Source organism: Melitaea cinxia, chromosome 6 (assembly GCF_905220565.1).
Source record: "Melitaea cinxia chromosome 6, ilMelCinx1.1, whole genome shotgun sequence".
Lineage (NCBI taxonomy): Eukaryota > Metazoa > Arthropoda > Insecta > Lepidoptera > Nymphalidae > Melitaea > Melitaea cinxia.
The window spans coordinates 8,748,367-8,820,455 of record NC_059399.1 but is presented as its reverse complement, the minus strand read 5'-3'; the positions used below and the strand labels follow the sequence as shown (position 1 = coordinate 8,820,455).

The 72,089-nt window shown below is 32.8% G+C and overlaps 2 protein-coding genes across 2 annotated transcripts in view; one reads left to right on the top strand and one right to left on the bottom strand.

The window, feature by feature from the left end:
* Positions 1 to 15,586, top strand: part of LOC123654667 (glutamine synthetase 2 cytoplasmic-like) — a 24,028-nt gene extending 8,442 nt beyond the window's left edge. Inside the window, exons 4-7 of the mRNA XM_045590558.1 lie at positions 3,404 to 3,476; positions 9,395 to 9,579; positions 10,917 to 11,056; positions 15,438 to 15,586. Of these exons, the coding sequence (XP_045446514.1) occupies positions 3,404 to 3,476; positions 9,395 to 9,579; positions 10,917 to 11,056; positions 15,438 to 15,586 (547 nt within the window). The remainder of the gene's footprint in view (positions 1 to 3,403; positions 3,477 to 9,394; positions 9,580 to 10,916; positions 11,057 to 15,437) is intronic.
* Positions 15,587 to 22,638: 7,052 nt separating this feature from the next.
* On the bottom strand, positions 22,639 to 71,610 carry LOC123654560 (substance-K receptor-like). Its single transcript, XM_045590459.1, has 11 exons — positions 71,315 to 71,610; positions 59,661 to 59,806; positions 56,424 to 56,626; positions 55,428 to 55,576; positions 28,496 to 28,617; positions 27,920 to 28,014; positions 27,274 to 27,399; positions 26,909 to 27,009; positions 24,903 to 24,993; positions 23,200 to 23,277; positions 22,639 to 23,086 (listed from the first exon to the last, which is right to left on the bottom strand). Exons 1-11 carry the CDS (start codon positions 71,608 to 71,610, stop codon positions 22,727 to 22,729), a joined length of 1,767 nt encoding a protein of 588 aa, XP_045446415.1. The 3' UTR covers positions 22,639 to 22,726.
* Positions 71,611 to 72,089: the final 479 nt, after the last annotated feature.

Below are 72,089 nucleotides of genomic sequence, written 5' to 3'. Positions count from 1 at the left end.
AGCAGAGAGGCCTTCATTTCCATAAAAAAAGGCCAACAGTACAGGAAATACCCAACAGTATGATACATACTTCAGTAGAAGGATAGCAAAAACGTTTTAGTTTTACTTTTCTTCCATGAAATTCATAATTACGTGTAGATAGGAACGTAATAATTTTATCAAATAATGAACAGTGATTAAATTTTAATGACTAATAAATAAAGAGCCTTTTTTTTGTTCGGCTATAGGTACTGCGAAAACTACTGAACCGATCGGAATAATGTTTATACCATAAGATGCATGTTTTGGAGAAGGTTTATGATATAGGTTTATGTATATTTATTATAGGTATATGATATGTTGTTGATTACTTACCGTTTAAAAAAATATAGACGGACAGAGGTCGCTAGTTTTTAATAAATAAAATAGATGTTCTAGAACTAAAAATACTTTATTTCAAATAATGAAATAAAAAAATTACGAGTATATATTCACAAAAAATGGTGGTACGAAAATCATTATTAAATTGTTAGTTATAAAAATGTTTATTCATATTTCAAGTTTATTAATTTATTTAAATACTAGCTGTGCCTGCGACTTCGTCCGCGTGTAATTTAACAAATTATAATAATTGTTCAGTTTTCAGTTATTAAAAAAAATCTAAAATAAAAGTAAGTTAGTTAGTTACCCTAAGTTACTCCTTATTACATCAGCTATCTGCCAATGAAAGTCCCGTCAAAATCGGTCCAGCCTTTTCAGAGATTAGCTGGAACAAACAGACAAACAGACAGACAAAAATTGTAAAAAATGTTATTTTGGTATATGTACCGTGTATACATACATATGAATTTAGTAAAAAGCGCTTATTTTAATATTAAAAATAGACACTCCATAAGTACACAACAGTATAAAAAATAGCAAAAAATAAATAAATTCATTTCATTCATTCATTTTAAACTGAAATGTTCTAATTACGATTTAACCTTGAATCGTTTAAAAGCGTTTAGGTATTTTCATACCGTGATTGCGCGAAGGTTCAATTTAAAGTTAAATCACTTATTTTGAATAATTAACATTTTTTACACCAGTAAAACTCATCAACAGATAGAGAAGGCAGTTATATTCTTTAATGAAATTAACTAGGATTCGAGATGAAAAATTATACCAGAAACCATAAAACCTAAGAGTATTACTTTAAAAATATCAAGTTGATCGACTTTAGTGGTTCGTTTTTTTCTTTTATGTTTCGTATTTTACGCGCTAAAGATAATTTTATTATATATATGTGTGTGTATGTGTGGGTATGTGTGGGTATGTGTGTGTATGTGTTTTATAGGATTTGGTTTCTAGATATTCTTTAATTGAAAAAATTATACTTTGTTGCCAAAACAAGGTTATATTAACAAATATTAGCATACATTAGTTAATTACACAACGATATAAAAAGTAGATAAATATATTCAAAGCTATTACTAATAACTGCGCGAACACGCAGCGCTTCGCTATTTTAATTTATTAGGGAGATTTATGAAGTTTCTCGAGTAAATTAACCATGAACTGTGTGTAGGTCAGATATAAATAAACTTGAGCTTTTCGCAAGCATTGTTCTAATGTTTTTTTTTATAAAAATAATACTAATATTTCTATTGATTTTATGTTACGCCCTAATATCTTAGTATTTGTATATTTGTTTTATTTACTATTTGGGTTTGATACAACAAATGGAGAGATTTATTAATATGTTAGAAAGGATGTAATTTAAAGATAGTTCTGTAAATATTTCAATGGATTTGGTTTAAGAGTTCAGTATTTACAGACATATTAGTCCTTAATTTAGACTTAAATGACTTTAAGCTCGTAGTGTATAGAAGCGTTTTAACACCGTTCACCTTAAGCTGAATGTAAAGAGATGAGGAAAAGAGATGATATTCGAGGACCAAACTCACAGCCACTAGCATCAGCTAGTTTCTGTGACTTACACTAATGCGTTATCAAAATTATAAGTAATGGAAGCATCTCAAGTTTTTCTTTGCTTTACTACAATGTTAATCAAACGCGTCATTATTTAGTTTGCCAGCATTTTTCACACCACATGAGAAGAATGTGGAAATAACATCGGTTTCGGATATTATCTACTTAGTTGAAACCCATTGTACCCATGTCATTGTTTTAGTGGTAAAGATGCCCTTTGACCTTTTGTAGTTCAGTATCTATACCTGCCCATTTCATTTTCACTTACTATAAAGTTCATATTCTGGTTCAATCTTTATACGTATTTTGTCAAAATTCTTTAAGTTTAAACATTAAATTTAAAATTAAAGTTTATTACATAGTTTATAAGTGATAAAGTAAATATAAATGGTAACTAACCCACAAATATAGATTTCAATTATTCGCCGATAAATCTTCCTTTAGAAATTGACACTTTCGTTTGTCTAATGTTCGGCATTGTTTCGAATGTACACACACTGCAAGACTAAAGTCATTAGTTTCCGAGTTTAGTGCTCCGGTATTTGTATTTGCTGTATCTATATCAATACCAATATTGCAAGTCGTATGTAATATTGCAGAAACGCTTTGTTAAATAAGGGATTCTTATAACGTTTGTTATGTTGAATATAGGTAATAAGTAATAGTCCAATGGGACTTTATATTCAGTTTTTAATTTTTGATAGTCTTTAGGAGGCTGAAATCTAAGAAATCATAAATCTTATATATAAGTCAAGAAAGGTAATCAATTTTGGTCGAATACTATTATCTACTACCATAATTATGGTACGAGAGACAGTCTACGTAACACGATCAAAGTAGCGATTACGTTTGGCATTTATTATTTACTAGCGACCAATTCCGGGTACGCATGGATAGTATAATTATAATGATCTTAGCGAAAACGAGAACCGCGGTGCAAGGGGTTGTCGCAGTCCCATCATCGATTTGAAGCCCGAGACGACATATTATTTCGTGCACATTATTTTGTACTAATTCTAGGATAGAAAATTATACGGTATAAAATTATAATAATACAAGTAGCATGAAATATTTTTGGTATATTTCGTATTTATGTTGACAAGGACTAATATTGTATCCATTTAAATAGCAATCTAATCACGGCACGTGGCTTTTTCGTTTAGAAGTTAGAATAGGTACATAGTAAGCTATGCTCTTTTACCCTTCTTCCACGCTGACGATAGAGCGCTCTCGGCGCCCGTCACCTTTCTTACCACAGAACACAATTCTACTTAAGAATAATGTTATTATTTTAGCTGTGTGTGTTAATCTTCTGTAAGGTTTAAGTACTTCCCCAGACGAGCTGTTTCAGATTTTGAGCATGATATATCTTGCCATACCCTATCTCAATAGTATATTGTATATGTTTTTACTAAAAAAACAAAAGTCTATAATTTTTTTTTTATGTTCGTAGGTGTTGTCTTTATGCGGGCGTGCGGATTAACGGTATTAACCCTGGAACAACACCTTCTCAGTGGAATTTTCAGGTAAATTCGTCACCGACTAAGGTACTATTTCCATATATCATTAATATATGTATTATTTATTATAGAGGTTGTTTGAGACCGGTATCAGGGTTGTGGCTTCTATTCGCACTTCGATTTTTGGTGTATATAATTATTACATAATTATATTAGTATATCCGCCAACCCTAGAACAACCCTTTAACTGGGGTAGGGCACAGCAGGAATTTCCTGCTCAAAATATGGAGCAGCCCGACTGGGGTAGGTACTCCTAGACCTTACAGAAGACCACAGCTAAATAATACTGTTTTCAAGCAGTATTGTGTTCCTGTTGGTGAGTAAGGTGACTAGAGCTCCTGGGGGGGATTGGGTATAGGGTCGGCAACGCGCTTGCAATGCTTCTGGTGTTGCAGGCGTCTATAAGCTACGGTAATCTCTTACCATCAATGACTAATAATACATAATAAGTACGTGACGTAGATGCGCCTTAAAACCAAGCGAGTTACATGAGTCAACGAGATTAGAGAGAGTGTGAAATTATTCAATTTACAGATTACATTAAAAATACAAACAATTTTATTGATCAGTAAGAATGTAAACTAAAATTTAAAATTTAAATTAAAAATGTTAAAAAAGTGATGGTAATAAGTATAATAATAATTTCAGATACGATTACTTTTTGATTGATATATTATTATAATATGAGAATTAAATTTGGTCAATGAAAGATTAAATCGGCCATTCTCCGATTAGCAAATTTTTCGTGTCCGGGCTTGTTTAAACCGTAATATCATCATATTCAATCATGCACTTTTTTATATATTTTAGATAGCATCCGTACCTAGCTGTAAAAAAAATATTGGCTTCTGATTTAAGTAATTAAGACTAAATTAATTTAACTTATGTTCAAAAAACCTCTGTTCTCTAATTACCGTGACGTGTCCGTACACCAACTTAATCTTAAAACTTGCTTGTAATTTTTATAGCGTATAGATTTACTTTGATCCATTCAACGTTTTAAACGATATTAAGCAGCGTGTATCGCATAACAAAATATCAACTCAATAGAACCAGTCTACAAATAATTATTATGAAGTAATCGTATGTCCAATGGAAACTTCTAATTACCGTAACATCTGCTGTTCTCGAGTGCACATCCCTAAATAAAAGTATTTGGCACATCACTACCGTACGCATCGCGTCTCCTCAGTGTGTGCCGAGGTCCATCAGCAGTTGTATGACTCTCATGTTAGTGTACCACCAATGAAGCACGTGAGTATATAATTACCGTAGCCTTGGTTAAAAACTTTTCTAATTACCGTTGTTCTTATTTTAATACTAGATTTTAAAGATAGACCCAAGTTGATCATGTAAATGGAGACAGTACTTTGGCCTCCGTACGTTGTAATAAGCTAGAATTTGTATACTGCGTCGGTTTTAAACATTTTTGTGAAAATTTATCGTTTTCTAATTACCGTATACCAATTACCATATGTTTATAATTACTTAATACTTGTTTACCGCGGTTTTCGTAGATTATTATTATCATTGTCCGTAAATATGTCTATATTATATGCTGACCATTCATCAAATTATTTAATTTATAGGATAGGAAAACCCAAAAAGACCAAAGAGGAAGTTAAAGAAAATAGAAGGCTTGCCGCGCGACAACGCCAAGAACGAATTAAAAATGCCCCTTTTTGTATTAGCAATCAAAAAAAAAATAAAGGAGAAAGAAGGGTACAATAAAAAAAATAAAAAAATACTGCCTATCTGCGAAATGTCACCAAAAGCCGGAAGAAAACTCAAAAAAGAAGTAGAGAAAATTTCAGAACTTACTATAAAAGACAAAAGGAAAAGGGAAAATTGAAAACAATCGAGGAAGAAGGGACCTTGGATATAGAGGTGCTTCATAACAATATAACAGATCCTCTTGAAACTCTGTCACACCACATCTCAATGATTTATCATATTCGCTGCGCTAAAAAGTACACTAAAAGAGTACAAAATTGTCCCGAAAATCCCAAATCAAAAAAATAAGATAATCAGCAAGACGAAATTTTTCTGCAGTCGACTTCTTTTGAAAAAGAATTAGTTCCCTTCAAAAAGACACCAAATTTTAAACCTTCTTTAACCACATCAACGCCGCGTCCATCTAGTGCTCTGTCATCATCTTCTACTGAAAGTATGTTATTTTATTATTAATCAATAATGAGCATTTCACCGAAAATAAAGATACAAGTGTGAATATTACGGAACGAGCGTCTTCCTTGTGTTCAACACCAACTTCACCAACTTCACCATCTTCAAAGATAACTGGCGAGAAACCGATACGTAAAAAAATCTCACTCTTATTGTTATTTAGAAGGCATGTATAGAAAACAAATAAAGAAATGTCATATTTGAGACAAAACAATAGAGCTAAGAAGAGCAAAAGAAAAGTACAGGAAGCAAGCATTAAGAGTGAAATATAAAACACGCTACATCCAAAACCAAAACAAAGTCATGATAAAGAAATAGAACCAAAGTATTTACATAATAATAATATAGGGACTACTGTAGAGACAACCAAACAAGACGTCCAAATTTTTGTAGAGCAAGATGAGATCAGTCGCATTTGTCCTGGCAAGAGAGAATATATTTCAAGAAAAACGTGGCGTGAACTCATGTCTTCTCTTGTCTTGTCTTGCCCATAGTCACCACGCTGGGCAGGCGGGTTGGAGACCGCAGGGCTGGCTTTGTTGCACCTAAGACGCTGCTGCCCGTCTTCGGCCTGTGTATTTCAAAACCAGTAGTTGGATGATTATCCTGCCATCGGTCGGCACTTTCAAGTTCCAGGGTGGTAGTGGAACTGTGTAATCCCTTAGTCGCCTCTTACGATACTCGCGGGAAGAGAGGGAGTGGCTATATTCTTACTGCCGTAACCACACAGCATATTTTCTAATTACCGTTACATTAAATATAAAAATTTTCTAATTACCGTACTCATAAATTTTTTAAGTCTCATTATCTAGAAAACCACAATTAACTGTTACATACCAAATTAATTATTGAATTCGTATTTTTGATTTGTTTCATATTTTAATGTGTTTAAGTCAAATCAGTGAAAAATAAAAAACGTTACGGTAATTAGGCAAAGAACGCCGAATTGGAGAATGACCGAAATATATCACAGTCCAGAAACAGATTGTTGTACTTATTACAACTTCTATTCATAAATAAATTTCGTGCGAAATTAGTTCTAGTTGCAGGAACGCAGAATGTCTCTCTACGTCTAGAACTAATTTGTGGATAATGGAAAAATAATCTCGAGAGCAGATATGGCGAATCAACATGACTTTTATAATTTTAAATAGTAATACTTGGTCTTTGACGCTAAGCATTCAATTTTGTTACTCAAAAAAGATCATCTAATTTACCTTTTGATCGATCATTATCATCGCATTTGTTGCCATATTGGTGCTTATTCAAGTGCTTATACTTATACAAGAGTCGATTACTGTGGCCCAATAAATATAACTTTATGTAGATGCAGAGGACAAAAGGCTTATATTTACCTGTTTCTCTTTTTTGTAATAAGGGCAGATCATATAAAACTTGATCTTGATTTAACTTCTAGTTCTTTTTTTAACGCGTTCAAACGCTTTATTTCACGCATATGGCCAGTTGCAAATATATACACTGACAATGGCACTAATTTTGTTGGAGCCAAAGCTTAACTTTGAATTGTTCAAATTCCTATCATCGCAATCTTATGAATAATGCTATTCCGTGGAACTAGCAAATCATCGCATTCAATGGCATATGATACCACCACGCGTTCCACACTTTGGTGGGATTTGGGAATCAAATATTTAAAGCTTTTAAAGTTTTTAAAGCGATAACTGCAGAAAAATTGTTATCTCAAAAATGTCGAAAGTCTTTAGCTGATGCAGGACTTTCCATTTTAAAATTAATTAGTTGATCAAAATAAGTCGACGCCTAAATACTCGGATCCTCGTAAAGGTAAGGTAAATCGTCCCATTTTAATAAATAACATTTAATATGTCTAAATATAGACATGATGGTTTACCTCCAGTTTTTCTTAAACGTTGTTGTCTTTCACACTTGCGTTACCTTTGTCTATATTATTTAATTTTTCCTTCAAATCTGGTAATATGCCTCAAATTTGGAAAAAATCTTATATAGTTCCCATTTATTAAAGTGGTGACAAGCATGACATTAAGAATTATAGATCAATTTCCAAGATAAATACCATTACCAAACTATTCAAAAATATAATTTATGATATTATTTCCATTTTTAAGACTCTTAATTATTAGCCACCAACACGGATTTGTCACAAAAAAATCTACTGAAAGCAATATTTGTAAATTCATTCACCACGTTGAGCTAAGGATTCTGGTAATCATTTAGACGCTATCTAAACAGACTTCTCCAAAGCGTTTGATAAGATACGGCGCTCGGTCTTGATACGAAAACTCAAAGAAATTGGCATGCATGGAGACTTACTACGATGGATAATATCTTACCTCCGTGACCGTAGCCAAGCTGTCACTATAAAAGGATTCTGTTCTACATTTCTTCCGGTTACCTCAGGCTTGCCCCAAGGCTCCCATTTGGCTCTCCACTTTTGTTTAATTTATTTATCAATCATGTTTTAGCTATGTTTACTAATCTGATACATTGTTATATGCAGATAATATAAAAAAATTCAAAGAAGTTAAATTTACCTCGGGCTGTCTAGATTTACAAAGGGATCTTGATAATTTTGTCAACTATTGTAAAAATAGCTTCTTGGAGCTAGAATATTAAAAAATGCCACGTTATTATTTTTTCCAGAAGTCCAAAACTGATTAAATTTGATTACCAACTTGACGCCACATTAATTTCTCGTGTTACAGATATAAGAGACCTGGGAATCATACTTAACAGCAAGTTAACTTTTAAAGAACATATTAATCACGTTACATCCAAAGCTTACCGTATGCTAGGGTTTATACTACGAGTGAGCAAAGACTTTAAACAGTTCTACAATTACACTTCTTTTTAATGCCTATGTAAGATTTGTTTTTGAGTACGGTTCTATTCTGTGGAATCCGCAACATCTAACAAAGCAAAATAAACTGGACAAAATTTTCAACCTATTAGTCAAACACACACACACATAGACAAAGGTTCTGTTGCAACCCTAACACACAGAAGAGTCGAGAGAGACCAATTATTTCTATATTCGTCACATTTTTTTCTTTTTTTTACAATGTAAAAGTGTTTGATTATATGTATGCAAGAAGTAATAAATAAATAAGAAAATATAAAAAAAAAAATTTTGAAACTTGTTCTATACTCCTCTTGTTAAACGAAATTACAAAAAAACTCACCTTTATACATCGATCATTCAACTTTTATAATCAACAATTACAAACATTGACCCTTTTAGCTGCTCAACAAGTATCTATAAGAGGAGTGTACGACTGAAGCTGATGGAAATATTATAATTTTTTTTCTAGGTCCTTTTCATTTACATGCTAGTCTTTTTTTTGTAAATTTTGAATTGGCTAATCGAAATAAATAATATTATGGTGTATTTGTTTTGTATCTTTTATATTTTTAAAATACCTTAAAATTTTTGTTATTTCTCTCCAAATTATTTTGCTAAATGTATTATTGTTATAATTATTAGTGAAAACTTGTTTGAAAAATGTGTTAGTGGTATGTTGAGTATGAATTTACTATTAATTTTGTTTGTTTCCCAATAAAAAAATAAATTAAAAAAAAACTTTTTTGTTAAATTCAACGCGGACGAAGTCACGGGCACAGCTAGTGTTTAAATACTATCTAGTTTAGCTACACAAGTTTTGTGTTATACAAATATTAGATTAAAATAATGTTGACAATGGTTTGAAATTTCTGCCTTCTGATACTTTGAAATCAATTCATAGGTTGGACCATGTCCAGGATTAAGAGCAGCTGATGATTTGTGGATGGCTCGCTACATTTTGAGTAGGCTTGCTGAGGAATACGGCACTGTTGCTTCATTTGAACCACAGCCGGTAGCCGACTGGCCAGGAAACGGTACATTCATCTATTTTTCATCCAAGGATATGAGAGAAGAAGACGGAATTTTGTGAGTAAAATTATTATTTTTCTATATTTTGCATATAAAGTCATTATGTAACGATCGCTATCAGGTGTGCATGATAACAACCAGGACCGATAGCTTGACGTGCTCTCCGAAACACGGTGGGGAGACCCACAGGGATTAACAACCAGATCGGAAATAAATATTTGTATAAATACAAATATTCACTCCGAGCGGGAATCGAACCCGCGACCGTCGGTGTTTAGGCGCCGCAAATACGGCACACGCACCATTACTCCAGAGCAGTCGTCGTTCGTATTTGATATATACGTTTGTTCATTCTATCACAAATGTGATAAAATATCAAAATTTATTTTTAAGCCCATTTTATCGACAATATTTTAGTTACAAACAAGAATTAATTTATTACTAATTGCAATCTCTGCTCTAGGGATTGTGATTTAGATCAAAATAATAGCCAACTAATCTTTTGAAAACGGTTATATTGATTCTCGATTTATCATTTGTTCTCCTTTTATTTGTTTTATGTATGGATTAAGCCTGCTAGCTTGTACTGTTATGGCTTCAGATCTATAAAATTATATATAAACTTGATTACAGGAGAAACCTGTTATGGATATAAGTATTTAGGAGAATATGTCTAGTTTACAATTGAGACGTAATTTTAGAAATTATTATATTGATGAGACGTAATTTTAGAAATTATTATATTGACGATAATTGTATCGTTTGCTTTTAAGCAACAACTTTCTTTTTTAGTATTTGACTTTTTATTTTCTATAAGCTTTTATTTTTAATTCATTTACATATTTTGTAATCAGTGGACGATCATAACACTTCCAACGGTAATTTAATTGTGAAATTACGGCAATTTGTTAATGATAATGAAGAAACACGCGGTTATGATAAAGGAACACTTATACTCATTTACACATACCTGTTTATATCGCAACCTTCATGTTTATTTCATTACACGACAGATTATCCCTTTCATTATTTTGCGTATGATTAATTATTGTAATTATTACTAATATAATACGAAGAAATTTTTTACGAAATAAAAGATTTATCGATATAAAGTCTGACTACTCAGAGTTATGTTAATAACGTAGTATAAGTGGAGCATACATCACATAAAAAATCAAAGGAACAATCATTTCACTTTACAAAATATTGAACATTCATTTACATACGTTATACCAATTTGCAGGATATTTGAATATATTGAAAATTGTTCTACAGAAATTCAACAAAATGTAAATATCAAACAAATTTCATTCTTTAGCTGGCTGAACAATAAAAAATATTTCCAAGTATCGAGTTATTGAAATGTAATATACAATATTGTTACTTTCATGTAGAGTGATAGAAAGGGCGATAGATAAGTTGGCTCGGCGTCACGGAGCTCATATCAATGAATATGATGCGAATAATGGCACCGACAACGCACGACGGCTCACAGGGAAGAATGGAATGCCACACATACGTGACTTTACTGCAGGTAATGTATACAAATAAATAAAATATAAATGTATATTTGTATTGCTAAAACAAGATGTTAAATAATTTACAAAAGCAACACTTATATTAATGTTATTAAGTAAAAAGATTTGTTTTTTTTTTATTTCTTTGAAATGGATAAACTCAAAAACTCCTGTACTTATTTAAAAAGTTTTTTCTGCACAACTTTTTTAAACAGTTGCTTTCGTTTTGAGTGCAACATAGAAAAAAGATTTGATAAAATACCGTATTGTCTGGGTGACTAAACAGTCGGCCGTCTATTTTTGTCACTTTTATTTTAAAAAGCATTAAAAGATTTAAGAAGCTTTTTTTCATATAATTATATTCATTTATTATTGAATATAGTATAGTTTGGTAGATTTATGCTCTTGATTATGTGTCGATATAAAATATTTTACTTACATCACGAGACCTTTGGGAAGCCCTAATGAAATAATAATAAAAAGAAAAAACATTTCTAGTAAAAAACTAATTTTGATAATATTTACAAAATATATTATACTAGCGGCCCGCTCCGGCTTCGCACGGCTATAAAATATATAGCCTATATCATTTACTGAAAAAATAATTAAAATCGATCCAGTAGTTTTGATTTATTCATTACTGCCCGCGCATAAAATAAACGCATCCGATCGCTGCTAAATTCAAAGTGCTACAGGGAAAACCGCGGCCTTCTACGCGCTATTTATAGGCACGCTCGCGCCGCTCGCAAACGCTACGTCCCGCGATTTTTAAATCTGTAATATCTTCGAAAATATTAATTTAAATTATATGCTGTAAAGGGCCATATAGAACTATATTAAATCAGAAATGTATTTAAGGTATTTAATTAGATAAGGATTAATGCTGTATTGGTTAAAATCGCTTCGAAAATTAGCCATTATTTGTCGTAAAAAGTAAATGACAAAAAATGTTATTTTGGGATATCCATAAAAGATAGACATATACCATAGCAGAGTTTCTGTAAACCTTTTCAATGTGTACAATACTTAGTACATTATTTTGATAAATCTCTTAGGGTTTACCCTGCGTTTGCAATGTAAGCGGAAAAAATGTAATTATTTACGATATCACATTAGAAACCTCAAAAATAACAGTATTTCTTCACTATTTAATGGATGTTATTATACATATAAACCTTCCTCTTCAATCACTCTATCTATTAAAAAAAACTGCATCAAAATCCGTTGCGTAGTTTTAAGGATTTAAGCATGCACAGGGACATAGGGACATAGAGACAGAGAAAGCGACTTTGTTTTATACTATGTAGTGATATATTGATAATATTACAGATATTGCAATCGCTCTGATGTAGTGGTGCGTGTGCCACGTCAACGCCTAAACATTGACGATTTGAGAATTTGACTTCCGCTCGGAATGGATATTTGTATTAACAGATATTTCTTTCTGGTTTGGTTGTCTCTCCTTGTGGATTTCTCCACCGTGCTTTGGATAATATTTTGATTTCTGGGTCCCGGTTGTTATCATAAATGAACGATAACGATCGATTCTCATTTAGGAATATATCCGCCAATCCGCAGTAGAGCAGCGTGTTGGATTAAGCTCCAATCCTTCTCTTACATGAAGAAAGAGGCCTATACCCAGCAGTGGGATATTAGGTACAGGCTGAAACGAACAAATTATTTTCTGCAGTGTATATTCATTGCCAATTTCATATGAAGTTTATCATCTATTATTTCAGGTCGCGATATTGCTATTACTACTAGCAGCTAGTACTATTGTGTCATATTGGCAAATTAACAGCTGTTAATCAAAATGGTCATTTTCAATATTTTATGTATACCTACTGCTAACTCTATAATGATAATTGGGAGCATTATGTTTTCAATCAAATAGAAAAAGAAAAGTCGTACGTATAAAGTCGCGCCCCAAAGTTTACACAGAAAAATTTTGTGTGTCAGCTATATATATATTTTTTGTATGAGTATATATGTATATGTTCTGTGTGAGTATATGTTTGCGCGTGTGCATGTCCGTATATGTGTGTGTGTGCGTGTGTGTGTGCGCGCGCGCATATGTATGTATATATATATATATATATATATATATATCAATGATTTAATATTTTCGTTTGTGCGTCTACCTACTTTAATTTCTGTCTGTAACCGTTCCTTTTTGGGTGTGCTGGAAGAAATCTCTTACAGGGATAAGCACACCCATTATACGTGAGTCTCCATGACAAAATATTGTGTATAATCCTGTACGTATAAAAATTGTTAAATAAATAAAAATAACAATTAAATAATTTTAGACTTCACGAATACACCACAGGAACGCTTGTAGTATGTAGGTTAGCATTTTAAGGTAGCATCTTAATAGTTATTATAATTAATTCATTTTCCTGTTTTTATATAAATTTTCATAGCTACCAAGACATGATAACTTTTCGATGATAGTTGTCAGAGTAGAGGAGAGAACGTGAATAAAGAATGCATGGGTACTGTTTTTAACACTACAAAATCCATATTAAATTATTATTATTATTTTCAAAAGTTTTATGAAACTACTGAAAATATGCTTTTATTTAACCTCCTCGGTTTAATATCTAAATAAAACATACGACTGAATTGTATACCGTTCTCTTCATCGCATTACAATAAAACTTTTAAGCATATATCTAAAAGCGTGACAAACTATTTCAAAACAAATAATACCACGTAAATTGTATTAAATTCTCAACGTTTACCGTTTTTCACATGGCTTAAACAATGACTGTTTTTATGTTTCTTTTTGTTTAGAATTTAGTTCTAGACTATATGTGATTCCTTAAATATTATCTGTGTTTAATTGACGAAATATGTGGGTGTGTAATATCGAATTTTATTGATCAGCCCACGCTTCAACCTGTAATATAAGCTATATTAATCTAACAGAGGACCAACTTAATAATCTTGAGCGTCTTCAAAATTTCGCTATACGGTTTATATTCTGCCTTCGCAAATATGACCATGTTTCTGAATTTCGTTCCAAGCTCAAGTGGCTTCCAATACGTTCTCGCCGAAACCTGAATACTTTATCTCTTCTGTACTGTGCGTTATTTGACTCTAAGGCTCCGTCTTATTTAAAAGATAAGTTTGAATTTCTCGTGGATCATTCTTCCCTAAGATCTTCGATTGAACTAATGTTAAAATTGCTTTTTCATAAATAAAAAAAACAGTCAGTCTTTCACCATTCGGGCAATTAGGCTATGGAATAATTTACCATTATATATAAAAGAAGCCAAATCACTCCCAACATTCAAAAAATTAGTTAAAAAACATTACCTTAATACTGAGGGCGATTCAAAGTAAATTTACGTAAAGTACAATAAAGAGTAAATAAATAAATAAAATAAAAAATTATATCCCACTACTGGGCATAGGCTTCCTTCCCCATGTAGGAGAAGGAAGCTTACTCCACCACGCTGCTCCAATGCGGGTTGGTGGATATATTCCTTAATAAGCGTAACGATCGCTATCAGGTGTACATGATAACAACCGGAATCGATGGCTTATCATGCTCTTCGAGGTACGGTGAGGAGACCCACAAGGACTGCACAAACACCTAAACCACGACAAACACCTGTATGGCCAATACAAATGATTGTCATGTGCGGGGATCGAACCCGCAACCGCCAGCGTCAGAACAGCCCAACTCACTGTCTATCTACATGATACACATCGTGTTATGTGATGTGATACACATTTGTATCATGTTTATGTGAACTATTTTAATAATAAGTGTAGAGTTTTTGAATACTCGTCGCTCGTTTCTGTTATTAAAATAAAACTAATACAACTATTGTTATGTTATTTATAAATATTTTTTTAATGAAATATTTGGAGACCTTCTCTTGACTACTGATTCCCGTCAACATTATTCAGAATGATGTTATACGTACGAAATATCTGTAACAGAAGCTAAATGGAAATGCCTGTTTTTTCTCATATTGAATATTACTTTTATTAGTGTGTTAATAGAACACCTGTGCTACTCACTTCAATTAGAATTGTGTTACAACTAATTCAATTAATTAGTGACTTTAATGGTTCCTAAATTTTTAATAAAATAATATTATTAAAAAATTACTGTTGCCTATTTTTCATAAAATAAATTCCTTTAAAAATTTTTGCCAAAGGGCGCATTGAATGATACCAACCAATACGATACAGGTGTCAAGAATTTGGTAACATTAGTACAATAAATAACGTAGTTGATATATTTTTTAGTCTTGTGATTAAATAACAAATTTGCACGCTTAAGCAACATTAATTTGGAATGAGTCGAAGAAAATCAAACGTTTTTTATAACTTTCTTTATTTAGTTCAAAATATTTTACTTATTTACAAATGAATTGACAGGTGTTGCAAATCGATGCTGTGCCGTTCGTATTCCACGCCAAGTATCAGAAGATAAACGGGGCTACCTAGAAGATCGTCGGCCTGCTTCTAACGCTGATCCATACCGTTTGATTTCCATTATGTTAAGAACATGCATATTCGATGAATAGAAATATATATATATATATATATATATATATATATATATATATATATATATATATATATATTTTAAATAAAAGCTAAATTATCGTGGTTACTGGTTATGTTTACAAATTTCAGGAATTATTATTTTTTAAATAAATATGCTCTGTACGTTACCCTTTAATATAAGGAGTATGTGTTTAGATTTAAAAATCTGTGTTTATAAGTTTAATTTTTTTGTATGTAGGTGGTATAAATTTGCAATAAAAGCTACAATTTACTTTAAAATACTTTCTGAAATTATTGTGTAAAACTACTATTATGTGTAATATATAACGAAATAAATTTTGGAGTGATATTTCTACTGCGAGATATTTGGTCGAATGTTTCAGAAACTCGGGTATTATTTCAAAAATATTTTTCTACTTCCACAAAAGATGAGATTCGTAAAAATAATTGTAATAGCTGCTAGTCGTTAATAACAACTTTATCAAGAGTGTTTTACTTTTTTTAATTAACTGTATTTTTCTTATACCATAATACACTTTCTTTATATTACAAAAATAACTTTTACGGGAAGTTCCCATTATGAAGATTTTTTCTATATTTAAAAGCTGATGCTTTTCACAAAGCCTCATTTAAATTTGAATGAGGTGTGACACGTAGTTTCAGAGTTATCTTTTATGATGCTTATTAATTTGACTTCGTTTACATTAATGATATTCTCATTTTATTAGATACTTGTCGATGTAAATTGAAATCGGTTGCTTGAGAACAAAAAAAGACAATTATTTATTCTATATTAATACGGCTAAGTGAAAGAGTTTGTGTTAGAGTATAATAATATATTAGAATGGTTTGAAAAATCTTTTTATCTTAAAGACCTTTTATCACGATAGATGTCACTGCGTAGGTTATCTATTAAAATGTATTTCTTTTTACAATAAGAACATAAGGATATATCTATACATGTAATAGATATATTTTCCGAAATAATAATAGTTACTCCTAACTCCTTCTTTTTTATAAACAACTTTTTAAACACAGTAATAATTTCAATGATATATAGATGTAAATAAATATTTATATATTGTACTGCTGAAAGAAAAATGTTTGAGTCAGTTTAAACAGTGCTTCCGTTTATGAGAAATGAGAAATTATTTTTTGTCCCTTAAGTATGTTTACTGTAAAGTATAGGTTCATATGAAAGCGGAAGTGAAAAAAACATTTGTAATTTCTTCTTACTTCAAAAGGAAAATCTCTTATAATTTCGTTCGTGTTCAAAATCGTTTTGTATGTTTTAATAATAAATATAATCTCTTTCATGTCTTCTTCTGTAGCAGTATTTATGTACTCATGTATTTTTAGTCAACTAAAATGTCAAATCATTAATTTAATTTTGCTTCTTGTTGTAATTTTTTTTTTCTTAGAAATTTAATTTTTTATAATTACAAATTATCGTGGTACTACAATAACGCATTGTGTTTAATTGCGTATCATTATTTTTATTGCATGATGGCTTTCCAACAATACTCTTTAATAGTGCAATAGAGCCGTAGCGCAATTTTCAGTGCATTTTTACTATTGTATATTGATGAGGATTTTATACTTCAGTCACTTCAAATAAATGACTAGACGCAGGGTTTCACCCTTGTTTGAATGGTGTAGTATCTATATTTATAATATAAAGCGTAGGCACTGCCGTGCTCTCGAACTTTTATTAATTAACGTGATAGTTTTTTCGTAATTTCACTATCACATAGTTAATGTTCTCTGTTAACTTTCCAAAATTTATGACGACATATGGGATTTTTTTTAAATTTATAACTATGACAAAATTGACTTGACAAAGTTTATTTGTACCTAAATATTTCATTCATAAATAAATTGTCGAATGAAAAATTGTAATAAATTATAATATAATATGTATATGATGATATACTTGTAACATATTAATTTTTTTAGACAGTAAAACACTTTAAATTACAACAGATTTTTACCAAAGTCTTGAAATAGATGTTTCATATTTTAGTTCTGCCATATCATGACTATGTCAACGCTTAAGATAATTCAAACATTGTTACTAAAATATTCTCTTAATCCTTCAAAGCTATGAAACAAACAATTTCAGTACATATTTACTAGAATGTAAATAAGTAATTGTAGTTATAAATCAAAATGAACTTAGTGTAGGCGTTGGTATTTTACAAGAGGAAAAGTCACAAATATATAATTATTAAAGGCACAATTATCTTATAAAACAAGCATTTATATTAGCAAATAGACACTATATCTGTGTGTACTAATAATTTAATAAACAATAATTATTTCATTTTTTTATTGCAAGATTTTTTACATGTCACAGTAAAAATTTACCTAAAATATATAAGAGAGTATTAGAACGTGTCATATTCATAATATTTACGGTATGGTTTACTTCAAAACCGGTCGCATTTTCTATGCAGTACATTGAATACAATGATTTACATCAATATATATTTTTAATTTAGCGGCCTAATCTTTCTTTCCATTCAAAACAATCTTAAGAACCTTTTGCTGTTTCAATAATGTAGGCACAACTGAGTGCACATTTTATCAACAACGGCAAGCCGAGGTTAGTTTTGGCTATAAGCCAATATGTTTTTGGACTGATCGATCATCCAGAGCTTAACCGAAAAACGACGAGTAACAAAGAAGAGAAACTGTTGAAAGTCAATAAGTATCGAAGTTCTGAATATACATAAATCAAATATTTATGTTTATCCATCATTTAAGCCTATTACAGTCCACTGCTAGACATAGGCCTCCATAAGTTCGCGCCAAAAATGGAGTGAACTCATGTGTTTCGCCCATAGTGACCACGCTGGGCAAGCGGGTTGGTGACCACAGGGCTGGCTTTGTCGCGCCGAAGACGCTGCTGCCCGTCTTCGACCTGTGTATTTCAAAGCCAATAGTCGGATGGTTATCCCGCCATCGGTCGGCTTTTCAAGCTCCAAGGTGGTAGCGGAACTGTGTTATCCTTTAGTCGCTTCTTACGACATCCACAGGAAGGTGGTGGCTATATTCTTAATGCCGTAACCACACAGCGTAATAAGTCCAAATTCCACGCATACGATGTCACTTGTAAAAGTAAATATTAGTAGGTATACACTAACATCCTATTTTTTTAAATAATAAATTGGTACAATATATCGTGAAACATATTTATGTTGTTATATTTTTGGATAATTTGGGATTACTTAATCTTTGCTGGGTTTATTTTCTCAAAATAGTGGAAATAACAACATTTTAACATGTTTTCTTGAAATTATTCATGCTTATTAATTAGATATATCTAAATTAGATGTATGTAGGTAACCATACCTGCTACACTGCCAAATAATATCAAAATATGTTAAGACATATAGGCAGATGAGGCTTGGTACATAAAATTTGACTGATTAAAACCAGTTCCTGTATTTAAACAAGGATTTGTTTTGATCGCTAACCGCTCAATTTTGAACAAGAACTATCGAAAATGTAGTGCTCAAAATTGAGGAGTTCGTGAACAAAACGAATTCGTTTTTGAATATAAGAACCGCACTTAAAACACTGTGCTGCTCCTGAAATAAAACCCATTTGTATTCTATTCGAAAATATTGCGTAATTTTACGTTTCAACATCACAAGTTTAACTAAAGCAGTTTAAATGGGCATAGCTGGAAAGATTCTGCTCAAAATCTGGAGCAGCCCGATTGGGAAGTACCTAGACCTTACAGAAGATCATAGCTTAGTAATATTGCTTTCAAGCAGTGCTGTATTCCTGTGGTGAGTAAGGTGACCAGAAATCCCGGGAGGGGATTCGGGGTAAAGTCGGCAACGCACTTGCAATGCTTTTCGTGTTGTAGACGTCTATGAGCTAAGGCAATCGCTTACCATCGTGATGAGCCGTGTGCTCGTTTGCCGAATTAGTTGTATTAAAAAAAGTACCAAAGTCAACGGTCAAAAATTATTGTTAACGCTCATAACACTTGGGATGACAGTATTTGAAATTTTATAATTACCTTCTTAATTTACATTACTCTTGTATCAGGTAAATCTGTGATCCAATTGTGTAATTACACAAAAAAAAACAACTAAATTGCTAAGCACGCGAAATGATCATCACGATAACGATTACTTGAAAAGAAAGTAAAAGCAAAACATAGTAATAAAACGTGCACTAATTTAGGATTTACGTACTCACCATGACTTTGAGTTAGTTTTATCAATACCCCAATCCACTTAATCTCTATATTATTTACTTAACAACTAAAAGTAAATCTTGATATTCAATACAAAAAACCGTTATTTGACTTGCGTACCGACTTCTTACTACTCAACAAGGTTGTAAAGAGGTCGGGCAAAACCTTTACACTCCTATGGACACGAATTGAAGTTCTGGGTTTTCGTGGCTTTTGTGTGTGTAAATGAATGAAAAATCATTATTCATACGTGTTATTCTATGATTCTTTATTTTATATGCATAAAAACGCAAATTCTGTGTTCAATCGTTTTTAAATGTTTGTATAAAAATATTGCAAGAAACGAAAATTGTAATGTATAGGTTCAAATTTGTTTGAGCAGAATCACTACGAGAGTACTAAGTGCTTTATAATTAGAAAATATGAAGTGAAAAAGACATCACTAACGAGGATTTATTATTTAATTAATTTATTTTTATTAAATTAATTTACTGAAACAAGAGATAATAAAATGAATACCTTAACCTACAATGACAAAAGCATCCTATATATATATACGCTAAGGATAACTTTTGCCCCCCTTTTTAGAAAAAAAAACCTCACAATTACACCACATAAGTTATACACGAGTATCATTTTATAAATAATTGCTTGCTACCGGCATGCACGACTAATAAAATTGTTGCTTTTGCTTTTATAAATTAACTAATTATTAAAATCATATACCTGACGGATTTAATTTTGAAACAACGTCAACATTATTGATGGTCGGTAAATTTTCAATTTCAAATCAACTCACGATACTTTTCGTATAATGGCGCTTTAGCTCAACGCTCTTTGATACTTGCGCCTCTATGTGTCAATTTTAGTTAAATTTTTCTTCGATCTTTTATCTGAGCTTCAAATGTTATACAACAATAAGAAGAACTTTATAATCAATGCAATGTGCTAAATTAGAAACAAATTGAATACTTGCAATAAATTTTGATTTATTAAATTAAGTTGAATGAATTATTTACATAGTAATTACAAAAATGATAAAATAAAATGCTATCTCCAGTATTCACTCATGAACAGTTAAATATACGTTGCCCTTTTCAGAGTTCGAGATTTCAAAAATGTAACTGTATCAATTACAGAAAGTGACAAACAAATTGTTACAGATAAGTTTATCTACACTTCGAATATTGTTATATTGCAATAAAGAATAATAAAAAAAATGTAATTTTGTAAAGTGATAATTATTATACATATTTAGTGCGAATTATTCGCACGGGTAAAGCTGACAAATAATGTTTTACAGTGTGTTATGAATGTAATTTGAATAATCAATTTTCACAATGTGATAGACGAAAAATGTGTGTTAATAAAAACAAATATTATTTACGCAGAGTGATTAAACAAGATGATGAGGATTGATGCACATCACTCTATTAATAAATTGTGTTACGTTATTTATTTATTTATTTATTGGTTTACTAGCAGTTATTACACAAAAATTTCATTACAAAAATGAAATGAGAGAAACTGAAGATTCTCATACAACATTGGTAGCAAATTCTCGGCTTTTAATCTATTTGACTCGCATGGCTTCGTAAATTTGAATACATTATTATGTTTTCTCATGTATATTCAATTATCTGATGCCATTGATGTTAATTGAACATTTTAGAAGGGTTGATGGATATAAGTAGTTATTGTTCGATTTCTCAATTCAAAAACGACAACACGTTGATTATACATTATTATACATATATTAATTTATTTGTATAGAAGACGATATCGTAAGCTCAGTTGTTACTTTAAATATTTATTTTAGTTATTTTTTTCCTCCTGCTTCAGCTAATTATGAATATATAACAAATATAAATATAATAAAAAGACAGTTGATTGATGTGGATCCAAATTCGGGACTTTGATGTATGTTTTTTATATATTATTTGGTATTTGAAGTCGAAGATACAGATATTTGCTATGACATAGTTAATATAATCTACATAAATGATAATGAATCGCTGAAATTGTTGCACCAAATTATCCACTTCGATGAACATAATTCTATTTTTGTGTTCGTTATTGTCAAAATAAGAAGTTAAGAAATGTAATAAAAAAAAAGAAAACAATTTATTAACAAAAAGAAATATGGTGTACGAAGTTAGCCTGTTTTCTTTTGATGGCCGTTTCTGTGGTCTGATTTTCTTCGCTAACTATATTTAGATTTGGAAATATCGCCTTATTATATATTACGTATGCGTCTCGTTTATTGGTCTGATTTTGAATAGTAAAAATAATTACAATTAATTTCTTAATAGATAAACTTTACTTGAAAGTTCTCTACCATTACCTTCAAGATTTTTTTGTTTTGTTTTATACTACTAGGGTGGCAAACAACCGGACGACGTACCCTTTGATTAGCAGTTATCGTAGTCGCCTTTAGACTCCTGCACCACCAGAAGCATCGTAAGTGTACCAACCAAATCGTAACCAACCCTACCTCTAACTGCCCCCAGGAGCTCTGGCCACCTTATTCGCCACTGGAACACAACACTATTACAGAGCTGTGTTATTAAGCTGTGATCTACTGCAAGATTAAGGTAGTTGTCCAGACGGGGAAAGGTTCAAAATTTATCTAAACAAGAATTATATCTTTTAAGATTTTTATACTTTATTTTTAATCTTATTTAACTCTTGATTTTATGAACTTTATCTTTTGGTTTGTATTAAATCTATTTTTTGTAAATTATTATACTGTTCATTATAAACTTTTCAATTGACAAAGCCATTTATTTTCGAAAATAAGCAGCTTGTATTAGTTTTGTTTTGCAGTCTTATACGGATGAAATAATATAACAAAGATCACCTCCCTTAATTTAATAATCTGTCTTAATTAAATTACATATTTAATCACATTTTAGTAAATACTTAAAATTAGATATATTAACATTTACACTTTGTTATCACTAAATACATCCGTAAACTCTACTTTACTACTATTTGGAAATATATATAATTCGCTGACTCTTTCGTCCCCGATCGGTATATCATTATCCTCAAATCTAGACCGAGAAAATTCTTCAGCGCGTGTGTCGTGTCGACCTCCATTTTTAATCGGATTGTGGGGTTTTTGGGATTGACATTGATTTTCTTTGCCAAATTCTCTCTTTTGATTTTTCATGCATTGACATGAGTTTTTGGAAGTCTTCAAAGTATCGACGGGCGTAATATTTATCGATTTTCTTGTCGAGCACATTCTGTCATTTGCCGACCGAATCGATAAAATGCGAGTTCTGTATGATTGACCGTCCTGTAACAAAAAGTGACTTAAAACTATTCTATTAATAAAAATAGACACAAAGCATGTAAATCTCTATGTATAAAGCTTATACATATGTATGTATGTGTGTATCAAAAAAGTACCTCATAACTATCATTTGTAAATCTGTTCCGTTTTTTTCTAAAATTAAATCTTTGTTTAAATTCTTTTTTGAATTTTTCCTGTAACAAAATAAAGTGATTGAAATTACAAATGAAAGTCGTTAAATTGTAATTATAAATAGGAAATATAATTTTAAGGCTCTTCTCTTACAGAACCTTAAGGGTTCCTAAAGCCAATTTTGTCTTTATGACTAGACATAAAACGAAAGTTGTGCTTCTAAGAAGTAAAAATTGGTCGTACTAAATAATTAGATTATTTTAATATAATTTTAAACTTATTTTTTAAACTCATCTAATTCGGTATTATAACTGGTATAATTTAATTTTTTTGCCATTGTCATTCAGTTTCATCTGTTACTAAATGGGTGATTATCTAGTTAGAATTTCATCTTACTCCAATGCATAATATTTGGTCAACAATTTACATCCCAGTTGAACACGAAACCAATTATAAATACAATTACACTCACGTTTTGCCTTACTGCCCATGTGTTTAATTCACACGGTAATTTACGGCGTTTACCAATGAATGTATATTATTAATATAAGTCTGTACATGGATCTCAAAACATTTTGATTTCCGATCAAAAAATAGTGAAAGAAGTCTATCTGAAAGTTTCTCAGCGCATCCTTTAAATGTCTTGGATGTCTCTAAATGAATATGATTTCTAACACTTCTTGTGATGAACTCACTCAACTAAACTCATAATTTCCTTTTTGTGAGTATTTTAGTTGATAATAATTCAAAGTTAATTATTTTTTTATGCCTCTTTAAAAAATAATAGTATATCCAGTTCTTTTTAATAACAAACCTAATACTCCTTCCATATTAATATTAAAAATGGAATAACTTTATTTATCACTTAAAGCTGGCCTCTGGGGCTCTTGATCATACATTAGGTACTAGTTTATCGGCTTGCATTATTTTTGAAAGGAATACACGAGCTGTAGATATTTAATCTCTCTTGTGATAAAATAAAAAAGTAATAAAAGCCTTGGGAAACATCAGATAGCGTCTTTTTTGTAATAAGTTACGAACATAAATAAGACAACTCTTAAGTGAAAACACACATTAAATCATTCCAAAGACTAATTTTATGTCCGTCGACATGAATTACAAGTTACAATGTCGTGTTTCGTTTTATAGCACGTTAGCTTTCAATGAATTTACCCGTCATTAATTTTCTTTTCTGCTTGACATCAAGTATCGGGCAAATATTGAATGAATCTAAGAATAATATTTTATCTTGGAAATATTCATTGAAGTGAATACTTATAAAAATTAACGACAACTTGTATCAATCAAATAAATAATCAATGTTAAGATAGTTAATCAATGTAAAGGTTCATTAATTTTCTTTTCTGCTTGACATCAAGTATCGGGCAAATATTGAATGAATCTAAGAATAGTATTTTATCTTGAAAATATTCATTGAAGTGAATAATTATAAAAATTAACGATAACTTGTATCAACCAAATAAATAATCAATGTTCAAATAATTAATCAATAAAAGTAAACTCATTATTATTTTAATCATACGTTCATTTAAATTTTGAAATTTTTCGGTTATCTAAAAGCTAAAATTGGAAATTCAGTTTAAATCTGAAATACAAGTCCTAACTACTTTAAACATTTTTGCATCAAATAATCATTAATTTCATTAATAAAATGGATATTACTCACGTTATAAATGGCGTAAATGAAAGGATTATAACAGGAATTACTCATTGCCAGCCAATCGAAGCAGAAGAAAAGTACGTTTATGTACTTATACCTGTAAAAATTACTATGTTAATATTATCTATATTAACCGTTCAATTTACAACCTATTCCTGCAGATCCGGAACCCCCCAATTAAAGCGGCTGAAGGCTCCCGCAGGGGTTTGGTCGGTATTGCACCCCCAAGTACTCAAGCCGACATACAGTCTAGGACTGTCTACCCGGGCGTTCTGTATATCACCCGTAAATAGGTTCCCCTGCCATACCAAAAAAAGGCAGGACGCATTGCTCGAGTACTTTCATCTTCAATCATTGTTATCATTTAGCTTGCAATGTTGAAATGTATCAATTATTATTTTTTGTGTTGAGTAGCTACTATAATTTATGATTAGTTATTTAAAAATGTAGATTTTCTTAACGTTCGTTGTTAATAGTTTATAATCACGTTATGATGAAGTAAATGTTTTGTTTTCATTTCATTTCATAAAATACTGATAGGCTATCTCTTCAATCAGAGGGAGGCAAATCTCAACAAAAAAGCAACAAATTTTGAATTCATAGATTCACAGAAAATAAGAAAAACCATATAAGTATCTTTAATGTCTTGGAATGAGTTATTATCTGAAATATTATTATCAGCCACCGTTGAAATTTACCCTAGCCATTGTATAAATATAAACCGCGATAAAATCCGAAAAAGTTATTTCATTATAACCATTTACTATAATTTTAATTGTGAATTAAAATGAACTGGAAACAGAATTCATTTGAAACAGGTTTTTTTATTATTATTTAATCATACGAATTTAACGATAAATCGTTTCTGACACAAAATAAACTATTACACCTGCATTGATTTAATAACACTGGTGAATGCCTAGTGGTCGAAATTCGACTACAAACAAAGCATTTAATTTAACCAAAAACCCAAAAAATAATGAACGTTAAGAACCTTTAAAAAAATCAATTTGACTATAGACGTTGACAATCAACAAAATAGTATAATATGAGTGTGTGTGTCAAATACATGGTAGTAATGTTTTTTTTTATTGATTTAATGTATTTATTATGCATAATATAAAAAAATATATTAGCATTCTGCACTTATTCTCTGTACAAACTAGGTATAAGTGCGCGAAAATTCATACTCCTCAGTTCGCGTAATTCACGTAAAAAGGGCTACAAAGTTTTTATTTCACGTATTAATATATAGGTGAAATTTATGATAATAGGACACGATCGAACGTCTAATTTTATGTTAAAATTGGTATCAATTACATTTATCGGGTACACGCTAATCATAAATTATTTTTTGTCTAACCTTTTACTACAAAGAAAAATAATTTAACTTCAACCTAAGGTCGTATTCAAAAGTTGTTAATATTATTCTTATTATGTAATCAGAAAATAATTAATATTCTTTAAATTAAGAAAAAAAAATGTAATAGTTATACAATCACAAAAGATGAAATAACATTATAAATATAAAAATTATTTAATGTCCAGAGTACTTTGTATGTAAAACGATTTATTAGAAACATGTGTATATGTAAATATTTAAATATTTATATTTTCAAAACATACACACATAAATACACCAATAACCGTAGCGGTAACGAAATTACAAGCTGGAACGGAAATCAGGGTCAACGCCAACAGTTGATTTGGGCCATCGTATTTAAACGTATCAATTATATACCCTGTGACTTTCTACAAAGCAAAAATTAAGGCAAACCAAACAAGGTATTCACATACCTACTACAGATTTTAATAATTGAAACCATACTTTATACGTTGTTCTATTGAGAATTATAAAAATAGTTTTGAATAGTAAATTCGTATATGTTAAATACTTTTTTTAACTAGTTATTTTGAAAGACATTAATAAAAATAAAGCAATAACTTTTGTTATCTATTAAATTTACTTGTTAAGTATAAAATATAATCTAAAGTATAAATTTGCTACTTACTCATTTATCGACGGAAAAAATGACTGAAGCAACATATATGTTTGTAGAGGAAGCCAGCACAGAGCGAACAGTACTACCACCAGTACCAGCATTTTTATAACCTGTAGAAATAAGATAATATTAATCCGTGTTTATCGTTAATGTTAATTTTCCATGTTTGATTTTGTCCCGATCGTGATATTTTATATTCTTATAACTTCAATAAACACACTTGCTAATATAAATAATTCTCGATAGTCGTAAATCTAAATACGTTATTAATAATTGGAATATTTATTCTTATTAATTATGAAATGCATCAAAGTATATATCGAAATAATTTGCTTGTAATATGTGTAATATTTCATATAATATGCTTGATATACCTTTTTCTTGTTTTTCATTTGATTTGCATCACGAATTTCTTGAGCGTTTCCGGGCGCACGTGCACCCCATAACTTCATAGCCATATGTGCATACGCAAATGTTATCACACATAGTGGAATGATATACTGCGCAAAGAAAACATTGCAAATTATAAGATGATGTAACAAATTAAACTTGATTTTACCAGCGAAACTAAACATGTGGCCTGAAAACATATGACCAGTCAGGATTTGGTATAAATAACTTACGAATTTAAAACAAAAATTTTATTTTATTTACCCAATCTTAAACAAAAAAATTAACTTTAATATTGAATCACGAGTAAAGATAAATGAGTACAACCTATAGTAATATTATTTAATTTTTAAAGTTTTTAAACTGTTTTTTATTACTTTTGATTTTAACGTGCATCTGTACGATACACAAATTTATTATTAGGCTTACTTATAAATTGTCAAACAATTATTAATTTTAATAATAGTATTCTCTATTTCTATTTATTTATTATTCTATAGTCTGACGACTGTGCACCTGTCTCGTAGAATGGAGAAGACACGAAGGAGATCAATCTTATAACTTTATTTTTGCCGTTTTAATGTTAAATATAAGTATGCTGTAGACTGTAGTTTATATGAGAATACTTACTTGGAAAATGTACAGTATAAGCCTGTATATGGATAAGGAATGTGATCCGAATTCAGTTGGTGCACAAAATGGTTTTACGTAGAAAAGCTTTGAAACTGTAACAAAAATACGGTAGCAAATTTTCCAATTATAAAAAACACAACTTACTATTAAATTTATAAACCATATAGCAGTTATTAAATAACCAATATCCTAATATACCCTATCCTAAATTGGTATTAACTGTTAAAAGTTGTCAGTTTACCTATGTTCATTTGTTAAAACTTAAAAACTTGAAAATAATGATTTCTAAGTATATTATATGTAACAGTAATAATTCGATATATTTTTTATGTGTCTCAATAATTATTTGAATTAATTTACATGAACCGTGGCTGGGACGACACGAGGACAATTTAATAGTGGGTAATGTAATTGTTATATAAATGGTGGTTTAAAAATAGTAATAGTTGTGTAGTTTTGATAGAAATAGAGTTTGTATCTTTTAATGGTGTGCAATAAAGATTATTATTATTATTCCTAGAACAAAATTTAAGTTACAAAGCTACAGTTTAAATTGTAATTAAATCACATTACCTGGCTCTTGATCTTCTATCATGATGACTTCCCACGACATAGCCATAGGTGCAGCAAGTGCTAGGGCCAATATCCATATAAATACTATTATAATCTTAGCAATGCGTTTGGATGTGTGAGCGCTAAAAAAAATCAAAAATTAATTAACCACTTTGTGTTTTTTAAAATTAAGATATTTTATTTATCATGAAGTTAAAATATTCTAAATAATTTACTTCATTATATATCCATTTTGATATTCTAAATACTTTAGAGAACACTATTACATAAGGAAGATATTAGATGACATTCTATAGGTACAATATATATACTCGTATTATTAACAATATACATATATTATCGTATAAGTATCGTATCGTATAAGTAAGTATCGTATCGTACAAATTGATATTATATTAAAATAACAGAAATAAAAATAATAATATAAATACAACGTACAAATGAGACTTATAATTTTTTGTAATACGTATGTACACATGTAGGCATACATTTTTTATAACCATGGACTATTTATTGTAAATATTTTCCAAAGAGAAAGAGTAGAATAGCACGTGGAAAAGGAAATCTAAAAAACTAGCAAAGTATTTGGTAAATAAAATACCAGCAAAAGATTATACCCATATTGAGTTATTAATATCAGTGATTCAACAACAGCTGCGAGCTAGTAGCGGAAATTGAAATACAACTCGTTTGTCGCTTAAAACAACTACAATATTAACAGATAATAGTTTTTAGTGCTCAAAAAACAGAAATATGAAAAAACGATGTAATTAATAGTGTTAATATGTAAATATATAATAAATAAATAATTATTTATGATAAACACGGACACGGTCGTCTGTTCCTACGGTAAGGAACTTACTTAGTGCTTGTGTTATATGTAACAGGGTGATATAGCTACATATTTTTTTTTCGATAAATACATATTAATAATGCCATTAATATATAAATTAATCAGGAATAGAACTCACAACCCCGAAACAGAAGGCACTGGAATCTGCGCCAACGGGTTATTCAATATTTAATTACTTTCTGTTTTAATTAATTAAAATTGTTATATAGATACGTTTTTACTAATAAATAAATATATAAATTGGTGTATATATATATTTATTTATAAAACATTTAGCAAATTTAAAAAAAAGAAATCATATTTATTTTTTTAACTTAAACCATTAAATGTTGCTACAAAAAGAGTACTGACTATTTTTGTAGCAACATTTTACAGTGTTGATGTATTTAAGCGGTGAAATTATAAAAATATAACGAATGAAGCTATCGCCAATCGTATTTATATAGTTGAAATCAGATTGTCAAAAAGTTTTCCCGGCAAACTTCCAGTGAAACTCTCATCAAAATCGGCTTAGCCGTTTCGTAAACCTTCCTCTTGAAGCCCTCTCTCCATTGGTGAAACCGTATGAAAATCCATTCAGTAGATTTTGAGGGAATCGATCACATACACTTTTGGGGATTTTGTTTTATAATACACTAACTGTTGCCCGCGACTACGTCTGCGTAAAGCGCGCGTCGCGTCGAACAAAATGGTTCGTTGAATTCGTCAGAATTGTGGTATGAAATAATGTAGTAATAATATAGTATTGTAGTGTAAAAATGTTTAAAATATACTGCATACAATTTAGTTTTAATACGGTTCTACGTAAATATATGCCACGGAATAGTGTAACGCACGCTCCTCCGTGACTCCGTGACGACAGGGGTAAATAAAAAACTATTCTAGTAACGTAAAGGTTAGATATTGTAAAAAATATGTTTATTTATTTTTTGTACTACTTATAATCAGTCGCTCGCTAACAGTGAAACAGTCTACGCGTACGCAAAAAAATTTCAAACTACCTACATAATTTCGATTAATTGCACAAAATGGTTAAATGTTATAAATGCAACAAAATTATTAACAAAAAAGTGCCTGGCATTCAATGTGGGGCGTGTAGTAAATGGATACACGGTTCATGTGCCGATCTCTCAAATGAACAGCTAAACGTTCTGATCACGACGGAATCAGTTGATTGGAAGTGTAAGGTTTGTAGCGGTACCAAGCCTAGGCGGTTATCTGGAATCATTCCTGATGACGACAATGATTACGTGGGGGAAAACTCGGCATTTAACCAAACACAGGAAGCCTTACGAATCATTAGGATGGAAGTTAAAGAAGTGATCAAAGATGAGCTTCAACGAACCTTGGAGTTCTATTCTGATAAGATCGATGAATACGAATGTAAGATGATTGCATACGAAAAGAATATGAAAACATTAGAGAATCATTGTACGGAACTACGCAATAATTTAAAAAATATTAACCTAAAATATGAAGTTATGGAAAATAAATTAAATCAAATCCAACAAAATCAATTAGCAAATCAACTGGATCTGTGTGGAATAGAAGAAAAAGATGATGAAAATATAAAAAATATAATACAATTAATCGCAACAAATATACATCGGAATCCAGATGATGTCATACAAGCATATAGAAAGAAGTCACGTAATACTGGCAATAGTGGCACAATGAAGAGGGATACACCAGTGATTAATGTTATTCTGAAGGACGGAACCCGAAATCTGTGGATAGAAGCCTCAAGAAAAATAAATATAACTCCTGCAGACATCGGAATGGCAGGCAGTAGAAAAATTTACTTACGGGAATCATTAACCCCCTCAACCGCATTCTTATTATGGAAGACTAAAGAAGAGCTAAGGGATTCCTTCAAATATATTTGGTGCAAAAATGGTTCTATCCTAGTGCGTAAAAATGATACAGGTAAAATAATAATGGTTAAAAATCAACAGGACATAGAAAAAATGAAAAACCAGCTTATATCAGGTACTCACTAATATCCTTTTTATTATTTTCCCTTCTTAATTGAACTTTTCAACACCTTTATTGGCTGTTTATAATTTTTCATATGTTCTAAGTTACGCTTTATTACTATGTATAACAAAAATTAAGTATACATAAAAATCCGTTTTTTATTATGGATGATGTAAATAATACCTTAATTGAATGTAACTATGATACATGGAATGATTTCGTTTACAATGTGCCTATGCACCAAAACCCTTTATTAATACTTCATGTCAATATTAGGTCTATGATTAAAAATTTTGATCAAGTAGAATATGTTATAAATAATTCTAAGTCGATAATACATTTGGTTATTTTCACCGAAGCGAATATTAAATCTCAGTTGACCCAATTATTTCAATTACCTAACTATTACTTATACTCCGAGTTACGATCTAATAAAAGGGGTGGTGGAGTGATTTTGTATGTACATCAATCCCTTACTTTTACAAGGTTCAATAATAATCCTTCGAAAGAAATGGAATACATAACGGGTGAATTAACTATAAATAAAATGAGTTGTATGGGCATATGCGCCGTGTATAGACCACCTCACACATGTAAATCTCGATTTATAGGAGAATTAACAAATATAATTAAGAACTACACACATAAAAATAATTACCTTGTAATTGGTGATATGAACATTGACTTGAAGCAGAGTAACCCTGTGACGACCTTATATCTTAATTCTTTGAGTAATTTGGGCTTTGAGTGTGCTATAAATCAATATACGCGTATAGAAAAACACGGCAATATATTATGCAGATCGTGTATTGACCATCTATTCATCCGTAGTTATTGCAGTAACATAAATGTGTATAGCGCGGTAGTAAATATCGCACCAGCTGATCACTGCATTACCGCCTGTGCGTGGCCGATGACGTCATCCGTCGACGCGCCCGAGCACGGCCGCAGCCGATCGAGCGCTCGCGCATTTATAAATGTATTAGACAACAATAAATTGAAAAATGAACTTCGTAATATTGATTGGCGTGAATGTTTAAATACTCAGAATCCAAATGAAATCATTTCTTCAATAGAAAATAAATTTAAAAGTGCATATAACATGTGTACAACTTCAAAAAATATTAGTTTAAATAATAGGCGGAACTCGTGCAAGTGGGTTAACCAGCGATTAAAATATATGTGTTATAAGCGGGACCAATTGTATAATGTGTGGCGAAAAGATGAAAATAATTCTGCTAAAAGGTTATATTATAATATATATCGTAATAAAACCAATAAATACATTAAAAAGTTAAAAAATAAATATATTATGTCAGAGGTGTGTAGTAATTTTAAAAATCCAAGAATAATGTGGGGAATAATTAATAGGATATCCGGAAAAATCACTAGATGCATTGATGATACCTTATTAAAGTTCTTTAAATTAACCCCTTTAATATTAGCGAACAACTTTGCGAAAGAGTTCGACCTTTCAGTAAATAAAATAAAAATTAACTGTGACACTAAACTTTTAGATCCAAATTTGTACGAAATAAAACCCACTATGACCTTAAGAGTAAAACGCGCTAATCACGAAGCTGTTGCCCAAATCTTAAAACGTATCAACTTAAATAAAAGTCCAGGTTATGACGGAATCCGTGCACGCGAAATTAAATATTTATCTGATGTGCTAGTACCTGTTATATGTCACCTAATAAACCGCTGTCTGGATACAGGATTATATCCTCGCAGTCTCAAGGTCGGATTTATAAGACCCATATTCAAAAAGGGCAAGCATAATGATTACAGTAACTACCGACCCATCACTATACTGTCTTGTATCGATAAAATTATTGAAAGATTTCTAGGGGATCAAATAACATCTTTTCTGAGAAACAATCATATCATTAACCACAAACAGTATGGCTTTCAGAAAAACAGAAGCACTACTGACTTGTTAAGGGAATTTACAGATGAAATAAACTTCTATCTTAATGAAAAATATCATGTAATTACTTTATTTATAGACTTTTCAAAAGCCTTTGATATGCTAGATTTCAATACTTTATACAGTAAATTATCACAAAATGGGATTCAAGGCCCTTTACTAAATTTAATAAAAGATTATCATGCGAATCGCTTTACCACCGTTAAAGTTGCCAATTGCTATAGTAATATGTATCCAACCACAAATGGCACAGCACAGGGATCTGTAATTGGGCCAATTGAATATCTCCTCTATGTTAATGAAATGTGTAATTTGATAAAACAAGGCTCCATTTATCAATTTGCCGACGACACTTGTTTGATTGCGGCACATAGATCAGTATCTGAAGCTGAAAATATTATGCAAAACAACTATAATCTTATTTGTAAATGGGCCCACGATGTTGGGCTGGTGATTAACGCTCAAAAAACTAAATTTATACATATACATTCTTCCCATAATGTACCTATCACCTCCCCTGCTATCATGGCCCACACTCATGAATGTTTCCATAGTAGTCGTATTAGTTTGAATTGTCAATGTCCACTGTTAGAAAAAGTAAATCAACATACTTATCTCGGCATCGTTATTGATAACAGATTTAGCTGGAAGTCTCACATAGACCTCGTCTGCTCTAAATTAAGATCTCTACTTAGTAGATTGTTTATATTGAAACATAAGCTCCCATATAAAATTTGTAGAACACTGTATCTAGCCCTGGCTCAATCTGTTATCAGTTATGGACTAAGTAGCTACGGTAGGACCTATAAAACACATTTAAATAATATTTATGCTTTACAGTTACGTTTATTAAAAACCATTATTCCAAAATTTAAAAATAAATGTATCTTGAATGAAGGTGATATTTTTAAATATTGTAATGTCATGGATGTATTTACTTTGGTGAAATTCAATATCCTAAATGAAGTTAATGATCCTTCTTTATTAATCGAAAAATGTAGACCCAATACCCTAAGAAATATCCAAAACTCAAAAAAATTTGTTGTGCCGAATGCTAGGAATTTTTACGGAGCTAGAATGTTAAACACTATTATACCTGCATTTGTTAATGAACTTCCCGAAGACCTACAAGAGTTATACCTGGACAAACGCAAATATAGAAGATCACTAAAAGAACATTTACTAAAATCTTTAAGCGTTTAATAGTTACAAAATTTTGGTAATTACCTTAGTTTAAATTTAATGGCCTAACATGGTACGGTACGATAAAGATATTTATATGATAATATGATATGCGACGCGGCGGCTTGTCCGGATAAGCTCTTGTGAGTTTTCGTGGCAGGCTTATGTATAAGTTTTAACTATGTGTTTTTTGTGTTTTGAACAAATAAAAAAAAAAAAAAAAAAATAAGTGATCAATATAAATTTATATTCACACATAAGGTTGCAAACGCGGTTATTTTCCTTTAAAACGACCCTGCTGTATATGTTTCATACAAACTATCAACCCAAATTAAACCCCCTTAGCGGTGGAATATCGCACAATCCGTTCTTAGCAGACGTCTACTAACTATAATTTACCTCCCTGCCAAATTTCACTTTTGTCTATCCTGGATGGTCGGACCATCCAGCGGTTTTTGAGCTTTCGTGATGAATGAGTCAGTGACCTTTCTCTTTTATATCAATAATAGTAATCTTACTATGCATTATTTGGACACGTCCTCACCATCTATAGAGCATACATTTTAAATTTCAGGTCTCTTACTTCAAAAACATAGGACTTTCATACAAACTTCCGACCCCCGTTTTATCCCCTTAGGGGTCAAATCCGTTCTTAACGGATGTCAACGCTCTATAAGGAATCTACCTAGTTTGTAGATGTTATAGTTTCGGAGATTTCGTGACGAGTGACCTTTCGCTTTTATTATTGATACTATGGTAAAATGAATAAAACTAAATGGAGTGTATAATTTTTGTAATTAACAAATTGTCAAATTAACTTATTGAATTATTTTAACTGGTTTACTGAATTGCTAACTCGTAAAGTTTGTTAATGTTGTACAGTACAAGTAGTAATTATTAAAATGTTTGTGGACTGTTTTAACTAGATTTCTTGATATTGAGGAGACGATCCTTTTTTATTATTTGTAGTCATAGTTTCAAGTAAATCAATTCACTTAGAAAGAAAAAAGTCAAAAAGGCAGAAGAATGAGCTAGATATTTTACTCTTAACTTCATTGGAATTTCTCATTTTCATTGGATATTTAATTTTCGTTGGAAAACAGAAATTGTAATAGAAATAATATTCACTAAATATAATCCTTAATGTGAATGTTTTCTGCCAAATACATAAAAATCTATTTATTTCATCAGTGTAATCTATATTAAACACGAAAAAAGCTATATCTCACTCCTTCACAAAAGTGTATGGTATCAGTGCATAGAATGATAACGGATTCGACAAATATTTGGCTTTGCCATGAGAGTGCTTACAATCATGAGGCTATAAATGTAGGTCGCGAGAACTCGCATCGTAATGTAAATTTATTCACTGATCCAGAATATTTTGATTCTCTTAATATACACACAAAATCTCGTATGATACACAAAAATAGTATTACTAATTATATGTATTTCGTAACAGATTAAGTACTTACAGTTATGATTAAAATAATTATTAATAAATAATTATTAATTTTCTTTAAAATAAATCATCAATACAGCAGTAAATAAATGAGATAATAAATACGTGATATTAAAAAGTAATATTTTAATTAAATGTATAACCAACCGGCATAATAAAATAATTGTAATGCTTAGAATACAAATGTAAGTGGTTGTCTGTTTACGGTTGTAGTAGTCAGTTTAATACTTTATACTTTAAGTAACAAATGACTAATATACATACATATTACAGATATTGAGACTGTATTTGTTTTGCAAGAAGAGCTATTTGCGGCATTAATGATCTTGGAGCTCGAGTCTCCCTGCGGGATATTTATAATAAGGTAGACATATTAACAATTTCGTTTCAATATATTCATAACAATATTATATATATTCACAAGAATATCGATTGTTTTGATATAAATAGGAATAATTGCAGTACAAACACGAGAAGGAATGACAAAGTTGTAACTTCATGTTTCCGATTGCACAAAGAAAAAGTTTCCTTTCTGGATAGTATTCGCATGTATAATAAAATTAAATAATATATTTAAAGTTTGTATTGAAAAGAAACTGATATCTAAAGCTTATTGGTCGGTGCCAGATTACATAAGTCATAAAGATGTGTGGATTACTTGACGCTGTACTTAATGCAAGATAATACAAATTTTGTGTTAAAACAGTTTATTTTTTAAAGTGCGAAATTTCTTGCCAGTTCTTTTTTGCAGAATATACTTTCCAAATCGGTGGTATCACTATTAACGATAAGTAATATTTTTATTTTATAGATGGATGATTCGAAGGTGCCTTTGAAGCTATTTTGAATTTGATTTTTTTTGGTATTGTTACGTGTTAGGGTTCGAAGGATTTGGAGAGAAAGACCTACTGACTCTTTTCAAGACTTTATTCACAAGCACTAGGTCCAACACAAAGCACTAGGTTCAAACACTAAGCACTAACAATGTCCTATGTCGTAGCCAATGTCGTAGGTTTCGCTAGTACCACTCTTGATCACTAGTTTTCACTCTTGAAGTCGCCTCGAAGATCGCTCAAACTGAACTGTACTCGCTCGCCTACCTGCGGCTATTTATATCGGCCGACACAAGGCCCAGACCATTCTGGAAAGTTCGCGCATGTACCCGGCTTTCGAGACTATACTTCTGTATAGTTCCACAGTAGTACCTCTAACGCCATCTAGTATTGAGTAGAGAGTTTCATGTTATCGCTGTCTTTGTGTGTTTTCAACAGTTGCCGCTAGATGGCGCTAGTTTCTTTGTGTGTTGTTAACACTACTCCCCTCTTAGAGATGCTCGTCCCGAGCATCGTTGTTACTGCCATGGTAACGCGCCAGACGGTCTATGTGTACCACTTTGAATGTCCCTCTTGGTTGCTTTTGAATCCTGTAAGTCACATCATTCAGTCGGGTAACCACTTTGTATGGACCGTCCCACTTGGTCTGCAACTTTGGCGATTTCCCTTTCCGGCGGGTTGGGTTATGCAGCCACACCAGTGACCCTTCCTTGAAGCCGCTCGTGTTCGATTTCCGGTCGTATCTGGTTTTCATTTTCTCGCTTGAATGTAACCCATTTTCCCGAACCAAGGCGTGTATATAGCGCATTTTTTCCCTTAAATCGCTGACATAGTCTTGTACGGTATTTGGTCCCTCCGGTGCCCCTCCAGTCAATAGGTCTACTGGTATTCGTAATTCTCTACCGTAATTGACATACGCCGGGGTAGCTTTTATGCTCTCATGCTCGGCGGTTCGGTACGACAGAAGGAAGAGTGGTATATACTTGTCCCAATCTTTTTGTTTGTCGTCTACCAATTTCGCCAAATGCCTCTCCAGGGTCTGGTTAAATCTCTCAACCATTCCATCAGACTGTGGATGGTACGCGGTGGTCCTCGTCTTATGCATGCCCAAAATTCTGCACACTTCCTGGAATACTTGCGATTCGAAGTTCCTGCCCTGATCGGAATGGATTTCTAGAGGCACGCCAAAGCGACATATCACTTCTTCGACTAACTTAGAAGCAACTGTTGTAGCTTCTTGGTTTGGTATGGCGAACACTTCGGGCCATTTGGTGAAGTAGTCCATGACGACCATAAAATACTTGTTTCCCGATTCCGTTACAGGAAATGGCCCCGCTACGTCAACTGCAATTCGTTCCCACGGTGCACCGACGTTATACAACCGCAGATTCCCACGGCTCCTGGTCTGTGGTCCTTTTACAGCAGCGCAAGTAGTACATTTGCGGCACCAATCCTGTACATCATCTCGACAATGCAACCAGTAGAATCGTTCTCGCACTTTTGTTAACGTCCTCTTGACACCTAGATGACCTCCTGATACGCCATCATGTATTTCACGGAGAACATCTGGTACTCTCGTTCTTGGGACAATTATCTGAAGGTGGAACTCTCTGCCGTTAGTCTTCTCCCATTTCCGGTAGAGTATTCCGTTTTGAAGTATCAGACTGTCCCATTGAGCCCAGTACGCCTTAATGACGGCGCCAGTGGGTGCAACCTCACTCCAGATTGGTTTTACGTCACCCCGTTTCTTCCATGTGATGATGTGCCGAAGGTCGTCATCTCTTTCTTGAGCTTCCCTCATAGCATCACTCTCCCAGATACCCAAAGGACTTGTTCTTGTTAGCTTTAATGTTACTTCATTAGATTCTTGCTTAACACAATGTTTGCAGTCTTCCGAACACGGCCTTCGTGAGAGTGCATCGGCATTCCCATGCATCTTTCCGCTGCGGTGTTCCACCTTGAAGTCGTACTCCTGAAGCTGCTCAATCCATCGAGCTACTTGACCTTCTGGGTTCTTGAATTGCAATAGCCACTTCAAGGCTGCGTGATCAGTTCGCAGTAAAAACTGTCTGCCGATGAGATACTTGTTGAAATGTTGTAGCGTCTTTACAACAGCCAAGAGTTCTCTTCTTGTCACACAGTAGTTTCTCTCTGGCTTGGATAAAGATTTGCTGAAATATGCAATAACTACTTCTCTCTCACCCTGTTTTTGAGATGACACCCCTCCAATGGCCATGTTGCTTGCATCCGTGTTGACTATAAATCGACCTTCGGTTTGTGGATATCCCAGGATTGGTGTTTCACACAGATGTTTTTTCAGTTTCTGAAAAGAATCTTCACAAGTCCCATCCCAACTAAATTGTCGTTTATCTTCTGTCAGCCGATGTAATGGCTTGGCTATCTCTGAGAATCCCTTAACAAAACGCCTGTAGTATGAGCACAGTCCGAGGAATGCCCGCACTTCGGTTTTGTCCTTAGGGGTAGGCCATTTTTGGACTGCTTCCAGTTTCTCCGGGTCTGTCTGGATTCCATCACTGGAGATAACATGGCCGAGATAACTGACCTTATTCCTGAATAAACGACACTTTTTCGGGTTCAACTTTAATTTGGCCCCCTCTATTTTAGCGAAAACTCGCTCCAAGTTTTGCAAATGGTCCTCGAAGTCACGGCCGACAATGATGACGTCATCTAAGTAGACTAAGCAAGCCTCTCCAACTAAGCCTGCCAGTACACACTCCATGAGTCGCTCGAATGTGGCAGGTGCATTGCACAATCCGAAGGGCATGACTTTAAATTGCCATAAACCTTTACCGGTCGAGAAAGCTGTCTTCTCCTTGTCTTCTGGATGAATTTCCACCTGCCAGTATCCAGATTTTAGATCTAGGGTTGAGAACCATTTCATGCCACTCAAGGTATCCAAAGTGTCGTCGATTCGAGGTAACGGGTAACTGTCCTTCTTAGAGACATCATTGAGACGCCTATAGTCCACACAAAATCTCGTGCTACCATCTTTCTTTTTCACTAATACAACAGGTGAGCACCACGGACTTGCAGACGGTTCAATAATCTTATTCCTTCTCATGTCCTCTAAAAGGCCTTCAACTTCTTTTTCCTTTGCGATTGGTATTCGTCTTGCTCGTTGACGAATTGGTCTCTCGCTTCCGGTATCTATCCGGTGCTGGACCACCGACGTTCTTCCAAGGTCCCCTTCGTGACTGGAGATGATATTCGCGTAGCGCTGTAAAAACTTCTTGGCTTTCATGCTCTGCGAATAAGTAAGATTACTCTTGCAGTCATCGAGTAGCTCAGTCACTAATTCGTGGTTGTTGCTCTTTGCCAAGTCTGCGCCTGTCATCGAACTACACTTTTTCATCCAGACAACTTCTTCACATTTTCCAATGACGTCACCTTTGTTCAAGCAGATCTCGCGATCATCAAGGTTCAAAACCTTGACCACAGCGTTACTGCTTCCACTAACAAGGGTTCTCGCCGTCATCAGTTTTTGCGCCGATGTCTTGGTAGGTGTGTCTTCGATCAACACGCATCTGTTTGACTTTTTCTTTCCAGTTGTCGGTAGTTTCACCAACACCCGAGCTTCTGCTCTTCCAGGTATAGTGACTTTCTTTACACATGCAACTTTCCCGCAAGCACCACCAAGAATGAAGATTTCTTCTTCACCACACTTGAAAACTCCGTCGGTGACATTAATTCTGCAGTTGTGTTTCTTCATAAAATCCAAACCCAAGATGCAATCATCCATAATCTCAGCCACGATAACGTTATGAGAGTATGAGGACCCCCCTACGTACATCGTAACTGACATTTCTCCCAGGACGGGTATTGGCTGACCGGAGGCCGTAAGAAGCCGACAGTTAATTCTCCTCTTGTGTCCCCTTGCGGCTTTTACCAGCTTTGGGTTCACTATTGTTCTAGAGGCTCCTGTGTCTAGAGTCATTTTGCAATCCGTCTCGTTAATAGTCCCCTGAATCGCAAGACTATTCCCGCTGCTTGCCTGGGAGATAACAGTTATTGGGGCTTCCTCCGCGTCAGCCAGCACTCGCCCCTTAGTCCTGGCTTTTATTCGTTTCCCTGCTCCCGTCCAAGGGACGAAGCCCCTTGTTTCTTCAGCTCCTCTATTTGTTCCTCGATCCTTTTCATCCTTGCTATCTGGGTCTCCTTCTGCGGGCAGTTGAGCTGAAGATGACCCCTTTCGCCGCACTTGTAGCACATAACTCCAGAACTTTTCTTCGTAGGAGCCTTAACCTCCTTGACCTCCTCAGAGACCTCGCGGATCTTATGGGTCTGCCGTATGTCATGGCGAAACGCCTCAACCTCCAAAGCATGCGCCAATGCTTCCTTTAACGATGTATGGTGACGAAGCCTCACTGCAGCTCTGACCTCCAGGTCTTTGATTCCGTCGACAAATGCTTGAACAATATTCGTGTCTACCATCTTGGTGTCTGCTCCTGGGTGTGCCTTCCTGACGAGCTTCTCAATTTCCAACGCCCATTGTTGTAGTCCTTCTCCTGAGCGTTGGACTCTGTCACGCAGTTGGGCACGGAACACGTGTTCCAGGTGTCGCTCTCCGTATCGGGATTCAAGTGCCTCCATCAAGCCGTGGAACCCGTTTCCTGTCTGTGGCAGTGCTTCCAGAACCGACAAAGCTTGCCCTCTGAGCGCAACAGTGAGAGCGGTCAGGCATTGCTCTTCCGTCCATCCGTTGGCAGTAGCAACCGTCTGGAATTGTTGACGATAAGCGTTCCACGGAGTAGTACCGTCGTATGGAGGCACTTTCACTCTTGGTCCTTGCGCCACCCCGGTACTTCCACTAGACATCGCGGCTCCCGTGGTTTCAAGACGCACTACTTTCTTCTGTAATTCAGTGAGGCCGGTTTTCACATTTTCAACATCCAATCCTAACCCGGTAACTCGTTCTTCCACTACGTCGACATCCTTTCGAAGCTTAGTCACCGCGTCGCTAACATCTTTTACAGCCCAAAGCGTTTTTTCTTGGAGCTCTTTTTGTTGCTCTTGTGATTCTTGCAATTTGAAACTTGTTTGCTCTTGTAATTCTTGCAATTTGAAACTTGTTTGCTCTTGTAATTCTTGCAATTTGAAACTTGTTTGCTCTTGTGATTCTTGCAAAGCACTACGAATTTCAGCCCTTTGCAGCTCCATTAATTTAATTAAACTACCTAATTGAAGAGCCACTTGAGAGTCTGTAGAAGTTACGGTGTCACTGGTGGGCGCGGTAAGGTGGACGGGTCCGGTGGGCGGGGCCTGATACAAAGTGGGCGGGGCCTGAGCCTGAGTGAGCGGGGCCTGACTCGGAGTGGGCGGGGCCTGAGCCCGAGTGGGCGGGGCCTGAGCCCGGGTGGGCGGGGCCTGATGGGCGTGGTCAGCGGGCGGGGCATGATAGGCGGGGTCAGTGGGCGGGGCTTGGTCCCCAGTAGGTGTGGCCTCCGCAGCTCGTTGCGCCCTTGTCCTGACGCCCTTGACGTCCTTAAAGTCTTCTCTCGGAGTCAATGGCATCTCCAAATCTCACTTCCGACACCAGTTGTTACGTGTTAGGGTTCGAAGGATTTGGAGAGAAAGACCTGCTGACTCTTTTCAAGACTTTATTCACAAGCACTAGGTCCAACACAAAGCACTAGGTTCAAACACTAAGCACTAACAATGTCCTATGTCGTAGCCAATGTCGTAGGTTTCGCTAGTACCACTCTTGATCACTAGTTTTCACTCTTGAAGTCGCCTCGAAGATCGCTCAAACTGAACTGTACTCGCTCGCCTACCTGCGGCTATTTATATCGGCCGACACAAGGCCCAGACCATTCTGGAAAGTTCGCGCATGTACCCGGCTTTCGAGACTATACTTCTGTATAGTTCCACAGTAGTACCTCTAACGCCATCTAGTATTGAGTAGAGAGTTTCATGTTATCGCTGTCTTTGTGTATTTTCAACAGTTGCCGCTAGATGGCGCTAGTTTCTTTGTGTGTTGTTAACAGTATTTTCGGTTTTTGATATTAAATATGGATATAAAACCTCGTTAATCTTGGTAGATTATTAAATTTGCTATTAATACTTTTTCTGGCACTCATTTACCATTACAAAGTCATTTATATTTAAAACATATCTTTTACGTTCTTCTTTAGTATTGGTACTCAATTAATTGGTATCAACCTTTATCTGTAAGAAGAAATTAGTCAACTATTCATCATTCATTTATTATTTCTAGGAGTTTACACTAAAATCGTATGAAAAAACATTGACCGGCGACGCTGAGAATTATGCTGAGTCACCCTTTTCAGCGCTTTAGTTGTTTATGTAAGACACACATACACCAGCATTTATTTAAATTAATTTGATTCATATAATAGAAGATTAATTATTTTTAAATATCGTTCTATGGAGGATACTCCAGTCGTGTAGCGGAGCTGACACATATACACTACTTTTTTTAGATTTGTAGTTTATAAAACTTGGTTTTTAAACAGTTTATTTAACTATTGGTTCTTTATTTAAATATTTTATTAATTTAATTTAATATGGGAGAAATTGGCTTAAGTAGGAATTGATCAACGTGAATATATATTAGGTACTCGTTATTTTCCACCTTTTATTGAATAAGTTTCGGATAATACACATATTATTTTATATGGCATTTGACTAACTTTTATTTCATAAACTGCCACTACTTACTAGTCAAAACTAAACTACACATAGCCTTTTCTGTAAAATAACAGTTCTTGTAATAACGAAACGACCAAGCCACAAATTTTTGATAAGGTGTAGAGAATCAAGCGGCAGTTACATTATCTGACGTTGTATTAAATCTATAATACCTATAAATATACTCTTAGATTATTCTTTTAGTTTTTTAGTTTACAGTGTAAGTGTGTACATAACGCAGACAGGAGACCATATCCCCATATCTGTACGACTTATCTGATGTACCAAATTTAAAGTATGGGTACGCTGTAAAGTTATAGAACAGCAAATTATTTCAACGCATAGAAATCGCTGGTAACTTAAGATACGTTGACTCATTGTCCTTTAAATAACTTTCCTTTGAACATTATTCTTGTACGTACGTTAGTAGTACGTAGCTTTCACTACGCTGTTGAGATTTAACTTATTTGAAAATAAATAAATCTTACTAACTTCTAAAAATCTACACTAAAGTTACTCGTGATCAATTCTTCAATGTACAAAATATACTTTTTGAATTACTGATTTGTTGTTTATATACAATATACATGCTAAATTTTTCATATATTTCAACTAAAAAAAAAAAGATTTATAGTTATAGTGTTATGAGTCTATCGAAACCTTTATTAATGTTTTTTTTTTTAAATTATAGTAAATACGAGATGAGTACAAGTACCTGAAGGTATTTTGAAAAGGCTTTTTTTATAAAACTAGTCGGCAAACACGCGTACGGCTCACTTGATGGTAAGCGATTACCGCAACTTGTAGACGCCTGCAATACCAGAAGCGTCGTAAGCACGTTACCGACCCAACCCCCATTCTCCCCCCGATTTCTGGTCGCCTTACTCACCACAGAAACTCAACACTTCTTAAATACAGTATTATTTAACTGTCATCTTCTATAAGGTTTCGATAAAAACCGCATAGGTTCTGACCGCACTCTTAAATTTCCTTCCAAAAATCCGTGCCCATATTTTTTACTGAATTTTTTGTTCAATAACAGTAAAATATAGCCTATATCACTGCTGAATAATGTAACTTTCTGTTAGTGAAAGAATTTTCATGGTCAGATCAGTATTTGCGAAGATTACCCCCTACAAATAAACCAAGTTGGAAACTTCACCTCTTTGTAATATTAGTATAGATTAGAGAGATATGACTAAGAATGTATGAACCTAGCGTCATTATCTATACAAAAAAAAAATAGGAGTGTCTGTTTGTAATATTAAAATAACCGCTTTTACTAAATGCATATGTATGTACATGTAGCGTACATATGCCAAAATAACATTTTTTACAATTTTTGTCTGTCTGTCTGTCTTTCTTCTGGCTAATCTAAGCTAATGAAATGGCTAGCTTTTGATAGGACTTTCACTGGTAGACAGCTGATGATTCCACACGGATGAAGTCGCGGGCACAGCTAGTTAAATATTATCGCAATACTACATCGCGAATACCGTGTCGACTGATACATTAATATTAATAAAAAATATACTTGCGTTAAAAACTATTGATCATATCTTATCATATTTTAGCGAATATAACTGAGGCCTAGCTGTTGCAGTTAGAAATCCTCTTGACATCGCAATTATACAAAACAAATATTATCTCCCTTGATTTACCTGGCTTTCACGTTCAGCGTACGTGATTCCATTGTGGAATTTGGGAATCAAACACAAAGAACCTTAAAAACTTGAAGTAAAACTTTAGTAATTGTTTAAGTATGCCTTACGTACAAAACTTTCCACCATTTTCAAATTAAACTTAGATTTCCATCACTAGACACATCAAGCCGTTATTTCATGCTCTAATAAGAACTAATTACGTACATAACTTGGTCCTTTATTATATCGTCAATAATTACAATACGAAGTACTCGAACCTGAATCTTTTCAATTTGCAAACGAAGGCGTCACTTAAGCGAGGCGAAAAATCGATTATAAAGCGAAATTTATAAGCCACCTTTGCATACTTATTTGTTTTTGTATCTAATGGTTCTAAATTGTATCGTCTTTTTTGTGTGTAATAAGATTTTAATAAAATAAAATAAAATAAATATATATAATAGTATTAATAAAAATACAAAGAAAAACAAATGCATATACCTTTGAACCATATGCCTTTGAACACACCTTTACATGCACACACCTACACGAACACACATTCAAAAGAAGAATATAACCGTTGACGTGTTCAATATAGTGTGTAATAACTATAATATAATATAATAACTAGTTGTGCAGTTCACAATAATTAAGTTATTCATAGCAGCGTAATTCTATTTTGAGACTATTCATGCTTAAATTATCTTGTATTGTATCATAGCACAGTTGCCTATAAAATAAAAAAGAAAAATAATAAAAAATATTTTGTATTAAAACCCACATTCTCTTTATATACTTGTTTTTGAAATATTAATATCTTTTTCGACATATCGCATCTAAAACCAGAGATTTTATTGCCTTCCTGCATATGTCGTACATTTCGAATAAGCCGAATAGTTCATAACTTCTAACTTTCGATTATTTCGATTAAGTTACGATAATACATATGCACAACTGCTAACGTTACTTATTAATGCTCTACTTTTGACCTTGTTCTACTTTCGTGCTTGTTATAATTTTCCTAAGAAAATTATGCTTTTGAGAGTTTCAGAATTTTTATGTACGTAACTTTTTTTTTTAAAGAAAACTTCAATTTTTAACGTATGTGAGGACGTTAACATCATAGTATTTAATGTATTTGTAACATATTTTTTCTATTACTCTGAACGCCTCTAATATTTTTTTATACTTCGAGTGTGACTAAAAGGCAGACAACCTACTTGAATGTAAGTGCTTACTATAGCCTGAGGACGCCTCCAATACCAGCGGTATCAAAAACGTGTTGCCGACCGTATCTCCTCAGATAAAAGTATTATTTGGCTGTGTTAAGATTGAAATATTTCTCGAGTCGGACTGCTCCAAATTTTGAGCAGAATATTTAGTCTGGCAATATTAGTCTGGTTCGTTCTCATTTTAAAAATAGAAGAACGCAAAGGTATAAACGATCGCTGACAAGTTTATTAAATTCATGGTTAACAAAGAACTAAACTCACAAAGAAAAATAACAAAGAAATAATGTATTGAAAAATATTGAAATCAAGTATGAATTTGATAAATAAAGGATGAAAAGGTTTTAAGCGAAACGAATCATAATATTGCATTACTTTTGCGAGGTTTGTTGCATGAAATATAAATGCTCACAAAACGTATCACTATGTGTCTCTAAAAATAATTAGGCTATTTGTGAATTGTTTCCAATTATTAAATTCAACAGTTTTTAAAATGTTTTTTCAGCTTTGTTTGATTCCTTTATACTTAAAATTGGTAGCTAAGATTACGTGCCTGGAAAACTATATGTTATTTATATGTACGCTTATGTTCTACTTACAATATACACTTAGCCTATGTTATTGTTAGTAAGGGACTTTTTTATACGTATAATGTATTACAATTAATTACTTAGGACACTAATACTCGTAATACACTTAATGTTACATATTTAGTAAATACAATAATTATGACATTAGCTGATATGGACCTCAATGCCTACAGGACTAGTATAAGGTATGCAAACATAATTCATGTTCATTCTATTTATCTAGATTATTTACAAAAATAAGATTTTAGATTAACATGGTTACTTCTATTACTAAAACTATTCTAAAACGGGATATTTACCATGTTTTCTATTTTCATTTTGCGGAGGCACAAATTTCAGTCTCGTCAACAAAACATTCGCAGTTAATGTCGCAATATCGAGCTCCGCAAAATGAAAATAGAAAACATGGTTAATATCCCGTTTTTAAATAGTTTTATTAATTACAAAAATGTTAAAAATAAATGATAATCATCTATATATTAATACGTGAAGCAAAAACTTTGTGCACATTTCTACGAAAATTACGCAGTCGTATATGTTAGACGTTATAGTTTATATAGAGAAGTAGTTCAGAATTCTCATATTTTTTTTTTTTAATTAAAGGAGTGCAGATTTCTCATAATTTTTTAAAATTATGCATAAAAAGTACATTAAATCAATAAAAGAAAACATTATACACACTACCATGTATTTGACGCACACACGCATATATACTCTTTTGTTGATTGTCAAACAAAGTCTATAGTCAAATTGATAAATTAAAAAAGGGTTTTCTTTTCAATTTTTTTTTTGTTTGGTTTTCTTTAATTTAAATTTTTTATTATGGTCGAATTTCGACCTCTGGGCGACTGCTAGTATTAACACACTATGGTTTAAGATGTTTGCCTCCCTTTTTAGAAAAATCCTCACAATTATTCCACATAAATTATATATATCATTTTATAGATAAGTGCTTGCTCTTGTTGCTTTTGTTAAAAAAAAAAATTGTAATTTTGTAAAGTTATAATTATTACACTTATTTAGTGCGAATTATTCGCACAGGTATTGCCAGTTAATAATATTGATGCTCCTCAGTCAGTACCTAATGTTAATTATACCTTATACACAATATAAATAGTAATCGTAAGTATTTTGATATGAGAAACACATATTTTATCAGTTATAGACATTGTACATAAATTAGATACGAAACTATAAAATTAGATACGAAACTATAAAATTAGACTTTTTAATTAGAAATAAACGTAATAGCCTAAAGTCATCGTAAGCCATTATACTGTTACAATATTCTTGTGCTAATAAGTTTTATTTCACAAGTCAATACCAAGTAACACCAACACGTACATTATTAGCCATTTGTTTTTGTTGACAATATTGAACTATCATAAATTATTGCTTGTCGTCAACCGATGGTTTCTTCTCAGGGGATGTGATTAAAAGTAAACAACTGGTATAGAGAGGAAAGTTTTTTTTTTGTCGTCGAAATTTGTAAATATTTATTACAAGGTCTGTGTGTTCATACTTCTTGTTTATGTATTGGAACAATTATTTTTTTTATTTATAGATAACGAAACCAATGCACAATGAGAGTTATTAAAAAGCTATCCTTATTAAAAATATAAGCATCATACATTGCAATTTTTTTTTTTGTATGGCAGGGGAACCCATTTACGGATCCTAGACCGTATGTCGGCTTCAGTACTTGGAGGTGCAATACCGACCAAAACCCCTGCGGGAGCCTTCAGCCGTTTTAATTGGAGGGTCCCGGATCTGCAGGCAACAGGATCGCTCCAGCGACAGGCTGGTCTTGGCGAAAAGGCCAGACTTCTCCTCCGTGGGGACTGTCCAGCTCGCCTCTGAACAATCGACGCCATGTCTAGCAGGACCGGGTTCCCATCCCGGCCCGACACGGGCACAGGGGCGTTACTGGAGGCGCATTAAGTAGCGCCTCCTATGAACCCCCGTTCGCCGCCTGTTTACGGAGGCCTCGCCGGCAGCCTCCTCTCTCATCCGCTCGTCATTCTCCTTCTGGGACATTACTGTCTCGCAGAAGGAGACCATCGCCTTCTAGGACTTGTCGTCGCCGAGCATCGCGGTGATGGTGCTCGGCAGTAACAAGTCCCCTTCGAGGACTGTCATCAGATCGCGACGTAGCGCCGTCCATCTCGGGCACACCTTGAGGGTGTGCTGGGCAGAGTCCACCACCACCGTCCGACACAAGTATTCACCAAAGCAGCCATGCCCGGTGAGAACTTGCGTCAGACGGAAGGTGAGGAGTTTGCGCTTATGGCGCATCCACCGCTTAAGGACCGGGCGCAAGGCAGCCGTTACGCTTCTTGCCCCATCCGGCGCACCCGTAGGATCCCGTTTGCCGAGAGCACCGAGACGTATGAGTAGGTCTCGGCAAGGACCTCCGCCACGAGCTCCCACGGAGGGTCGCCGACTAGAGCAGTAGCTGCAGCCTACGATACCGTACGGTACCCCCGGATCACTCTCACCGTGATGATCCTCTGTGCAGACCGCAGCGCGGCCTTATTCCTCGCAGTGAGGCGATCTGCCCAAACCGGGGCACCGTACGTCGCCATACTCCGGCAGAATCTGGAATAAAGCTGCCTGCAGGCGGCGCTGGGTCCTCCAAGGTTCTGGAGGAGTCTACCCAGTGCACTCGCCACCTTCACGACCTTCGGTCCCACCACAGCGAAGTGTAGGCCGAAGGTCCACCCTCCGTCAAGGATGAGCCCCAGATATTTGATTTAGGAGCTCATCCTGACCCACCTCTCTCCGATCTGCAGGGTAGCCCCCGGTGGGGGTCCCTTGCGTCCGGTCCCGCGGAAGAGGAGGGCTCCGGTATCCTTTATGCGGCTGATCACGAGGTCGAGTCCGACCTCGGCCAGCCGCGCCGCCTCCTTGTAGTCTCGTCCCCGATACATTGCAATTATAGGCTAACTCATCGTATTATGTATCTATTGAAATATGTATAATGGAAAATAAGTATATAATAGATATATAGTATATAATAGATATAGTATATAGTAAAACACGACATTAATTTAAAATAATGATAGAAAAAGTATCAAAGTATGAGCCAGCTAATTTGTAAACTCCGATATCATTGGATCTATCTATCTATTAGCCAAGTTTGGCATTTACAAACTCAGTGGCCCTAATCTAGATTACAGAACTCACAATGTCTGGTATCGATTCTTGATCCATTCATTTAGCCATTTCGCCTCATAAAAAAATGTAACTAAAAAGTTATTAAATATCAAAAATAGCAACGTTACAATTCCTTGCGCAGAAAGAAAGAAAAAGAGAATTATTTCAGAACAATAGGAAAGTTCGTCACGGATTAATAGCAACCTTGACCTTTCAATTTGTATGCAAGAACAAATACAAATTTACGAAAATAATTGCTTCCTACTGATTTGGTAACAGATAAAAGGTTAGCTAACATAATAAAATTACAAAGAAATAAATACAGTAAGAATAACTTTTTTAATCTCCAGGGAAAAAAATTATTCACACCTAAAACTTTATTATTTAAGTTAAACACTGGGAAAAAAACTTCAAAAGTTGTAGAATTTTTTAAATTGTTACCGTCTCTCGTTACACCATAAATTTTAAGAGCACCGTAACGCAAAACTAAAGTTGCTCAGTTTCACGATTTATGGGTAACTTCAGAATAAAGAAATGTTAAGAGTAAATAAGTAAACATAAATTTGTATTTATGTTTCGCCACAATATTTACATCGACGCCTGTACAGAAAAGTAACATATATATTTTAAAAGTAATCATTTTAATTGTATAAAATGTAATTTTATCTATAAATTTAGTTACGTAACCTTTAATATAATTCCTGTACCGTAACAGTAAATAAATCAAACATCTTTTAGTTTTTGTTTTATGTCAGCATGTCTCACGTGGTCACGATCAGTTGGTGAATGAAGTTCGCCATCCCTTTTTTACTCCAGTTAATAAAGATCACTCGGAATCCTCGTATAACGAACATGTGTCTCCAATTTTCTTTTGGATACTCTGTTGATTTAGATGTCTTCGCAAAGTTCAAGACCTTCCTTGGAAGAAACTTACTTAGGAAGTTTTTTCCTTTTTCGTTTAATATATTTTTCTTTGGTTTTTTGAAGTTCTTAATCTTAGGAGCTACTTAGTTGATTTAAAAAAATATGTTTAAAAACCTGTTGCACTAAAAAGGTGAACACCTAAAAAAATTACCTAACAAAGCCCAGAAGTGAAGTTATATTAGTTTGTACATACAAACGCAGATAAAAAACGCAAATTAGAAGAGAATGGTAACTAACATTGTGACACGAGAATTTTATATATAAGACTTTGCTTAATCGGTTGTCTAAGTCGTTTTTTATCATTCCATATCAAATATACATTTTTAACCGACTTATCAAAAAAGAAAGTGGTTCTCAGTTCGATTCCATTTGTTTTAATGTGTTTTTTTAAAAAGCTAATGCTTGTCGCGTGGTCCCATTTTAATACAATCGAGTTCTGAAGAGTAGGTACTTTTCAGATATCACTAATAATGCGTATTTAATTGATCATTTTTTCGGCTACCCACGTTGCATTACTTTGTAAATATAAATTGAAGTCTGATATCTTTCATTTGCAAACAAAGACAATTAATATGATTGATTAATTTAGTCTGTAACACCCCACTGCTAGGCATAGACCTCTTTCTATATGTAGGATAAGTATCGGAGCGTAATCCACCACGTTGCTCCTCTGCGGGTTGATGGATTTATTACCGACTATGAGTATCACTATCAGCTGTCTATTACAATACCGAAACAGACAGCTAAATGTGCTCTCTGAGGCACGGTAGGGACAACCATAAAGATAGAAACCCAGAATGGAAAGATATACGATTACAAATACAAATATTCATTCCGAGCGGGCATCGCACCCGCCCGTCGCTGTTTAGACGCCTACACATCTCTCACACGCACCTCTACAACATACGGTCGTCATTATTTAATATATTTAATCTTATTTTTAAGTTTACTTATCTTATTAACTAATCTTATTTTATATCTAATCTGATTTTGTTAACTATTTCGTATAAATTCCTAAACAAAGAAAATGATTTAGTGACTTTAAACGGTTCACTTATGCAATTCACAACTTACGAACTAAATTTTTACAGATAGTTTTGGTATAAATCATGTCCGCGTGGAATTGTGCCAAGAATGCTGGCAGCATTTCCCCGTTGAATCGCTATGCCGATTCTCTGGGCAAAAAATGCACCAGCCCTCTTGTCACCAGTGGAGGCAATAAGACGAGGTGTTATCTCATTTAAAAAATTTTTAGCACTGCTACTCCAAGGTCCAAGTGTTTCGACTGCAAACGGCACAAAGATGTAATTTGGAATTAGTGACGAATATTTGTGCCGTTTAGCCGTTTCAGCTTTTTCCGCTGCGGCTCCCGCTTTTAAGGCTGTTTCCCTGACATGAGACGGAGCAAGTGTGTCAACGCAGGTTGCGTCCCACAAAAGCGCCCGTCCCCTTTCCCAGGGAACCAACGTCAATCCATCAGGTCTCTTGCCATCATTGCGACTAATTCCAGTTGGCTCGATAAGAGCAGGAACGTCGATGGTGGCAAGAGCTCTTTTTATGGTATCGTTTAGGGAACCGTGGCGGGAAAACCTACCTGAACTCTTGTTACAGGAAAGGCCGTGTAGTCCGAAAGAATCGACCTCTTTTCCGCACGGACATCTGTGTTCAAAGCACAGTGGAGCTCCCAACCGGAGACCGAGAGCAATTCTAAAACTTTCATTGTCTAAAAGTGTCCCAAGATTTTTTGACGGCATTGCATGTAACCAGTGACCTGACTCTTTATTTGACACAGCTAGAAGCCTGGCACGGTTTTTGTCACTTGTAAGATTTTGCGTCAAACTTATATGAGTATTGTGAACTATTGGTATATCCCAAAGTTTTTGTTTTGTAACGTCCTTCGGGATATCGCCATTAGGACACATTAACTTCCAGTTTTCTATTGCGTCTGTAGCATCTGTAATTTGGACTGAATTAGATTTTAAGATGTCAGAACATAAACCCTTGATACTATGCACAGAAGCAAGAAACGCAGGAAGAGCGACACTGGAAATTTTTCTCACGCCGATGCCACCATCTCTAATTGGTAAAGTAGCTTGGGTCCATGAATTTTCATCAAAAGATAAATTTAGAATTTTTTCTAATGAATTTTTTAAAGTGGCATCAAGTTTTTCGGTCATTCCAGGAAATTTCCAAATTGGGCTTGCGCGTAAAATATACATTAATTTTGGGACAAATAGACAATATTTTAATATAGTGTAGGCAATATGAGAATTTAGAGTGCCCAATTTGTATAATATTTTGTATAAATTGGTCGCTAATATATATATATATATATATATATATATATATATTTTATATATATATATATTTTTATATATATATATATATATATATATATATATATATATTTATATATATATATATATATATATATTTACTTATGTAAATTGATACATCAATGAATGAGTTGGAATCACCAATCAACATAAATATCATTTTATTTACTTATCCTCTCTAAATATACACAAACTTAACGTGATTGATACTGCAAAGTTTAAAATGACTTAAAAGCTTGTTAATATAATTGGTAGTAGACAACAAACAACAAGAGTATAGTTTAATTATCATATTATTTATTATGCCTGCCTAACTGCCTAACTATTATTATGGTAACCCGCCTGCCTAGCGTGGTGACTATGATCAAAACACATGAGTTCACGTTATTTTTGGCGTAAACTTGTGGAGGCCTATGTCCAGTAGTGGACTGTATAGGCTGTAATGATGATTATTTATTATAAAAAGTTTATATTTACTGGTCGTCGATGTCGTGTAACATGGCTGTAATTTAAAACATTATTCTACCTGAAAATAAATACATTACATATTTTAATATTTTTACGATTATCTTGATCGTAATACGTAGTTATTGGAACGATTGGCTTGACATTTGGCCGGGCGACCGAACTGAAAAAAATGTGATACTAATACCGTAAGAAAAATATATAACGGAAGTGACGTAATATCAGTCACACGACTGTATAATATGACGTTTGTTAAACTAAAATATTACTAGTAAACTTTTTTTAAATTATTTATGTAATTTTATACTGTCGACAAAAATAAATAAAGACACATATTTTTTATTTCACTTAATAGTTTAAATTATTATTATTATTATTTTGTTTGATTTATTTTATTTTACGGTATTTGTTATTTTCTAAAATACTAAATTTCCTTAATACTTTTATGTACTTAATAAAAACCAATTAACAAAATTAAAAAAAATCAAGAACTAGAAAATATATAAAATTCAACATTTTTTTTTCAAATTGTGTCGTTTTTATTCTATCCGAAAGAACTGTGTTCCTACCTGGTTTACAAGATATACACGCAGCAGCTGAATAAATATTTAATTTTGGACCAAAGGTCACAACAAATAATTATGGTTGAACGGTTTATTTTTCTTAACTTTTTTAGAAACTAGCTTGTAATGTCGTGTATGATATTTTTATAACATAGAGAATTTTCTAGAATTAAACATGTATGTATAGAAATTAATCGCTAAAATGTACTATGTACGCGCGTAACTTTGAAACGACTGCATTAAATTTGATATATCTTTTTTTGACTTCGTTGTTATCACGACAAGCTTCGTATAAGTGAAATTAAAAAAAAAATCGGTAAATTCATGAGAATGAAATTGCTTTACGAAGTTCGCCGGGTCAGCCAGCATATTATAATATCCATTACAACTAAAATACATATATTTATACCAAATATGGCCATGATAAAAGTCGTAATAATATGTCAATATCTCATGACAAAATTACAGTCCTGTTCATGGTATTTTTATGCCGTACGGGGTAGGAACGCCAGAAAATATCCTGCTCAAAATCTGGAGTAGCCCAACTGGAGAAGTTCCTCGACTTGACAGAAAGATCACAGCTAAATAATTCTGCTTTTAAGCAGTGTTGTGTTCCTGTTGTGAGTAAGGTGACCAGAGCTCCTGGGATTGGGATCGGCAACGCGCTTGCGATGCTTCTAGTAATCGCTTACCATCAGGTGAGCCGTACGCTTGCTTGCCGTCTAAAAAAAAGCATATATTTTTAAGCTTAAAAAATATCATATTTTGTTCCTGTACATATTACGGATACAAAAATTTACTCGTTAACTCGACCCTTTGATTCCGCGGAAAAACTTTTGTACTATTCAAATTTATGCTGACTTTTAATAGGTTATTCATAGTACAGGACATAATACAGCTTTCTGGCATTTTGTTATAAAACATTTTATTATTTGTTATAAGACAATGATAAGATAATGATAACATTATACATATTTTAAAATGTATATTTAAAAAATATATTTTATCAAAACCAACAACAAATCACGTGATTATGTAAAAATGTATTCAATATTTACGTTTTTTATAACAGACAAAACAAATACATGCATGAACTTACTCAATGTGTTATTGTACAAACCTGAGCGGTGTAATTATAGCTCGATGTCGATCAACGGCAATTGCAGTCAATGTAAACACGCTGACGTTTACACTAAGTGCTTGTACAAAGGGACAAAATGCGCACATGAAATGTGGGAGTAGCCATCGCTGAAGTAACGCAGCTTGGAACTAAAATTAAAGTTTAATATTACCAATAATGTACATATTTATAATATATAATCATTTGTGAAAAACTATGTGTACATAAACCTATGATATATAAATTAACTAGCTGCGCCTTTCGGCTTTAATCCCGTTGATTTACTGAAAAAACGTAAATCAAAAATTTATAAATGAACTATCCAACTTAAAAAGAATTTTTCAATTGGAACAAGTATTTCCTGAGAATGGCGCGTTTATACAAACAAACAAACACAATTTTTCAGCCTTATAATATTATTACTAGCTGTATCCCGAGGTTTCTCCCGCATTAACTTGAAAAAAACCTTACAAAAATATTATTTATCCTATAGCTTTACTCGGTAAATGGGCTACCCAACACAAAAATAATTTTTCAATTTGAAACAGTAGTTTCTGACATTAGAGCGTTTAGACAATCAAACAAACAAAGATTTCAGCTTTATAAAATTAATGCATGCACAACACTTTGCTGAAGTTCATGACATGATCAAATGCATAGTTTATGATTCTATAAAGGACATACAGACAAATATTATTATTTTTATGTATAGACTAGCTGCCCGCGACTTCGTAAGCGTGGAATTTAACGAAAAAGTTATTGTTCAGTTCGCAGAGTTATAAAACAAATAAATTTTTAAAATAAAAGTAGCCCAAGTGACTCCATACTATATCAGCTATCTACCAGTGAATGTCCGGTCATTGTCAAGTCAGAATGTCTTGCCTTTAAATCTTCTTATTATTACATGACTATTCAGTACGTATTTACGTTATAAGTTTATTAGTAAGTCTCTTTGACTATGACTATAGCAATATATCAAATAACGTCTAAACTTACTTGAAATGGTACGGCAAACAATCCTATAACTATGTCAGCTAAAGCTAGATTAGCGATGAAGCAGTTTGTAACACTTTGCATCCGACGTGACGTCCCTACTACCCACATGACGAGGAAATTCCCAACTACAGCCAACACTGATATGGATCCGTACAAGAAGGAAAGCAACACAATCATGCCCGTAGGGACATCGTACAGCCTCTCTGTAACAAAATATATTATTATTAGCATATTATTATTAGTATACTAGTAACAGTAAATATCAAATATTAGACGACTTTTACATTTTTTACTGTACAAGTCAAATAAAAATAGTAATCATAAGGTTAAAAACATAATTTTTCTTATTATGTAAATTAAAAAACAATGTGATTCTATAATATAGTATTTTTTTTATTTATGTATTTTAAAAGTATTTTTTGAAAAAGAATTTGCCGGATTGGTCGAGCCATTCTCGAATTATGCGTTTAGCAACATTCATTTTTAACCGACTTCCAAAAAAGGAGGAGGTTCTCAATTCGACTGTATTTTTTTTTATTTTTTTTTATGTATGTTACATCAGAACTTTTGACCAGGTAGACCGATTTCGATAAATTTTGTTTTAATCGAAAGGTGGTGTGTTCCAATTGGTCCCATTTAAATTTATTTGAGATCTAACAACTACTTTTCGAGTTATATCTAATAATGCGTTTTTACTTGACGCTTTTTTCGTCGACCTACGTTGTATTATACCACATAACTTTCTACTGGGTGTACCGATTTTGATAATTCTTTTTTTGTTGGAAAGGAGATATTTCAAGTTTAGTACCATGATAAGGCAACCAGGATCTGATGATGGGATCCCAGAGAAACCGAGGGAACTTTTTGAAAATCCGCAATAACTTTTTACTGGGTGTACCGATTTTAATAATTTTTTATTTAATCGAAAGCTGATGTTTGTCATGTGGTCACATATAAATTTTATTGAGATCTGATAACTATTTTTTGAGTAATCTTTGATAACGCGCAGTTACTTGACTATTTTTTCGTCGATCTACGTTGTATTACTCGTCGATGTAATTTTAGTCGGTTTTTTTTCGTTTGCGAGCAAACACAATTATTATTTATATAGATTAATATGTCGATTAGAAAAAAAAACTCGTAACGAAGTATAATTTCCCATATAACCTTTATATGTATATTTATATATATTATATCTATTTAATAAATAAAAAATCTTATTTTAAGAAAAAAGATAGATTAACTAACAATAACTTTTAATTAATTTAATAAGTAGCGAAGTTGATACCAGTGAAACAGCCCGAATATTCTCAACATTTTTAATCCTCTGACCCGAAATCTAAAAACCTACCAATTAAGAAAAAAGGGAATTTCATAGCATTTGTCGATCCCTAGATTATTTTAAGCCTTTGTCGCCCAGCCTTTGTAACCCTGGTCGGCTTTTTATAAGAAGGTCATTTAACGCGTCAGTTCAACTAAATCAAATACTTATCTTGATATATTGGATCAAATTATTTTCATGTTCTATTCCATGTTATTCTATTTACGTTGTTGAGATTGGATAACCAATAAATTTATATTATTATTCTTAGTGCCTAAATAGTAAACACATTGGTTAATCGTGTGTTGTATTATTTGTTATATGTAATAAAATGTTTTCTTCTCCTCATTAAAAAGGTCTGATATATAATTTGTATATACACATCATAAATTTAACCAAATACAAATAAATAAAAAAAACGTCATGTTTAATTCTATTTTTATCGAATTAATCGAAAAGTAGGTTCAGACTATTTATTTAAGATATCATATAAAAACAATTGTATAGGACTTGTACTGTTAATTTACTTATTAAACACAAAATTTATGAAAAAAAAAGGGAATGGTGATAAAAGGATTCTTAAGTTAAGTTTGTTTAAGTCTTATCGCTTATTAAATTTGTGCAGTACAATACACGTAATACTAACGTGTAACACATACATAAAACATACAAGCAGTATATATAATTCCATGTAAATAAATATTCAAATATAAACATAAATCATGTATCAGTTTTGCGAAAAGTTCATCATCATCATCAGCTCAGCCTATTGCAGTCCACTGCTGGACATAGGCCTATTGCGAATAGTTAAGAAACAGCAAATATTTCTAAAGATGTACAATGCGAACTTCAAACGATTGCTGAAAGAATGAGCTCGTAGTATTAGCAGATTTAGACGGTAATCTTAGGAGAAACTTAAGATTCGTAGAAAAAACCTTACCGAAATCCAATAAATTTCAATTTGTTCTTGAAATGTAGAGTACTAGTTGAACTAAACAACAGACAATAAAGAAGCGAAGGAAACCGTACACTCTGGTAACGCCGAATAGGCAGCCACTTGAGTCGTGAACGAAATTCATTACCGTTGTCGAATTTTGCGTTAGCCAAATACAAATAGAATCAAAATATTTTGAAGTCGCTCGAGTGCGTTTAATTGATTTTCTGTGAAATTTGGATAGCCTACATAACCGTAGTCGAGAACGGAGAGGATGGGTTAAGCAATCTATAGTAATATTATAAAGCTGAAGAGCTTGTTTGTTTGTTTGAATTTCAGGACCAACAGTGGTATAAAAAAGGTAAAATATGTTTGCGTTGGATAGTAGATTTACTGAGGAAAACATAGGCCACATCATATTTTGGTACGATATTCCACCAAATTAACGGGGTTGAAATCGCAGGCCACGACTAGTTTAAATACAATATGTACGAGTATAAAATAAAATAATGCTATTAAAACAAATATATTACAGCTACAAATTTACTTTTATTTAACTCCTTAACATTAAAAGTAAATACCTGTGACTCACATCTAGAAATATACGAGAACGGTCCTAACTAGCTAGAATTAACCTTAAGACCCTTTCATCTTTTGGACTTTAAGTTTTAACTAAGATTTGCTAAATGACCGTTAGTAGAAGCCACTACTCGCAGAGTTGAGCAAGTATGAATTTGCATATCATATGCCACCCCGAGAGACCCCTTAGGTCTATCCGGATTTTTGTCAGAAAAAGAAAGACTTATAATGAAATCTATAAATGAAAAATATTCTGTCAAAATATAATCCCCTAAAAAGTAGGTGTAGTTTTAAATTGTTCTTAACAGAAATCTAAGCCCTTCCTGGGGAGCCGTTGAGTATGAAGCGTTTATTTATTTTATTTATTAATAAATAATGAAACTTATAAACTAAAAATGCTTACCATAGGTATCGGTATCGTTCATCACATTGTGTCCTAAGTATTCTTCTATTGTCGATGCATTTACAGACCAGTTGTGATTATCATCCTGAGAGGTAGTTGTTTCACTGTAAAAAATGATTGAGTTGAAATAAATATAAATTAAAACTCTATATGCAGCAATATATAGTTTGTATGTATTTAATAAACAATGTTTTAATAACATAATTATCTATTTATATAAATTACATTTTCAATAAAATCTTAATCCGAATGCATAACTTACTATAATTATGCAGAAAATAATTTACCGTGAGATAGATTTAAAATTTATAATGTTTGAAATAAAATCGTGCCATAAACTACCTGCTTAAAATATAATATTACGATTTTCGACCATACGTAATATTTAAATATTTTTCATACAAATTTTTCGTAAACCATTTACAATTATACTAGCCAAAATCAACAAACTATAACTTAAACTACGAGAATAACTATAACGAGTTCTATCTCATAAAATATTCATTACAAACATTCTATTGGAGTAATCTATTTTTGTTTTAATAATTTATTACATACGTTTGGTAAGGCAAACAAAAGTTTTATATACATTTAAATTTTAGTTTTACCTCGAAATATACTGAAAAACAATAGTAAAATTATAATTTTATACTCTCTCTCTCTCTACTTCTTATTTGAAAAAACAGACCTAGAAAGCTAGACATAATAATTAATATCGTGAGATCTATTGGACTGAAATAATTTTTATTTTATTTTTATATCAGTACAACAGATCTCACGATAAGCGTGTTCGTGTAATTAAAGCTTTACATGTCAAGCCAATGTGTTAATTTTGCTGGGGAAAATCTCATTTAATTATAGCTTATATGTATGGTATGAAAAAAATCATTGAAGCTCATTGATGTATTGACGCCTGAATACGTTGTAGCGTCATAAGTCTTTTTATGTTACACATAAATCGTATTTTTAGGTAATGAAAAAATGAAAGAAACCCAAAAACTGTAGTATTAAACTTTATTAATAAACTATCGATGTAACACCGCCTGATTGAAGGTTTCGGTGGTTTTCAAACTTAAACACAAACTCAATATATGCTTCATTTAAGTAAGCCTTTGTAAGCCGAATTTTCATTATCGTTTTGACTTGATTTTGTGTTAAAAGAGAAGCTATCACTTTTCTCAATAATAATAATAATAATATAATTATTTATTTATTTTGCCAGAATATGGTATACAGGTTGTCAAAAAATAGTTAGCCAACATATTCTACCGATATTCGGTGTGCAAATATTAGTTAAATGTAACATAAATAGTTCATTTTAATTTATAAATTGTCAAAAACCAAATAAATCATGTCAGCAATAAAAAATATATGAATATGAATTAATTAGTAACAAAATCCATGTTACATTTGGTCATTTAAGTAGTCATTAACTTTATAATTTATTTAACAGAAATTCATACAAAACCTTCTTGAATACTATCAGTGGTAAATCCTCATAAGAGCCTGATATTTTATTGTATATTCGAATTGACATACAGTAAGCATTCTTTTTATATATGGCCAACTTTTGCATTGGCATATATAGCTCGTGTTTACGTCGAGAATTGGTCCGAAGTACACTGTCATAAGTTTTAAATAAATGTATGTTTTTCTTTACAAATATGCCTGTTTCGTAAATGTATAAGCAAGGAAAGGGGAGGACGCGGAGCGATTTAAAAAGTGGTTTATAGCTGTCCAGGTAACCAGCTCCACATAATGATCTCAGCCTATTTTTGAACTTTAAAGATTTTATTTGCGTCTACAGAGTTTCCCCAGAATATGACACAATAGCGAAGGTTTGATGAGACATAGCCATAGTAGGCCAGCATTGCCGCTTTCTCATTTGCCACATTCCTGAGCCGTTTTAAGACGTAAACAAATTTTTCAAGTTTATTACGCATTTTGTTCACATATATTAATATTTGCACTAAGAATATTACATTGATGTATTTGAAATTGTATAATTTTTGTTTTCGAAACATTTATTTTCAAATTGTTTTTAGTAAGCCAGTCAATCACTTTTGTCAAAGCCATGTTAGTCTCCTTTTCAATATTTGATCTATTACCACTTTTAATGTTTATCGTCGTATCATCAGCAAATAATATACACTCATGATCTGGAATCCCATCTGGTAAATCATTTATGTATATGAGAAACAATAGAGGCCCCAGAACGCTTCTCTGCAGTACTCCATAGCCATTTTCTCGATAGGTCGAATAGAAATTTTGTTTTCGACTTTGACGACCTTTGTTATAATCACACTCTGCTCTCTTTTGCTTAAATAATTATAAAACCAATCGAGTTGTTTTCCTCTAAGACCGTATCTGTACATTTTGTTAAACAATAAACTGTGGGACGTGAAATCGAACGCTTTCGTCGTGTCTAAAAAAATTGACAGTGGATAGATTTTTTGATTTAAACTTTCTATTATACTTTTAATAAGAGAAAAACATGCGAGCGTTGTAGAACTATTTTTTCTAAATCCGTATTGTGAGTTTTTTAAAATTTTAAACGTTGTTAGAAATTTATAAAGTTTCTCGTAAATTACATTTTCAAAGATTTTTGACAAGATCGGTATCAATGTGATAAGCGTGTAATTGTTAATATCAAGGGGGTCACTCCGCTTATAAAGTGGTTTTACAATTGATATTTTTAGACTGTTTGGAAATTTACCTTCTTCGAGTGATCTATTAACTAGATGAGTCAGAGGTTTAGCTATAATATTATCACATTCTTTCAAAATGTATGTATTTAAAAAGTCATATCCAGTAGATTTTGTATTTTTAAGAGTTTTTGAAATCTTTACTATATAGGATTCGTTCACTGGTGTTACAAACAATGAGTTGTTATTAAATGTTATATTTAACTTGTTCGTCAAAATATTACCAGTCATCAAATTTTTATTCAACAAACCTATAAAATAATTATTAAAATGTTCACTTATAGTCAAATGATCAAAACAATGTTTATCATCAATAGTTAATTCATTAATGTAATTTTTTCTTTTTTTACTTTCGAATGTACTTTTTATGATATTCCAAGATGCTATACATTTATTTTTAGAACTAGCAACATGTTTTGTTGCTGTGTTTTTTTTGTGACAAACATATGCATTTTTTCAAAATCTTTGAATATTCCTTATAATTTATTTTTTAGTATTGTGCTTATTAGTCGGTGATAATTGGTGCTTTATGTATATTTGGCATTTAGTTACACAGCTTCTCTTAAGCCCCTTTGTTAACCATTTGTTTCTCAGTGATTTGCGAGTAATTTTAATTTCAATTTTTAGAAAACATAATTCAAACAGTAAAATCGGCCAATCATGAAAATAGGAAAATGCTTGTGCAAAATTGCTTTCGGTGAATACATCAGTAAATGATAACGCCTTTAAATTCTCCCTAAATTTCCTCATGTTATAAATACTAAAGTCTCGTTTTATTTCAAACCAGTAGGTGTTATTGATAATATCATTATCTTCAGTCAAAATCTCTACACTTAAACTTTGTCCAGTTTCATGATCAGATAAAGCTCACTTATGAACGTTAGGTATTACATTATCATAATAGGCATTTTCCGCATGGGTTTTACAATATGGTTTTTAAGGTCATAGTTATTTAAAACTGCTGAAAGGTTGTCTGTTGCTCTGTTGCGTTTTTATTATATCAATGTTCCAATCTCCACATAAAATAATTTTTGTGTTTGGGTTTTTTGTTAATGTATGTACGTAATAAACAGTCGAGCTCATATAAAAAGTCACCTTCCAGGGATGACAGAGTTCTATAGATGCAAACAATAGTGGCATTATAGTTTAACACATGACATTATCTGTATACCACAGCATTCAAAGAAAAATAGCTTACAATTATTTATTTTTAAGGGTTCGTAATTTAAATGGTTTTTTTATTAAGATGCAACTGCCAAACCTTCGTTCGTTTTGACGAGAAAAAGACGCTGCTAACTTGTAGTTTTGTAGTTTTATATTCGATTCATTGAGATTTAAGATAGTTGAATACTCTTTACATAGTTTTTAAATTTTGATGTTTTAATGCTATAATGTACTGTAAACTACATCAGTTAGCCAATCATAAAATTTTCAATGTATCACTACTGTATTATCTCAATTTAGATTTTTTATACATAAGCAAATCCATCATATATAAACTTTAAAACTTTTAAATTTTCTATATGTACATCTGTATATTTGTTTATTTAACTTATATCCGCATTTGGATTTTATAAAGTATATGATACAGAGTTGAAGTAAAACAGAACTGTAAAGGATTTAATAACAATAATTATGCTTTATTGTACATAAAAACAGAAATAATACATAGAAATTTGACTATTCCTAGAACAAGCTATATGCGAGAATGTGGATTATTATCAAATGATTTATATTTATTTTTAAGAAGACAAATTCAAATGTTACAATAATACAAATTTGATTTTATTATTTTTAATATAATCATATTAAACTATATATTTTATTTATTACTGTCAGAATCTTTAACAAATGAGAAAAAATATTATTGGGGCCTTTATCAACGCAATAGCACTCAAAACAATGATTATTAGAATTTTTGTCTTTCTGTTTGTCTGTGCGTTATTGCACGCTAATCTCAGAAACGTTTAATCCGATTTAGATATAGTTTTTACATGTCAATGGGTTCATAAATAAAAATGTTATGCCAATTTAAGGAATCACATTGAGCATGTAAAGTCACTATTCCACGCGGACGAAGCCGCAAGCACGCCTAGTAAGAAAATAAAATGGCAAGCAATTATAGATAACAGATAGAAATTAGTCAATAAGATAATGAACGCTGTGAACATAAAAGTGGTCCAAAATAGAAGTTTTCAAGTGCTAAAGCATTAAATATATCCAGTTATCGTTAGTAAAGGAAACATTACAAGGTGGCGCTACTCAAACAATATTTGAGCTGTAAATATTCGCAAAACCGTATTCAAAAAGCAGAGTTTCAACAGTTTTTAATAGAAGAAGAGAACTCGAAACCTTGTTGTTAGTTACTGTAAAAGTTTTTTCAAATAATATTTCTACACCCTCACAGCTTTATTACAGTTTTATATTCACGCTCTAATTTATATTTAAATACTAATTGGAGATAAATTACGACCTAACAATTAGTTAATTCCTCACCTCAATACTTAATTAAATAATAAAGACGCTTGACACATGTTAGATATTTTCATTTAAAAAATATGGTTGAGTTATTTTTAGATAAATATTTAAAAAAATATATGATATATATAGAATTGACTTGTGTTCCTATAATTTTTTATAGTCTGATATAAATTCAGGTAACATAAGACAATACTGTTTTCTTTATATCCGCTTTATGATGATGAGTTTCTCTAATGAAAACCATCTTTGAAATGTAAAACACGCCTGGCAAGTTGTTCGGTGTGTTTTACGATTTCTTGCGGCGGCTTTTAACTATCACCAGCGTGTCTGACAAATATTGTGATAATAAAACATATCGTCTTATCCATATAGTTTTACGTTCCTTCTATATTTAGTCACAATTGGTTTATTATTCTTCAAGAATAAAGTTGGTACCAAAAATAGATAATTGTGTTTGCAGGCAAATGAAGAAAAACCGACTTCAATTATATTGAAAAGTAATACAACGTAGGTAGACGAAAAAATAGTCAAGTAAATACTCATTATCAAAGATTAGTCCAAAATTTTTAATCAGATCTCGATGAAATTTAAATGTGACCACACGATAAATATCGGCTTTCGATTAAATTAAAAATCATTAAAATCGGTACACCCAGTAAAAAGTTATGCGGATTTTCGAGAGTTTCCCTCGATTTCTCTAGGATCCCATCATCAGATCCTGGTTTCCTTATCATGGTACCAAACTAAGGATATCTTCTTTCCAACAAAAAAAGAATTATCAAAATCGGTTCATTTAATAAAATATTATGAAATTTTTTGTGCATATCGGGTAGGTCTGAGAATCGGCCAACATTTATTTTTGACTACCCTAAGTTATAAGAAGGTGGGGGGGGGGGATTGAGAAGGTTAACTCTCAAACAATCAATCTTAAGGGTTCTTAAAGAGTTGAATTCTCAAGCACCGCTGGAACGTGTTAAATTATTTTTAACCAGAAACAGTAAATTTTTCAATCAATAGTTAAGTTATATCGCAAGAACTGTTTTATTTTTTTATTTTTATAAAAATAATGTTTGTGAAATAGTTAGTTCATAATTGTACACATAGAACTGTTCATATGTGTACAAATCTTCTTATATTATAGTCACGTTAATTAAAATGTTCACAAGAGTATTTTGTAAAATAACTAGATGTTTGTAATACGTAGTAGCTCGTGGTTTTATATGTCATTTATTATCACTTCTATTAGTCGCTAAATGACGTTATCTATCTATCTATCTATCTATCTATTCTTATATATAGAATTCTCGTGTCACAATGTTAATTACCATACTCCTCCGAAACGGCTGGATCGATTTTTATGAAATTTTGTGTGCGTATCGGGTAGGTCTGAAAATTGGCCAATATCTATTTTTCATACCCCTAAGTTATAAATGGGGGGATTAAGGGGGTTAATACCATATATGACAAAACAACGTTTACGGGGTAGGTATGTATATATATCTATATAAATAAATAAAATTGAAGTGTCTGTTTATAATATTAAAATATACGCTTTTTACTAAATGTATATGGATGTATAAACGGTACTTAAACCAAAATAACATTTTTTACAATTTTTGTCTGTCTGTCTATCTGTCTGTTTGTTTCGACTAATCTCTAAAACGGCTGGACCGATTTTGACGGGACTTTCACTGGCAGATAGCAGAGCTGATCTAATAAGGAGTAACTTAGGCTACTTTTATTTTAGAAATTGATTTATTTCGTAACTCTGCGAACTGAACAAGAACTTTTTTACTAAAATCCACGCGAACGAAGTCGCGGGCACAGCTAGAATTAAATAAAACGTAAAATGAATAAAAGTGATAAATACTTTAGTAACTACTAACAGCATTCTTATAAAAACTTTTGATTCTACGGCACTTAATGTCCCCATACAACATGATTAACGCCGTGGTGACTGAGTTACCCGTGACACTGTCTGCAACGTTTCCGTAATATCGGAAGAATTAAAACTACAATCGCGGCATGTTCCGTAGAATCAAAGTTCGAAAGCGATCGTAAAAGTTTAATAACTTTTAACATTCTTGTAGTAAAAGGTGTTTCAATAACTACAGCTTTTATTTATTAATAACTTCTCTTCATCATTAATAGTTTCTCGTTTTAATGGTTCGTTAATAAGAATCGCAGCGTTATGCCTTACACACTATGTAATTTGGATAAAGTTGGTTTTTTTATCGAAACTTTACTTCGTGCATTGTTTGATTATGAGGACAAAAAAAATCCTTTGCAATATAAGTAGGTCCACACTACAAATGATTATTATAACAGTTAAAAAATACACTTTAAATATTTATTTTTTCTTATCTTTTTCGGACAAGACGCCAACGCTATGTTTGTTGAGAGATATTTGTTACGTTAATAATTCAGTGTAATCACTGTATCTAAAATTACGAGCTTGACTATAGTGTTTGTTCTGATAAATTTATTATGAAGCTAATGTATGAAAGAAGAAGTGTGGAACTAATATCTCCAAAGTATTAATATATATTAGAACGACAAAGCTGATCATTGTGCAAAACGACGGTTGAAAAATTACAGAAAAAGAAAATTGATAAAGTCATTTACATCGTATACTTTGCTACGCTTTCTTATAAAATCATAAGACGAAGTTTAGGGTAATTTATAGACATGTTACTGTCTGTATGGTAGATGAGAAAGCTACTATTGCTTCTCTCTTTCTCTTTTCTTGCCTCACTCCTACTGCCTTTTACTACTTGAGTTAGTAACATATTTGTAGTTCTTACGGTTAGTTAAACAATTTGCTCATTTTCTAGCTCTTTTTAGTACAAATCATGGCCGCTAATTTTGACACAAACATATTCCATAACTTAAAATACAAAAGAGCACTTTAAGGGGATGTTCAAATAGGTCCTCTATTGTAAACAATACAATGGAATAAGTGCGAGCATATTAAAACTGATATAATTAAATACAGTTGATTGTTAAGTCGTTATTAATTTATTAAGAAATAATTTTAAAAGAAATTAGTGGAAGTAGTAAGTAGCTTTACTAATGATAATGATACAAATAGTTTAAAATTAGAATAGAGTAAAAGGTAAATAAAAAAATAGTAAATTGTAGAAATGGTAAAATGTATTTTATCTATCTGACCCCGTGAACATCGGTCCATCGTGTATTTTTTAGAATGTAAATAGTTTTTTTAATTTCTTATCATTTAAACCTCGTCGTGGCGATCACAAACACAAAAAAGGAATTATCCAATTTGGTGCAAATTCGTTCGGAAGTAATGCTAATCGGCTATTCATTTTTATCTTAAACGAACAATTCTTGTATATATTTATAATCTGAATCTACAGGGAGTTAGACGATCTAGCTAGGATTCATTTTTAGAAAATGTCGAATGTCTCCAGTTTGATTATTACTCCCGTTTTTTCAAGTTCCTTCTTTTGTGAGAAAAACTAGATTGGGAGCCCTTCATCGACGCATGTAATTCTTATCTTAGTATATTAAATAAAAAATACGAAAAAATAAAAGGACTGGAGATATCTCTACTCGAAACTCGTCTTCTGGTTTCTAGACTACCTGATTTACCAATACAAAAAATACCTCGGTATTTCAAAGCTCGGCCATCAAACTACTTTATATAAATTTTACTACCTTTTTCAGCTGTATAATTAATAGCATCTCTCGATTTTTGCCTTCATATCTTTTAATGATGGAGGATTTCAGGGGTATATAAGGATTTCTTTCCAATAATCCTCTAATTCTATTTCTGGGTACTTTAGAAAGAAAGAAAAGTACGAAAACTGGATAAAATGTGTGATTTCGTTTAGCATTACTATTACAAGTTTAAATTTAAACTGAAAAATCCACCTATTTGTTATTTTGTCCTTATTTATTATTACTTTGTGCTTGACAACAACGTAGGCACAAATTAAACAAGACACATAAATAGAATCGGGGTTTTTCCTTGACTTACATGAAAAGACAGCAAATAATAATAATTGTATCTGCATGCAAAGGAAAAAAAACGACTTCAATTATATCGACAAGTGATACAACGTAGGTAGATAAAAAATTAGTCAAGTAAATACGCATTATCAAAGATTACTCCAAAAGTTATAATCAGATCTCGATGAAATTTATATGTGACCACATGACAAACATCGGCTTTCGATTAAATTAAAAATTATAGAAATCGGTACACCCAGTAAAAAGTTATGTGGATTTTCGAGTTTTCCTCGATTTCTCTAGGATTATATCATCAGATCTTGGTTTCCTTATTACGGTACCACACCAGGGATATTTTCTTTCCAACAAAAAAAAACAATTATCAAAATCGGTTCATAAACGACGAAGTTATCCCCGAAAATACATTAATATATATATACGGTCGGATTGAGTAACCTCCTCCTTTTTTGAAGTTGGTTAAAAAACATCAAACTACTTAAAAAATTTAACTTGAAGAGGTTCACGCAGATATCGAATAGGAAAAACTCTTTCAATAGTGAGGCTAACCATTAATCTTGTATACATAGCAATAATTTACCACACCTTTGAAATAACATAAGAACTGTTCGATCGATTTGGCAGATTTCTATTCGGGTGAGATCGTGATTTCTAGAAAGAGTTATATTTATAAATTCCACAGAAAAATAGAAAACTATCGCTTTTTTTCAAAGATATTTTTATTGACACACTCAATATAAATGTGTGTCATTTATATTGACAAAAAGTTCTATAATTCATGTTATCATTAACGAACTCGAAATATTTAATGAACTGGCAGAACTGAAGATAAATATATGCTAGTTATATTGTTCAACTTTGTCGAGGGCTATTCTCGATTATCTGCAGAGATGTCATATTGACTGGCGATAAATCGAGGTACTGAGATGTATGTGCGCAAATGACCGTTCATTTCCAAGACCAGACAGACAACACCCACAGAACGAGACCCATTTTCCTACGGCGCGGGGTAAGACTGGGAGATGTAATAACACCGAAACTATTTACCACTGCGCTGGAGGATGTATTTAAGACCTTGAATGGGGGGGACGAGCCATCAACGTCAACGGCAAATATATCTCTCATCGTCTTATTGTCCATGATATCATCAGCTTTGCGGAGACAACCAAGTCATATCGGGACCAGTATTGATCGACAGTACCCTTCTCGAAGTTGTTCAGGATTATACCTACCTAGGCTACACTATTTAAATAGGCCAAAATAACTAGATAGAAGGATTGTGTTTAGTTGGGCAGCGTTTGGCAAACTTCGTCAAATTTTCACTTCAAAGATTCCGCAATGCCTGTTTTAACATACGGTGCCCAATGGTGGACACAGATAAAGTTACTAGTCCAAAACTCTTAAAGTCACTCCAACCAGTAATGGAACGGGCTACGCTTGGCTTTGCTCTCAAAGGTAGAATTAGAAATAAGACTTTCCGCGAGAGAATGAAAGTAACCGTAGTACAAGTACAGTACATGGGCCACACAATTAGCAAGTTAAAGTGACAGTTGGCTGGTCACCTGTGTTGCAGGACTGACTGACGTTGGAACTGACGTGTCCTGGAGTTGAGACCGCGTGTTGGCAAACGTAGTGCAAAACGCCCTTCGGCCCACTGGACCAACGATCTACGTAATATTGCCAGTGGTGGCTGGATAAGGAATGCGGGAAACTGGGATGTTCGGCACGAACATGGGCAGGCCTATGTCGAGCAATGGACTGCGATAGGCTGAAGTGATGATGAAGGGAAAGAATTTCTTTAGAATCACTAAACCTCGGGTAGAACTTGAGGATTAGCTGTTGTCACTTTGATTTTTTCATTATATATATATATATATATATATATTTAATCTTTATCGAGAAAAATAGGAGGTTGTGTTACACAGTGACCACGTCACCTCCATCAGTCCGAGATAAGAGCTAATTTATCAACGTCAACTTAAATATGTTATAATTCGCATTTAGCCTATAACATCCCAATGCTTGGAGCTTAATCCACCACGCTACTCCACTACGGATTGGCGGATATGTTCTTTACTATGAGTATCGGTCTGTTATATCCCATTTTACAACGCAGTAAAAGCTTCATAAGCATTAATATTATACACTGTATTTTTCCTATAGTTTTATCATTACTCAGCAATTGAATTATATTGTTTCTTCGTTAATATTATTTTTATTAAAAAACAGTCAGTTAGACTCAGAGCCCCGAGTAGATCGGACATCAATTTAAAGTTCGGAAGTCAGTTTTCCAACATTGTGTCCAATCTTTTTAAATAAAGCAGTTAGCGGTGTAGTATAGTTTTTTTTAAAAAGACAAACAGGGTCGGCATCCTAACAAATTGGTGTCAGAAGTGGGATACCAGAGAAGTCTGACGACGTAGAGTCAAGGAACAGACGCTGGTATCCGAACAGAGCCACCCTTAATTTTTGACCGACAGTAAGCCTTGACCAAAGGTTAAGCCTGCGTCAACTACAAAGGACGACGATAAGCCTCCGCTCTTAAGCGTGAGCCCGCTCCAGCCGCTCAAAGGACGACGATCAGCCTCCGCTCTTAAGCGTGAGCCCGCTCCAGCTACTGCATCCAGGACGACGGTCAGCCTCAGCATATCGTCTGAGCCCGCTCCAAGTCTCCGGGTCTCCAGGTCTAGCTCACCACACCAAGAAAAAGTTCCATCCGCTCCAGTTACGAGAGACGTCACCGCAACGCGACACCGGTTCCCACGCGACGACATGCGAGTGTGTATTGCCGTTTTCTTGTAAGTGTTTTGTGATATTTATAAAATATTAAGTAAATCAAAAAATTTAAGAGCTAAAAGTGCTCAAATTAGTAGAGTTATATAAATCAGTGTTCTAAATCAGTGTTCTAAATCGTATAAACTCTGAATCTACTTAATTTAAGATTTAAGCATTTTTATTCTACCATTGTCGTATTGTACTTATTCTATATTTTTGTCCTATTATAAGCTCAGCATACATAATAGTATTTTAAGCTAATGTCTCTTAAAGCGGAATCATTGAAAAGAACCGAAATGTCTGAAAAAATAACATTATCCTTTTTAACAAAATTTATAAAATCATATAGTGGGGATAGAGAATCACTCCCTGCATTTCTCACCAATTGTGAGAATGCGATGTCACTGGCTAATTCAGACCAACAACAAATTTTATGTAAATTCATATTATCGCAGTTAGAAGGTAAAGCTCAGGTTGC

Coding starts and splice junctions, on each gene's coding strand:
- LOC123654560 (XM_045590459.1), bottom strand. CDS start 71,610: ATGTCGTCGCGTGGGAACCGGTGTCGCGTTGCGGTGACGTCTCTCGTA. Junction 55,577..56,423: donor TGTTTGCCGTACCATTTCAA/GTAAGTTTAGAC, acceptor CTTTAATTTTAG/TTCCAAGCTGCGTTACTTCA. Junction 28,015..28,495: donor GATAGAAGATCAAGAGCCAG/GTAATGTGATTT, acceptor TTTTTGTTACAG/TTTCAAAGCTTTTCTACGTA.